At 44.7% G+C, this 70,719-nt stretch overlaps 4 protein-coding genes across 12 annotated transcripts; all 4 read right to left on the bottom strand.

The window, feature by feature from the left end:
* Positions 1-15,319: 15,319 nt before the first annotated feature.
* Positions 15,320-31,219, bottom strand: LOC136508446 (protein NUCLEOLAR FACTOR 1-like). 4 transcript variants are annotated; one of them, XM_066503120.1, is made up of 24 exons: positions 31,001-31,219; positions 30,807-30,896; positions 30,245-30,437; positions 29,850-29,991; positions 28,895-29,000; positions 27,212-27,312; positions 27,000-27,122; positions 22,617-22,697; positions 22,253-22,398; positions 20,828-20,900; positions 19,660-19,719; positions 19,306-19,344; positions 19,133-19,221; positions 18,915-18,979; positions 18,613-18,659; positions 18,457-18,516; positions 18,166-18,237; positions 17,667-17,696; positions 17,405-17,499; positions 17,192-17,297; positions 17,027-17,089; positions 16,859-16,930; positions 15,814-15,911; positions 15,320-15,702 (listed from the first exon to the last, which is right to left on the bottom strand). In XM_066503120.1, exons 1-23 carry the CDS (start codon positions 31,038-31,040, stop codon positions 15,837-15,839), a joined length of 1,968 nt encoding a protein of 655 aa, XP_066359217.1. In that variant the 5' UTR covers positions 31,041-31,219; the 3' UTR covers positions 15,320-15,702; positions 15,814-15,836. The 4 variants fall into 4 exon arrangements, with proteins under 4 accessions (XP_066359217.1, XP_066359216.1, XP_066359218.1 ...); XM_066503119.1 differs by having other exon boundaries at positions 15,320-15,911; XM_066503121.1 differs by having other exon boundaries at positions 15,320-15,911; positions 30,245-30,434.
* Positions 31,220-33,127: 1,908 nt separating this feature from the next.
* On the bottom strand, positions 33,128-41,755 carry LOC136508880 (uncharacterized). 2 transcript variants are annotated; one of them, XM_066503660.1, is made up of 8 exons: positions 41,561-41,755; positions 40,774-40,832; positions 40,439-40,690; positions 40,157-40,214; positions 39,924-40,048; positions 33,789-33,851; positions 33,576-33,700; positions 33,128-33,445 (listed from the first exon to the last, which is right to left on the bottom strand). In XM_066503660.1, the coding sequence occupies exons 1-8, from the start codon at positions 41,610-41,612 to the stop codon at positions 33,310-33,312; spliced, it is 870 nt and encodes a 289-aa protein (XP_066359757.1). In that variant the 5' UTR covers positions 41,613-41,755; the 3' UTR covers positions 33,128-33,309. The 2 variants fall into 2 exon arrangements, with proteins under 2 accessions (XP_066359757.1, XP_066359758.1); XM_066503661.1 differs by having other exon boundaries at positions 40,774-40,847; positions 41,561-41,741.
* LOC136508881 (uncharacterized) lies at positions 33,946-35,695 on the bottom strand. Its single transcript, XM_066503662.1, has 2 exons — positions 35,559-35,695; positions 33,946-35,402 (listed from the first exon to the last, which is right to left on the bottom strand). The coding sequence occupies exon 2, from the start codon at positions 34,653-34,655 to the stop codon at positions 34,095-34,097; it is 561 nt and encodes a 186-aa protein (XP_066359759.1). The 5' UTR covers positions 34,656-35,402; positions 35,559-35,695; the 3' UTR covers positions 33,946-34,094.
* A 443-nt stretch (positions 41,756-42,198) lies between the features above and the next one.
* LOC136509136 (uncharacterized) lies at positions 42,199-67,363 on the bottom strand. Of its 5 annotated transcripts, none has more exons than XM_066503950.1 (16): positions 67,135-67,363; positions 65,965-66,188; positions 65,615-65,879; positions 65,261-65,483; positions 64,967-65,090; positions 64,587-64,757; positions 64,418-64,498; positions 63,886-63,966; positions 63,523-63,819; positions 51,840-51,901; positions 51,669-51,720; positions 51,036-51,470; positions 50,770-50,907; positions 50,496-50,674; positions 43,968-44,036; positions 42,199-42,825 (listed from the first exon to the last, which is right to left on the bottom strand). In XM_066503950.1, exons 2-16 carry the CDS (start codon positions 66,127-66,129, stop codon positions 42,756-42,758), a joined length of 2,412 nt encoding a protein of 803 aa, XP_066360047.1. In that variant the 5' UTR covers positions 66,130-66,188; positions 67,135-67,363; the 3' UTR covers positions 42,199-42,755. The 5 variants fall into 5 exon arrangements, with proteins under 5 accessions (XP_066360047.1, XP_066360048.1, XP_066360044.1 ...); XM_066503951.1 differs by having other exon boundaries at positions 63,523-63,816; XM_066503947.1 differs by having other exon boundaries at positions 63,523-63,966.
* Between the last annotated feature and the right edge of the window lie 3,356 nt (positions 67,364-70,719).

Genomic DNA, 70,719 nt, shown 5'->3' with positions numbered 1-70,719 from the left:
TAACGTGTGTTTTACAGATGCAATTAAGTTAGGTCATGGTAATGGAGATCAATCAGGCAATCAAAGTTGTCATGCCCCTACGATGGAAATCATTTCGGTTTTCAAAGGATGGACGACAAGGGTTAAGGATGACTAGTTCTAAGTGTCAATTGGAGTTGGAGAGACACTTAGAGTAGTTTAGGACTTTGTTTTTCCTTTGGCCATACTATTAAGGGGGGTATGGACGGGTAGCTTGACCTAGTTGAGTCTAGTGAGTTAGGTGTGGTGCACACTTGTTAAAACTAGCTCTAGGTAGCTCCTACGAAGCCCTTTGATCCCATGGAGCAAACTTCATTCACAAATGATCGAGAGTTGGAAGTGAATGGAGGGTCAAATACTGACCGGACGCTGGCCGCAGGGTCCGGTCAGTTCATTTGACCAAGGAGAGCAAGTCTGGTGTGACCGAACGCTGGAAGGTCAATGTGACCGGACGCTGAGGGCTAGCGTCCGGTCGACTCCAGTAAGGGTCCAGACTTGAGAAAGTGTGACCGGACGCGTCTGGTCAATACTGACCGGACCCTGAGTACCCAGCATCCGGTCGAGTATAGTAAGCATCCAAGAGCGACCGGACGCGTCCGGTCATTACTGACCGGACCCTGACAGCGTCCGGTCATCACTTGAAAACTGTTGCACGGGTTAAACTGACCGGAGCGTCCGGTTAGCATGACCGGAGCGTCCGGTCACCCCGCAGAAGCTCATAACGGTTCGTTTTTCAGGCTGTCTTATAAATAGAAGCTCCTCTCGTGTGTGGAGTAACTTTTGCTCATTTCAACAGCCAAGAAACACGTTTGTGAGTGCCAAGAAGAGCAAGGTCCTAGTGAGGTGTTTGTGATTTGAGAATCCAAGAGTGAAACCTCATTAGTGAATCAAGAGTAGACAAGTATGCATCCATCTTCTCATTAGGCTTCACGTGGTCAAGTGAGAGTTCGTGCTTGTTACTCTTGGTGATCGCCATCACCTAGACGGCTTGGTGGTGATTGGGAGCTTGGTGTTCACCCGGCGGAGCTTGTGGGTGACCCAACTCAAGTTGTGAGCGGCTTTGGGTGATTCGCCGCGATGGAGTGTCGAAGAATCAACCCGTAGAGAGCACTTGATCCTTGCGCGGATCAAGGAGGAGCTACACCCTTGCGCGGGTGCTCCAACGAGGACTAGTGGGGAGTGGCGACTCTCCGATACCTCGGCAAAACATCGCCGCGTTCCTCTCTCCATTTACTTTGAGCATTTACTTTAAGTATTTACTTTGAGCAATTCAATACTTGTCTTTACATTCATAGAATTGCCATGCTAGAGTAAGTTTGGAACATAGGTTGCAAGTCTTTTGTGCGTTAATTTGATAGAAACACCTTTCTAGGCACAAGGGGTTAATTGGGCTATCCATAGGATTTGATTATTGCAAGAAAATTTAGAATTGGCCCAATTCACCCCCCTCTTGGGCATCTTGATCCTTTCAGGGAGGAACCAGGGTTGGGGCCTTTGTCAGGAGCTACTTAACCATGTCAAGTGTTTCCTGGGCCTCAGATGTCCATTCGAAGTGATTGGCTTTCTTTAGGAGTCGATAAAGGGGAAGACCTCGTTCGCCGAGGCATGAGATGAAGCGGCTAAGCGCAGCGAGGCACCCTCTAACCCATTGTACCCCCTTTATGTTCTGAATTGGGCCCATCCTCGTGATGGCCAAGATTTTCTCTGGGTTGGCTTCGATGCCACGCTCAAAGACAATGAAACCGAGCAGCATGCCCCTCGGGACCCCAAAAACGCACTTCTCGGGATTGAGTTTGATGTCGTTTGCTCGGAGTTTTGCAAAAGTCTGCTCAAGATCGGCAATGAGATGGTCAGCCCATTTGGACTTGACCACGATGTCGTCAACATAGGCCTCAACGGTCCGCCCAATGAGGTCCCTAAAACATTTGAGCATACAACGCTGGTACGTAGCCCCTGCGTTCTTCAGACCGAACGACATTGAGATGTAGTAGAACGATCCAAAGGGGGTGATGAAAGATGTCACAAGCTGGTCAGACTCTTTCACCATGATTTGATGGTACCCGGAGTACGCATCAAGGAAGCAGAGGGTTTCGCACCCCGAGGTAGAGTCAACTATTTGGTCTATGCGCGGCAAAGAAAATGGATCCTATGGGCATGCTTTGTTGAGACCCATATAGTCAACACACATCCTCCATTTCCCACTCTTCTTTCACACAAGAATAGGATTGGCTAACCACTCTGGGTGATACACTTCCTTGATGAATCCGGCTGCCAAAAGCTTTGCAATCTCCTCGCCGATGGTCCTACGTTTCCCCTCGTCGAAGCGACGTAGGCGTTGTTTTACTGGTTTGGAGCCTGGGTGGATCTTCAAGGTGTGCTTGGCGACTTCCCTCAGGATGCCTGGCATGTTCATGGGTTTCCACGTGAAGATGTCTCTGTTTGTGCGGAGGAAGCCGATGAGCGCGCCTTCCTATTCGAAGGAAAGTGTGGTACCAACGCGCACCATTTTTCCCTCGGTGCTCCCGGGGTCTATTAGGACCTCCTTAGAACCTTCTGCTGGCTCAAAGGACCTTGTCGACCTTTTGGGGTCGAGCGCTTCTTTGGTGACCTCCTTCTTGATGGTGGCGAGCTCTCCAAGGTGACAATTGCTGCGGCATGATCGCAGCACTCAACCTCCCACTCATGGGTGTGCTGGAAGGAGGTGCCGATGGTGATGATCCCGCCAGGGCCTGGTATCTTTAGCTTGAGGTAGGTATAGTTGGGGATAGCCTTGAACTTCGCGTAGCATGGACGTCCAAGGATGGCATGGTAGGTTTTGGGGAACCCGACCACCTCAAAGGTGAGGGTTTTCGTCCTATAATTGGATGGATCCACAAAGGTAACAGGCAGATTGATCTGCCCAAGTGGCATGGCCTACTTTTAGGACACGATGCCATGGAAAGGTGCTCTAGTTAGGTGGACACGTGTTCGGTCGACGCCCATTTCGTCGAGCGTCTTGGCATACATGATGTTGAGGCCGCTGCCTCCATCCATTAGTATTTTTGTGAGCCGCTTTGTGCCGACGATCAGGTCGACCACGAGTGGATATCTCCCTGGGTGTGGGACGCTCTCTAGGTGGTCAGTCTGATCGAAGGTTATGGAGGACTCTGACCATCGGACAAAGGTAGGTGTGGCCGGTTCGGTCGTATAGACCTCGCGGCGCGTGACCTTCTGACGGTGTTTGGAGTTGTAGGCCACTGATCCTCCAAAGATCATGAGGCAACTATTTGGTGTTGGAAAGTTGTCGTCCTTCCCCTCAGCATTGTCCGTGGTGGGGTCAAGGTCCTTCCCGTGCTCCCCTTTGTTGGAGCCTCTGGATAAGAACTGCCTCATTAGGCTGCAGTCCTTGTATAGATGCTTAACTGGGAAGGCATGGTTTGGGCATGGCCCTTCAAGTAATTTTTCAAAATGGTTTGGAGTGCCCTCCATGGGCTTTCGACCACCCTTTGAAGGGTCGAGATGGCGACTAGAGGGGGGATGAATAGTCTTTTCTAAAATTAATCGCGTCGGCTAACCGATATAAATGTGGAATTAAAACAATCGGTCTAGCCAAGACTACACCCCTCTATATATGTTCACTAGCACCTTGCAAAGATACTAATTATGCAACTAAGGTGCTGGGCTAGCTAGAGCTCTCCTAAACAATTCTAGGAGCAAGGTCACACAAACCTATGCCACTAGTACTTTAAGCAACAAGGGAGCTCCTACACATGCTAGTAAGCAAAAGCACAAAGCTAACAAAGCTCACTAGCAATGCTCAATAACAAGGCAACCAATGCCTAATTAGAGAGCGCAAATACTTAGCTACACAAACTAAGCAATGTGACTAACAAGGTTACTAAAACCAAATTAGCCACGCAAGGGAGCTACTTCTATGCTACACAAGCAAGAAGGTAATTAGCAAGCTACACAAGCTATCTAATTACAAGAGCAACTACACAAGCTTAATATGTATAAAAGTAATTGCAAGCTTGTGTAATGGGGATGCAAACCAACGGGAAGAACAAGGTTGACACGATGATTTTTCTCCCGAGGTTCACGTGTTTGCCAACACGCTAGTCCCCATTGTGTCGACCGCTCACTTGGTGGTTCGGCGGCTAATTAGCATCACCCGCTAAGCCCGCACGTCGGGCGCCGCAAGAACCTACCCCGGAAGTGAGGGTAGCTCAATGACACGCTTTACTAGAGTTGCTCTTCGTGGCTCCCATGGGGCGAGCACAATGCCCCTCACAAGCACTTCTCCAGAGCGCCGCACAAGCTTCTTGCGTGCTTTGACGGAGACCACCACCAAGCCGTCTAGGAGGTGGCAACCTCCAAGAGTAACAAGCACCACCGGCTTGCAACTCGATCACCTAGTGCCACTCGATGCAACCTCACGATGCAATCGCACTAGAATCACTCACTCACACAATCGAATGATCACTATCAAGTATATGTGTGATGGAGGGCTCCCAAGCACTCTCAAGCATGGACACAAAGTCCCCCAAGGTGCTCCCCCCAGCCATGGCCGAAGGCCACTTCTATTTATAGCCCCAAGGGCTAAACTAGCCGTTACCCCTTCACTGGGCAAAAGTCGGGCCGACCGGACGCTCCGGTCGTGTTGACCGGACGCTGGACCTCAGCGTCCGGTCGCCCACAGACGGCCACGTGTCCCGATTCCAACGGTCACTTGACCTGACCAGACACAGCAGCTTCAACTGACTGGACGCTGAACCCCCAGCGTCCGGTCATTTCCAGTAAGGTACCGACCTCGACCGGACGCGTTCGGTCACACTTGATCGGACGCAGCCAGCGTCCGGTCACACTCCAGCTTCTGCGTCATCGTACGTCAGCCTGACCGGACGCAGCCTGCCAGCGTCCGGTGCATTCAGATCCAGCGTCCGGTCAGTTGACCGACGCCAGCATCTTCGTGATCAACTCGTTTTCACTTCTAACTTCTTCACCCTTGCTCCAATGTGCTAACCACAAGAATTTGCATCCGGCGCAATAAAAAATAGGCATTCCATTTTCCCGAAAGCACCGAATGTGCGAACACCACCAAGTGTACACCACCATGTGTATGTGTGTTAGCTTTTCACAATCATTTCCCAAAGGATGTTAGCCACTCAACTTGCCACGCCACTCAATCCTAGCGACGATGCAAAGTTAGATCACTCGAGTGGCACTAGATGACCGATATGCAAACAAGTTTGCCCCTCTTGATAGTACGGCCATCTATCCTAAACCCGGTCATAAACTTCTCTACACACCTATGACCGGTGAAATGAAATGCCCTAGGTTATACCTTTGCCTTGCGCATTCCATTCCATCTCCTCCAATGTCGATGCAACACATGCACCAACACGATCAACAATGATATGATCCACTTCATATCATCACGTGATCATATTGGTTCATCGATCTTAACTTCACTTGCTCTTCACCATTGCCATCGTCCATCGGCACCAAGTCTTGCTCAAGCTTCACCGCCACGCGGTCCATCACTCCAAAGCCTTTGACTTGCCCTTCACGCTTGCAACCGGTCCATCAAGCCAAGTCTTGTCTTGATCTTCTCCACCTTGATCACATGACTCAATGTCATGTCTCATGTGCATTTAAGCTCCTTCATCATCACATGTGTGAGCTTTGCAACATCTCCAAGCCATTTTCACCTCCATGGCATATGTTGCTCACACACATGTACCTGTGGACTAATCACCTGTGTATCTCACATAAACACAATTAGTCCACCTAAGTTGTCACTCAATTACCAAAACCAAACAAGGACCTTTCACCCTTGCGGTCGGCAGCGGCCATGAGCGAGCCCTCGCGTTGTTGCTTCTTGTTCTTCCTTTTGGTAGAACGATTAGAGGCACCTTCACCGGTGCCCTCGTCTTGCCTTGCCTTGCCATCAGGATGATCGAATATTGCTCCGACCACTTCTTCTCCTAAGGCATGGTGAGTGGCGATATCTAGGAGTTCCTTGGTGGTTCGCGGGCCCTTGCGTCCTAGCTTATGAACCAAAGACTCGTAGGTGGTCCCAGATAGGAAGGCTCCTATAACATCGGTGTTGGTGACAATAGGTAGCTCATTGCACTGTCGGGAGAAGCGTTGGATGTACCCATGGAGGGTTTCGCTGGCCTTCTGTCGGCAGTTTTTGAGGTCCCATGGGTTCCTAGGGTGCTAGTATGTGCCTTGGAAGTTCCCCACAAAGATCTCCTTTAGGTCCGCCCAACTCTGGATTCTGTTGGACGGCAGGTGTTCCAACCACGCTCGTGCCGAATCCGCCAAGAACAGTGGAAGGTTGCAGATAATGAAGTCGTCATTATCTGCACCATCGGCTTGGCAAGCAAGCCGATAGTCTTCGAGCCATAGTCTAGGGTTTATTTCCCCAGAGTACTTTAGGATGTTGGTTGGTGGTCGGTACCTTGGCGGGAAGGTAGCGTTGAGGATGTGTCGACCGAAGGCCTGAGGGCCCGATAGGCCAGGGCTCGAGCTTCAATCCTCGCTGCTGTGGTAGCGTCCACCGTGACGAGGATGATAGCCGCGACTGGTTCCCTCTCTTAGATCGTCGTGGGTACGCCTGCGAGCATCGAGAGGGTTGCGTGTGTCACAGTTATGGCCGAGACGCTGATGCACCAGGATCGCGGTGCGCCACCTGCTGCCCTATGGTGCCTTGTGGACCGACGCATCCCTGCTGAGATGCCCGAAGAGCATGTGTTGGCTGGCGTCAAGCTCGTGTCGCTAAGACAATGAGCTCTCTGCCTACTGCATCACCGCACGCTTAAGCAGCGTGCGAACCTTGCGGTAGGCCTGATGATCCTCGGGCGTCGTGGCCTCTAGAAGGCCATGGAGCAAGGCCATGGTGGCGGCGATGTTTTGGCTTGCCCGGGTGAAGTGAGGGAGGGCTTCTTCATCTGCAATGATCCTCCAGTTCACATCGCGGGCCATGGCACGTGCGCGCCCACCGTCTCCATGGCGCTCTATCTCCTGGTCGAGCTCCGCGCATTCCTGCTCAAGCTGGAGTCGCGCTTCCTCGATCTCTTGGTGTTGGGCTTTCAGCTGCTCCACAGGCATACATGGCAGGGCCGCTGTCTCCCTTTTGGCCTCGTCGCCGAAGTCATTCGCCGGGGTAGCCTCCACCTTGAAGACGCTTTCGACGTGTCCCTCGGGGGAACCCGTCATGAAGCATTCACGAGAGGGGTGATGGCTTCCTCTGCTGGAGTCAGAGCCAGAGGGCGACCCCAGCTCTTCTATGAGGAGGTCGTGGAGAGATTCCATGATGTGTTCGATCACCCCTATGAACTCGTTGTTCGTAGGGGATGGGATCATGCGCTGGGCCACCAGGTGGCTAACGATCACTGCAGCGTTGCAGAGACCGAATGGAAGCACTATTGTGGCGCTTCATATGTGGCGTTCCAGAGAGAGAGGTTCTCCTCTGGTGAGCCACGCCATGTCATTGGCATCAGAAAAGGTGAGGTGGCGCTGGTCCTCCCTGGATGGCTAGGGTCCTAGGGAGACACCGAGCTGGCGCTCAAGCCTCTTGTAGTTGAGGCCGATGGAGGGGAGAGGTTGGATGGCGGCGTGGACCAACGCTAACTCTCCTTCCACCATGATGATGAAGTCTAGGTCCTTGAAGCGCACGGGTGCACCTGGGACCTAGCTGATACTGTGTCTAGCCATCCATGGCCTGATGTTAATGTCGGAATGCGCAAAGGTCCCCTACTTGGCGCGTCAACTGTCAGTGTTTCGAGTAAACACCAACGAGTAAATTTGTATTATTGCGTGTCCGGCCCGGATGGTGTACTAAAAGACACAAGGTTTATACTGGTTCAGGCAGAATGTCCCTACATCTAGTTTGCGACTATTGCTCGTGTTATTAGCACTAAAAGGTTCATAGTAAGGGTTACAAACAGGCAAGAGAGGGACAGGTCCCAAGTCTCTGATGGAAAGGTTGAAAGGTCGCTGAGAGCTTGGATGCTGCTCAGCTATGTGTGATGAGATGTGTGGTGTGTTGAATCGATCCATCCCTTTAGTGGGGGTGCCCTGCCTTCCCTTTTATAGACTAAGGGGAGCAGGGATTACAGATGGGAGAAAGAAGAAAACCCAGAGGCAAAGAAGGTCCTTCGAAGGTGCCGGGTCTTCCCTTTCCCCTAAGCCAGCCGTGTTGACACAGCAGATGGTGCCTAGGATAGCTCCATGCTGGGCGTCTGCGTTGATGATGCCATGCTTTGACTTGATCAGCAAGTGGTCACGTCCCATCCTGCCTCGGCGAGCGGCGTGATGGGCCAGGGTGTTGATCCGCAACCCCATGGGGAGCGGACAGTGCAGTGACTGCACGTCCATCACTGTAGAGGACATGAGTCTCCTGTTGGACCATAGTGGTTGTCGTATGGTTCCATCAGGATCCGCACCCAAGGGCCAATGGCGGCGCCAACAACACTATAAAAAAATGTCGGCGCCCACAACACTTTTCAGGCTCTAACATGCCTAGAAAGGCTTTAAAGCATCCGTCTTGTCATATCCTGATGGTACTTTTCTACAGGTGTGCAGGGTATGGTCCTCGGTATTGTGGTTGACTTGAGTGCCCTGCCTTATCTACGCGTGTAGTTATGAAGGAGCAGCGCGCAGACGTCGGGCGAGGTGAAGCCAGCCCCCGGACATCGGGTGAGACGGAGTCTGCCCCCAGACATCGGGCGAGGCGGAGCCAGCCCCCACATGTCGGGCGAGGTAGAGTCTGTCCCCAGACGTCGGACGAGGCGGAGTCCGCCCCCAGACATCGGGCGAGGCAGAGTCTACCCCTGGACGTCGGGCGAGGTGGAGTCCGCCCCTAGACGTCGAGCGAGGTGGAGTATGCCCCCGGACGTCGGGCGAGGCAGAGTCTACCCCCAGACGTTGGGTGAGGCGGGGTCCACCCCCAGACGTTAGGCAAGGCGGAGTCTGCCCCCAGATGTCAGGCGAGGCGGAGTCCGCCCCTGAATGTCGAGCGAGGCAGAGCCGGCCCCCAGACGTCGGGTGAGGCAGAGTCTGCCCCTAGATGTCGGGTGAGGCGAAGCCAACCTCGAACGTCGAGCGAGGTGGAGTCCGCCCCCAGACGTCGGGCGAGGCGGAGCCAGCCCTCGGACGTCGGGCAAGGCAGAGTCTACCCTCAGACATTGGGCGAGGCGGAGCCAACCTTTGGGGGTCGGACGAAACAGAGTTAACCCTTGATCGTTGGACAAGAGGTGTAGTCGTGTTCTTGCCTGTTCGGAAGCATCAACGTTTGATGGTCATTAGCTCCTCCTCTTTGGGTACCCTAGTATTCGGTCCCCGACAACTATTTTCTCCTCTCTCAGACCTTCTCACTTAACCCCCTGGCCTTTCCCTAATTCACTCGCGCGCACCGCCTGGCGGCTCAGTGCACGGTGGCGTGGCGGGTGATGACACGGCGCAACCATGCCGGCCACCAAAGGCTCGCACTGGCCCATCGGTCGGGCCAACCTTCAACTACGGTCCAACTGCCTACACCAAGCAGCAACGCAGGGTGGTGGGACACGCTGGAGCAAGCTTCAGCGACACGTGGCCGTCCGTGGTAGCGACGTAGCTGCCCCGGCTATCTAGAGCACCTAAGAACCTAACTGGCTAGCGAGGAAGCATCAGTAGACTACCATGGACCTAGCCGAGGTGACGGTTGGGGTGGAGGATGGCAGAGGAGGTGTGGCCACGTGCGGCCGAGCCGTGCGGTGACGCACCGCGGTTACGCGGTCGCGTCAGCGGCGACAGGGAGGCGGTAGCGGTTCCACTGGCGTGCGCCAGGTGGAGAGGGAGGCAAGGTGAAACTAGTGGTGCAGGTGAATTGGCTCAGGAGGGACGGTAGGAGGGCTTCCCACATCCATGGCCAAACACGGCCTTATCAGCACGGCTGTGGGGAAACTCCAAAATTGGAGCTTGGTAGTGCCTTCTTCATGGTTGGGTGGGGTTGGGCAGCGAGAGCACCTGATGGTGAAGACGTGGATGAGCTGAATTGAATGGAGGTGATCACTCGGTGGCCAATTGATGGCGCGGCTTGACGGTGGCAGTAGAGAGGGAGACAGGACGGCAAGTGGGCTCGTCTCGGTCTCAAATTGGTAGGACGTGGTCGACATGATAGTGGAGGCACGCACGCAGACGCTTCAGACAAGCGCGTGCATCCCCGACTGGCATGGCCCGCGCGGCCGCAGAGCCATAATTGACAAGGTCACGGTGAGCTCGGTTACGTGCGCGCGACAGTGGCGTCCTCGAAGTGGGCTGGCAGCGGTGTAGAGGTGCAGAGGGCAGGCGCGGACGCGACGGTGATAAGATGACACCGGCAGTAGCTGCATCGCGGCGCGGGGCGGGTCGGCAGCGCAGCGGGGCTAACGGCAGCACCACTTGGCTGCGCAAGCAGCAACAGCGGCACCACACGCCAGAGATGGCATATGAGGCTATCAACCCGAGCTAAAACATAATACATTTTCTTAACCCGATTTCGCAAAATAAATTGCCAAACATGGCATTGTCTAGCTATCTATACACTTAAAAATCTTCTAAGTCTATGAGCTGAAATTGATTCCAAATTGCATTTCTAGGCTATTAGAAATGTTGGCTAGCAATGTTATTTTTCTACAGCAAGTATTTCATTGCCATCTACAAAGTTCATATTCCAAACTTTATTTAAGCGCTACACATATGGTCTATAGTGTTTTTGTTCAATAAAAATTAGTTTTAAACCCAACTTGATATACATGAGTTATTGAATCGACTTTCATTTAATATTTGTATTTGTCATTTTAGGTTATAAGAAATTGATCTACACACTCCATCACATGCATTATCACATAAACATGATGCTCATGATATAGTTTAGTAATTTGTTTAGGCGTAACACCGAGTGTGTTACATAGTAGCGGCTCCGCGCGGCGGGGCCAGCGACGCCTGGGCCGCAGCCAGGCCAGAGGCAGCCGCGGCTAGCCATGCGCGGCAGCGTGCACACGCGCGGCCAGCGCGGTGACGCCGAGCGTCTAAGCTTGGTGACCGCATCCACCCGGCGAGCCAGCCCGAGAACGTGTCGTGCACAAATTTTAAAACGCCTATAACAACTAAACGGTTGCTTCTGAACCTAAACCATCTTCACAATGCTCAAGATGGCATATGAGGCTACCAACCCGAGCTAAAACACGACATCACCTCTTAACTCAATTTCACAAAATAAATTCCCAAACCTGGCATTGTCTAACTGTCAATAAACTTAAAGAATCTTCTAATTCTTGTTGAATTCAATTTCAAGTTCTATTTCTAAGCTACTAGAATTACTAGCAAGCAATGTTGTTTTTCTACGGAAAAAGTTGCATTGTCATCTATAAAAATTTGTACTTCAAACTTTATTTAAGTATCACACACATGTTCTATAGTATTTTTGCTTAATAAAAATTGGTTTTCAACCCTACTTGATATACATGAGCTTTTGAATCAACTTTCATTTAACATTTTTATTGATTATTTTAAATTACAAGAAATTTATCTATACATTCTATCACATACATTATCACATAAACATAATGCTCATGATATATTTTAGCAGTTGGTTTAGGACGTAACACCGAGGGTGTTACAACGAGGCCGCGGCGGAAGCGTCTGCTCCCCCTGGTCCCAAACTAGTAATTGGAGCTCCGGGCACGGTGCATGGACGCCAAGCCTGGTGGAACGACTTCAGCTGGCGCGGATTAACAACAAGCCTCATCCTCCTCCGCTGTGAGAGAGGATAGAGATGGAGGAAAGAAAGGGCCTTTTGCCCGTTAGGATCATTTTAGCTCTCGTTAGCACGTTTCTATCGACTAGTGAACTAATTGTTAGTTTGATATGGACTAACTGTTAGGGCTACCTTTTTAATCGTTTCATCTACATCCCATCCTACTAAAAATTCAAAGTGATTTATAGGTCTCGTTCGCTGGTCTGAAACTTGGCTGAAAAACACTGTTTCGGCTGGTTTATTGTAAGAGAAAAACACTGTTGGACTGGTTTGATAAACAGTAACACGTGAGGGGGACCAACCAGCTGGCTGGACGGGTTCAGACCAGCGAACACCACCATAATTTAGAACAGGAGTAGGTAGCAGGCGTATGCAGAGATAAAAGAGTCTCGACTTGTGGAACAGTACTCCCTCCGTGCTAAAAAAATGAAGTTGTTTTGGACAAGGCTTGGATCAAACGTTAGGAATATAAATCATGAATAACTTTTAAGTTGTTGAGTTTGAAAATGTGAAAACCATATATATAGATTTGTCTTGAAAAATACTTTCACAAAAATTTATATATATCATTTTTTTGATAAATATCTTTATAAAAATAAATAGTTAAAGTTATTCTTTGGAGACCGTGTTGCTGTTCAAAACGACTTCATTTTTTTTAAGTACCGAGGGAGTACTAACTACTGACAGGTTTAACATTATACTCCTACTTTTAGCAGGATCTTAGTGGACTAAATGAGCTACCGTAGTACTAGTAGTATACTCCTATCTTGGGAGCAGAGAGTGCTCCTGTCCTGCCTGCAACACTGCGTGTTTAGTGGGTGCTGGACTGCTGGCACGCATGGACGGTGGTGCCGTACCGTACGTGCATGCTTTGTTTTGTAGTTGTAGTTGTAGGGGTACTACCATCAGCTGGTTGGGGTTGGGATTCGGTGTTTGGTTGTCGCGAGCAGCGGATTCATCCCTTTGCTCTCTATCTGCTGACTGCTGTGGTTTTTCGCGCGGGGTGGGGTGGCACACGCGGTGTCCCGTATCAGGTTCAGAGAGGAGTAGTACTATATATATATTAGTTAATGGCTCGGGACCGCCGCGAGGCAGCACGCATACTTAATCATCATTCATCACGCCTCAAACGGGACACGCCACGCCCATAATTAATCAACTGCCGTACTTACTAGTAGTAGTATACTACAGGGAAGCCGCCGTACACTCTACCGATAGCACTGGTAGCAGAGCGAGGGCCGTCACAACTATCAACAATGGCATTAGTTATCCTGCCATCTAAATATTTTTCTGATGTGGCAAACGATTTATTGAAAAGAGAGAGAGGAGGAGGAGGATGAGATGGTTTCTTAATAAGAAACCATATCTATACGAGAATCAAGACATGAAAAAATATAATATGTAAATGAGAGAGAAAGAAGATGTGCGACTGAGAAAAAAATTTATTCTGTAAAAATTATTCATTGTGAACGTAGTTTCTATAAATAATACCTACATATATAGAAGCCATACATGGTTTGTAGCATTGGAAGTGCTGGGAGAGGAATGATACGAAAAGGCCGGCCGGCAGGACGAGATTGGAGTCGGAGCTTGTGCGTGCCATCATGACTGACTCGATCGAGCTTGGAATGTGCAGGCAGGCAAGCGGAGTAGTATATATATTTTTTTTCCAAAAAAAAGAACTCATATTGTGAGGCTAGCTTTAATTGTCGTCCTTGCATTATTATTTATTATTATTATGTTGTTGGTGGTGGCGATTATTGAGGCTATGATAAAAGCCATGTTTACCTGGTTGATAAGTCATAAAAAAAAGTACGGCGGCAAGGGAACTGGGCGAAAGACGATCGAAGCTTGTCCGAATAAAGCTAAGCCGCTTGGCTAAAAGATGTGGGAACACTAACTAGGTGAAGGTACCACACAATCTCAAAGTGGGGGTGGGGCGACTCATCATCTCGTCTCATTCCTCATCTGCCGTTGGAATGGAATGCATGCTTTTATTATAGTACTACTCCTATCCTACTGCGAGTACTAGTGTATGCTGCAGGTCAAAAAGGCAAGGCATGCAGCGGAGACGCGATGGAGTTCATTCCGGGCCATGTTTTGGGGGCCGGGGCACTGAATCATTGCATTGCAGCTGTCTCTACTCTACTCTATCTTTGGCTCAGTTCGCTTGTCTTAAAAATAACTTGTTCGGCTTTTTTTTTCAGCCGGAACAGTATTTTTCTCTCACAACAATTTAGCCGGAACAGTGTTTTTCAGCCAGTTTCAGCCAAGTTTCAGACCAGCGAACGGGGCCAGTGGGAGAGGGAAGGTTGGTTGGGTGGTCAAATCAGCCATGCTTATCGATATAGTGTTTTTCTTTTACAACAAAACAACATCAACTGACTTATAAGCCACATAAACGATCAAGCGAACATGATGTTTAGCGCTTCAAAGCCATCTTTACAGTATTTGATTGATTTCCTCCGGCGTGGTATATGGTATCAAATCTAGCCAAGCATCCATATTCGATTTCCTGTGGAGGCCGGACAGAATCCTCTCCGCCTGGCCCGTTCATGTCATTCCCGTACAAGCCTCCATCCGCACACCAAACCGCCTACAGCAATTGATCGATCGGTATATAAAGATTCGTTCGTCACCCCACCACGCAGCATCCATAGATTAGTTTGTTCCTACAACGTTACACATGCTTAATCGCTTGCTTACATATACGGTAGACGTCCAACTCGCGATGGGTGTTTCCACGGCTCTCACGACACAGGATTTGCTTATATCTGGTAACCAACATTATAAGAGTGGCAGGCAAGCTTTGGAAATGGACGACGGGAATAATACTAGCTAGAAGCAGCTATAGTACTAGTAGTATCATGGATGTGATTAGTTCGCCACCCAGAGTGGATCTGCTCTCGTGTCTCGTCTCTCGTCCAGGACAGAGCAGAGCAGAGCAGCCTGTCTGTCGTCTCTCACTCTCGCCAAGCGCGGAGACTATTTTTATACTTCTCCGTATACGTACATAAAATATTAAATATAAACTAATTACGAAACTAATTACATAGTTTACGACTAATTTACAAGACGAATCTTTTGAGCCTAATTAGCCCATGATTTGACAATGTTTTGCTACAGTAAACATGTCCTAATGACAGATTAATTAGGCTTAAAAAAAATTCGTCTCGTGGAGTACTGAGGGATTATGTAATTTATTTTTTTTATTAGTATCTGAACACTCTATGCAACCTTCTCCCGACACACCTCCTAAATTTTAGTAGCTGAAAACACACCTTAGCACAGGATCGGACAGACACGCAGCCATGTGATTGCATGCATTATTGTCGGCAGTGCACGCGCACGGACATGATCGTTCATGAACGCGGATGTTGCAGAAGACAGACACCAATGGCTCGGTTGCCATGCGCGTGTGTTCACGAGGCTAAGCACACGTACCCGACGTACTCCTACGCACTATCTTTGTCTGCTGTCAGGAAGGTTTAAATCATCGATTAAATCAGTTCAATACTACCATCAAATCAATCAACAAATATCCAATTGATTTTTACGAGAAACTTTTCTGCATTCAAGTGCTCTTTGATATTACCCTTCTGGACTTCTAAGAAAGGTTTCAAATTTGCAAAAGATCAAGTGAACTCTCAAACCCTTAAACCCTTAACCTCCTTTTCCTTCTCCTTTCTTCTCTTTTTCTTCTCTGCTCTGCTCTTTTTCCTATGTGCCACTTCTTTTTTCTCATCATGCAGCAAAGGAGTAGGAGCTTACGAGTAGCAGCCAAAGAACGAGCTAGGGCCGGACGTCCGTACGCAACTCCCGAGCCTCCACTGCGACGAGAGACAGGCGCGCGGTGGGGGGAAGGGGGCGAGCGGATGAGCGGCCACGCGCGCAGCCCGGCTCGGTGACCAGCGTCAGGCGGTATATGGTATCCCCAGAGTGGATTTGTTAATAATAGATGGTATATGGCCAAAACATAGCTTATGGATAAATATAAAAAGCATTCATCTGCTCAACAGTAGGGGCTAACCTACTAGGCTGCTACATTGCTACATCAGCAGAAGACAAACATGCCCTTGTCCGAGGAAATCAACCTTCGTGTGGAAGATGTCCCAACAATCCGCTCTAACTGCAAGTTAGCAACAAGGTCAATTCACACGAAGACGAAGGATAACTAACATGTTGGTGGAGATTAACTCATGGAGTCAAGCAATGCATATAAGGCTGGACGAAAACTCGAAGCTCGTTAGCTCGCTCGGCTTGTGGCTGGCTCAACTCGGCTCAGCTCGTTATGATAACGAGCCGAGCCGAGCCAAGATTTTAGATCGTTAGCTATAACGAGCCAACTCGAGCTAGCTCGCGAGCTGCTCACGAGCTAAACGAGCCAAGCTTCCAGGAAAAAAATATCATTTAAGGTTGTTAGATGCATGAATACTATAGTATTTTATTATACTTGTATATATATTAGCACATATTAATTTTTTTATTCAATTTAAGGTTGTTAGATGCATTTCTTTTGTATTATTATTATTCTCAAACTTTAGATAAATGCAAATATTATATTTTGTGTATTTTTTTATACCTGGCTCGCGAGCTTAACGAGCCAGCTCGAGCTTTTAACGAGCCGAGCCGAGCTAGCTCGTTATCTTAACGAGCCAGAACGAGCCGAGCCGAAACGAGCCGAGCCGGCTCGTTATCCAGCCTTAAATGCATATAAACTTGTAAAAGATACAGCATAAGAAATTGGACATACACAAGACTAGCAAATAATCAGGAGAGAATTGCATGTGAAACTGTTGAGCATTAACCAAAACCAGGTGAGACAAATTTTCAAACAGAAGCTCAAAACCCGAAAGCTTGTGATTCTAATCTTGAATCCAGACTGTGTGAAATTTGATAGTGCGACTACAAAGATTAAAATAAATTTGTTCATACTGCTAACTGAATAGCTGAACTGCATGATACTATGGATCACAAACTCCATGAAATGAATGTTTCTGCAGAGCATGAAATTAATAGCGGGACAAGATTACAGTTTCCATGATGGAACCAAACTTAGTGAAATAATGAACTCACCTTAAGAAGGTCAAGACGAGAAAAAAGGGCATTGCACTTCCGGTTCTCTGATTCACCTAGCATATTTACAAGCTGAAAGGAAGATACAAACCCAAGGGAGTTTAACTTTCAAAACCTCTTCACCGTAAACCATGAGACAAAGCAATGAAATTGCAATTTAGTCAATACCTCCGGATAAAATTCTTTTCTCCCTGGCAATGAATAAATTAGTAAATGCTTTGTTCCTCTGATCTGCACGTCAAGAAATAATGACGAATATCCTTAGACAATACACCTAACACAGAAACAACAGGAATCGCAGAATACAATAAGTAATGCTTCAGACAATTTTACCTTGTATCGGTGGTAGAAGTGAGATCTTTCACTATAAAGCAAGATCTTTTTCTTGCCCTCAAAAAACCAGAGTCTTGAACGAGATATATCCTGTTGTGATGTAGCCCTGATTTGGGAGCACATTGAGATAAATACCACTTGTCTTAAGACTAAGGGCAGATAACTTAAATTGAACTAATAAAATAATCTACAATGAGAAGAAGGTCTACTCACTCTCCAATTCGACAAAATGACGCTTCCTTAGATTTTAAGAAATTGCTTATTCGAATATATTCAAAGTACGAACTAACGAATAGCAGCAATCCACCCTGCATTGCACTAGACAATTAGCGAATCTTGCAAGAGATAGTCATTGTAGGAGCATGGACATTATCAATATTTACAGGAGACGCTGAGCATCAAAAACTAAGTTCCTACAAAATTTCCAAAGTATCAAACACAACTGAATGTCCGCACATAACAGAATAGAGCATACCTCATTCAAGTCCTGGATCTTTGGATATACCTGTAACACATCATATAATATAAAAAGGACAGATGTATTAAATAATATATTAATACACATTTATATATGGAATAGATCACGAAAAATGGTGAAATAATAACTCTAGAATTTTCAGCAGTATGTAGCCAAGAGACTGTCATGGTGGGGCACACCTAAAGGCCACATGCCAATAAGCCTCCCACAGCTTGAGCTAGCCCAGTCAAGTAAGCTAGATATTTACTTAGAGATTTAGTCAAGTTGATAAGATCAGTTAGCTGGTTATCAGATAAGTTTACTGACTAGACTGTCAAGATAGATCGATTTGCTAGGATGTTTGTAGAATTTGAACTAGCCTAAGTACACTTTGAAGGATAGTACAAAGTTGCTCAGATTATTCTGTAACTAGTAAATCCTTCATTATAAGAAATGTACTATTTAAGCTAACTCCAGTACATTGGAAGATATCTTATACAAGCATAAAAGAACAGACCTTGTTGCAGAAATAATCAAAGCGTGCATCATCAGCTTCAGCAATAGAAGATGCATCAAATCGTTCATACACCTGTTTAGTAATTGCACATTGAAAAGGATTAAAATAGTCAAGAACTGTTTTGGTAAATAAGATATAAAATTATGCATGAACTTTAGTATAACTCAGGAGGATTCTGAATCCATGGCATTAAGACCTTTTTTTACACAAATATATCTATGAGTAAAATTTAAGTTTTATTCACTATATATGCAACAATGTGGCAGAATCAAGATGGATAAGAGCATTCACCTGCCGCACTTCAAGTTGTATTTTGGGAAGAACACCTGCATACTCGGTCACCATTTTAATCTAGTAGAAGTTGTAAAACTATTAATTCAACAATACATGTACTCCCTTAAAGGGAGGAAAGAAACAGCTAACTCAGTGATTTCAATCATGGCATACCTTTCCTTCATAATTTAAGCATAATCCATTAAATAAAGCATTAATCTCTGCATAACATGGAAAACAATTGAAATTTGAAATGCACATACGTATATGAACAAACAAATGGACAAATATGTAATAGATGTAAAAGAAGCCTGCATAGCATCATTAAATTATCATTTATCAACCAAATAACTAATCAAGGTCTCGTGGTTCCTGTGCATAACTAGTTGCCTTGAGCATCAGTTTCTATGTTACTGAAAACAAGAGGAGAGGAGGGAAGGGAGCAGGTAAAAACCACATTCCAGCTGAATCCATACCTGGTGTAAGGTATGAGCTCAACAGTATTGTCTGCCGATAGTACTGTGCATGCTGATCCAAGTACCTTGGACATCAATGTACAAGCTTAATTAATATGGATATAGTTTGAGAATACACATAAATAATTAATAATGAATTGCCATGAAAATTGACTGTCCACAATACAGAGAGTCGATGTTATCAGAGCATTAAAAAATATTCAAGGAAACAGAATTACCATGGTCTAATTCGCATCACATTGGTTCCATGTTCTTTTGTTGGCAACTGATTAAGTTGTTCAAACACAGCCTCCAGATGCTCCCAGTTCTACATCCATGCATAAACTGTCATTTGTACCAAAAGGTACAAAACCAAATGTAAGTAGAAAAATATATAAGCCTTGAAGTTTACCTGCATAAATATCACATCTGCATGATCAACCACCACTATCTGCATACAAACCATTTTAGAAATAAGTAAACAAGGAGAAAGGAGAAACAGAAGGAAAAAAAATGCACTCTGTTCCATTCCTAAATACAAGTCTATGTTGAGATACAAATCTTTGAATTAGTTCTTGTTCAAATAGACTAATACATTAGCAACCTGCAACATACAATATTCTGGAGTACTTTGGGTGAGAGATATAGTTTATACGTTTTTTTTCATGTGAATCTAGATTCTCAACATACTATTTATGGTTTTAAAAAAAAAGACGTGTATCTAGTAATGAGGTGGCGAATAGATCATAAGGTCAAAGGAACTAACTTCAATTGAAGATAGGAAATCAAAATCCTTCTCCTTGCCATGTTCTCCTCCATCAATTTTCTGATAACAGAAAAGCATAAAGCATAAACAATAGAACTCCATAACAATATACATGTTCCAGAAGTTCAATTTAATGTAATTAATTAGAAAACAAAGTTATGAACTGAGGTGAAAGAAATTGGCGTTTAACAATAAAAAAAATACAGATAAAATTTATGGCTGCTATATAGCTAAGTTCTAATGGTGTGGCATACAGAAGACTTTTAGATGGGACAACCGCCTTAATCGCTGGTAGACTTTTTGTTTATTTGGATCCCAAAGAATTTGGTGTGACCTACCAGTCAGGCCTTTTGAACAAGGAACAAGATGGGCCATTGAGAGGAAGTTTTCTATTAAGACAACAGAGTATTTTCTGCTGGATTGTCTAGTTTGCAGGGATGGAGCTTGCTACGAAAGGAGGGGAACAAGATGAAGATTGACAAGATCATAGCAGGGATGCTGAAATGGCTTGGTTTCAGACAGTGTTTTATACCCCCATCAAAGTTCAGTATATCAGACAAATCTCCAATCATGCTTGAAACGCCTAAAGCTTGATGACACTATTTATTGCTTTCAATAATACTGTTCCGTTCATCCAATCAGACAGGTATCGTTTAGATTGACCAATCCAACAGCTAATCTCCATTAAGGCTTTATTAATGCATTTTCCTCAACCAGCATTTTCCCGAGGATTCTGTCCTACAGAAGCTGCTACTTCTCAAAGCCATCACACTAGAAGTGTAGTGCCATTTACATTTACCTGTACCCACAAGTTCTGCCATCAGCACTATGACACATCTTGCATACTTCCTCCCATTCCACTGTACATTCTACGAAGCAAGATTGCAAAACCACCCAAAAAAAACAGCTTCTTGCTATAGCATACAGCGGTTCCCACCTGGATCTCCCCACAATACTACTGGCTAACCACCACCAGTGTCATATTGTAAGTATTCTAGCAATTTCCATATACTTTTCAGGAAGGAGTACATCAAATTCTAGATCAATAGGACAATAGCATACAAGGTCTGCCCAGAATAATAAGAGTAATGTACAACTGCAGAACACGAGTAAGTACAGGTTATGAAGTCTATGAAGAAATCTTGTTTTTGAAAAAAAAAATACTTACACGTTTCAGTGCTAAAGGAGATGCAACTATTATATCAGAAGAATAGAAGTTACTATACAGCTTAATAGATTTCCTGCAGAAACATTAGTTCAAACATTAATTATTTAGACGTTCTCAGTAATCAATATGATAGAAAAAAATAAGTAGAGCATATATTCTCAGGAAGACTAGCTTATCTGTTTCTGAAAGTTATATTTTGGTCATAAGATTATATTCCCTTCGTTTCAAAAAATAAGGCATGGTATGACTCGTGGCAGTCTCCAAACTAAACTTTGAGCATTAATTTCTCTTATGACATATTATTGATAATGGCAATATCACGTTCATAAGAAAAAACATTAAAATATGAACCCGATGGTTTTTTCTTAATAAATATTATCTACATATTGTTAGATTAATTGTTGCTCAAAGTTCACGAAGTTTGATCTTAGGTTGTGTGTGTAGCTGTGTACAAAGAAACAGAATATGCCACCTGGCACCTGCCACTCAAATGAGTATCATAGACTAACAATTTTTACTTTAAGGCGCCATACTATTATAGACTAGAACAAACAACATCATTAAATTACAAAAAGAATGTGAAATAACTGCTATTCCATAGCCAATATTGACTAAAGAACACCATAACACCTGATGCATTACTTAGCAAAGACTTTTTGAATCAAATTATTTTGCAAAGTGAGTTTCACGAATGAGGACAATTGAATTTAAATGCCAAATTCTGAAAATAGAAGATCAAATTATCAAACCATTGCAAAAGATAAAGACAAACATGTGACATATGCTTGTTTTGTAGAAGGTAAAATTCAGTGAAGTCCAGGCAAATGGATGAGTACTGAACATTGTAATGATGAAAATAAGATTATGACATGAGTGGATTTCCAACAAAGGACTAAAATAAAAGCTGCTGATTGAAACTCGAAATGGGAACATAGTGAAATATAGAGTTATAGATCCACAACTCAATATACATTGTAATCCAAACTGTCAATTTGCAGTCATGTGATGGTAAAAGGAGGAAAGACCATTTTAACTATAATCTGTGGAAAGTGAAGAGAAACAAGCTGCAGTCTGAAACTGAAAATTATTATAAGCAACTTAAATACTTAATGCTCTTCCATCCCAGTAGACCAAGAAATGCAGTTACTCCTGCCCAGCTCCGAGGAAAAATGCTTCACTTCTGCTGCCTCATGCAAGATGCTGTACTACTACAGAGAGAGAGAGAGAGAAGATGTTGTGCCAGTGTCTAGCTGCATGGATATGGGAGCCAAGGAGTGTCCATCCAACACCACACTAAATGTTGCATGCGCGGAACGGGAGCCCAGAAGCTGCCACCCAGTATTCTGGGACTACGAGAAAAGATAGTTGCGCCTTCTATTATGGAATGGAGGGAGTAAATGTTAAGTAATTATATAGAATACTCACTTCGTTAATTTTACGCCAAAAAGAAAGTGATCATCAATATCTCCAGCAAAAAGAAGGTCAAAGTCTGCAGGTTTTGTGCTATGTTCAGGTATCCCCTCGTCATCTGATTCACCAAACTCCTTTTTAAATTGTCCCATGGCACTATCCTAGAGAAAAGAGAAAGATATCACTTAGCACCAGAAATAAAAGCATATGAGAGCGAGCTATTGATATGGTTATATCTGTACATAACCCTATCAGCTATTGTATCAGCAGAAAAAAGGATCAAATGTATGTAGGATTGTTTTTATATAAACTTACTTCACATCTTGAAGAAATCAGAACCCAAATCATTGCATATAAATATAAGAAAATGAAAATTTACCTTTTGTGGCAATGGAGAAAGCTGGATCAATCTCTTCACAATGCGTCGTGCAAAACTTTTGAGAGGTAACAAGAAAAGAACCTAAAAATATATTTAGACAAAAGAAAACAGGATTAATATGAATGTATCTTAAAGACTGGATTTATTGTACAGGCCCCACCAAAGTACCAAACCGATAGCATGCCAGATAAGTTTACTTATTGACAATTGCATGAGAAAATGACTCAATCCAGTCATAAATAAGTGACATTTTGGACATCGACATGGTCCGCAAAACACAACTTTGACTACTAATATCTGTTGTAATATATTTATAAAGTATAGCAAATGCATTCTGTTATGAAACTTTGAGACAAATCCACCTGTATCAATTTTCAGATATCCCAACTACACAATTTGAAATGGTTGACTGCATATCCAAAACAATATTTATTTGTACTGGAAGTACAATTACACCAACACGATTATTTATGGATAATAAATTTCTGTAATGTGCAGTGTCCAATTAGATATTATTTGCTTAGATGTGATCAAAGTCATCCAAGGCTTCACCTTGAGACCACACAGCAGCTGGACACCATGAGACGCATGACCTAATGACCTTATGGTATGTTTGGCAAATGGGATAGGGAAATGATATCCCACCCTCCAAAGGGTAATTGTGGGGGTATGGTCCCCGGTATCCACAAGACAAGACATGGGCCGCACCATCAGAGGTGATCCAGCCCACGAGATCAAGGCGTGCACGGCGCTGCTCGACGTGCACCGCAAGCTATTGCATAGTACCAAATAGGATACTTTCCTTGTAACCCTATCCCTCCAGAGTATAAAAGGAGAGGCAGGGGTCCCCTAGTCACCAGATCCATCTAATACATCTCAATACAATACACCAAAGACACAGGACGTAGGGTATTACGTCGATCAGACGGCCCGAACCTGTCTAAATCGCTATCTCTGCGCCTTGTGTCACCATCCGGTTCCTGATTACGCGCACCCCCACCGACAAATCTACCATCGCGGGATACCCCTCGGTGGACTGCCGAGCATCTTTTGTCGACAGTTGGCGCGTCAGGTAGGGGACTGTGCGTGCTGATCCATGGCGAACCAGATGGCGTACCTCAAGACCAACGTCGTTTGCGGCAACTCATCTTGCTGTGACCGGCCTCCTTCAACAACATCTACGACGAATTGGCTTGTATTGCATATCCGTGAAGATGCTCAGGATGAATAATTCTCAACGCCGTCCATGATGACGCAAGCAAACTAATTATGGAAATCACGAAGACAGAGGCTTCCACGGATCACCAGGCATGCAAGCTAGTTATGGACCAAACTTGCATCTACAAAGGCATACATCACGTCCCTGCAGCTTGCCCAGGTGGATGCATCTATGATGTACTTCCGACTGCTCGGAATACTAATTCGACTCCGTGTCAGAGCCGTCGAGCCCCGTGTCGCCGACCACTAATATAAGGACGACATCGCCCGGACTACTTACTCCGACCACCTGCCGCGTCGTAATGATGATCGTCGCGAAGAACGGCGCCGTGACAACCGCGACCGCCGCCATGACGACAGTTCGGAAAGCTCGAGCGCCTGGCAATTTCGTCAACGCCTACCAGATAACGCCATACGCTGCCGACCAGACATTCTGTCTAAAGCTAAGTCACGCTTTAATATTTTTCTAGATATTCTCCAGTCTCCATATATCGCCGCAATGTTTCTCCGAGCTGTTTTCTCCATGTTTGCTCTCCAAACGATTTTCTGAACCCCCGAACAGTCATGTTGACGCTCGAATGTCCCCAGAGACGGCCCTGTCTCCAACTCCTCCCTACACGTGCTACAGGCTCCGCGCTCTGCGTTATGGGTGGTCGGCAGCGGTTCCTTGGTCACGCCTGTTCCTCCTACACGTGCACAGGCTCCGCGCTCGACGTTATGGTTAACATGCTAGCTAGGGCTGGAGACTCAGCTACACACTAACTGGTCGGGCGGTTTATATTAAATATAAATACATCTCCACATCAACTGATAGCCGAGCTACATATGCTATTTCATCGTCATTGCTGATTTTTCTCCGGAGTTCATATATTTTTACATCATGTACTACCCGTTCTACATATTTGTATTGCAGGATCATCGTCTAGGTGATCGAACCACCTGGTGCTCGGGCTTCTCCACCGATCAACTAGTCGGACCGCTAGGTTCATGGACTTCGTCGCTGACCAGTTGATCGGACTGTTCGCCGGTCGCTTCTACTCAATGCTCACTTCGCCGACGACCAGTTGACCAGACTGTTCGTCGCTCGTGCTTCATCGCCAGCTACGTCAGTTACTCCTCAGCCCTCGAATTCTTCGTGCTCGAGGACTAAGTGGGCACACTTCACCCTACTTCACCTCACGGACGTCGCCAGCTACGCCGGTGCTCGGACCTCGCCAGCTACGCAGGGGACTCCTCGGTGCTCGGACAATCGCCAGCTACGCCGGGGACTCCTCGGTGCTCGGACCTCACCAGCTGCGCCAGGAACTCCTCGGTGCTCAGACATCGCCAGCTACGTCGGGGACTCCTCGGCGCTCGGACGTCGCCAGCTTCGCCGGGGACTCCTCGGTGCTCGGACGTCGCCAGGGACTCCTCAGTGCTCGGACGTCGCCAGCTACGCCGGGGACTCCTCGGCGCTCAGACATCGCCCTTGGTGGTCGGATCTTGCTACGTCTCATCGGTGTGCTATCAAGCTGCTCCATGCTGTTCGGATCAGGGTGCTGATCTTGGGCAGCACGTCTGGGGTCTTGATACGCGCATGTCGGACGACGTCGGCAAAGTTTTCAGACTTCTTTTTCTTTGACCCTGCTACAAGATTTATTCTTCATCTTCCAGCAGGCTCGGGGACTAAGTGGGCACACTTCACCTTGCGGTGAATGTGCGCTTTTCTCATCTCGAGGCTACGCCCGGGGACTGGCTGCCTGCTCAGCTAGTCTTCTACTTTCTGACCCTGGCACTACATGACTACGTCACCTACTGTCAGGCTCGGGGACTAGCTGTGGGGGTATGGCCCCCGGTATCCACAAGACAAGACATGGGCCACATCATCAGAGGTGATCCAGCCCACGAGATCAAGGCGTGCACGGCGCTGCTCGGCGTACACCGCAAGCTATTGCATAGTACCAAATAGCATACTTTCCTTGTAACCCTACCCCTCCAGAGTATATAAGGAGAGGCAGAGGTCCCCTAGTCACCAGATCCATCTACTACATCTCAATACAATACACCAAAGACACAGGACGTAGGGTATTACGTCGATCAGACGGCCCGAACCTGTCTAAATCGCTGTCTCTGCACCTTATGTCATCATCCGGTTCCTGATTACGCGCACCCCCACCGACAAATCTACCATCGCGGGATACCCCTCGGTGGACTGCCGAGCATCTTTTGTCGACAGTAATATTGTATCCTAGCCATTCATTCTTTACGCCTCGTTTAATCCTAGCATCCTAGCCGTTCATCCATTTCCCTTTCCCTATCCCACCCCCTTTATCCCTGTATCCAAATGCCTCGTTAAGTCAAGTCAACTGGCAACCTATCCCTAATAATTAGAATATTATTGATTGTCTATTTATTTACCACTATTGCTTGGAGTTTAGGACAATATTATTTGTTTAGACCAGGACATCCTCTATTAAAAGCTTTCACATCCTGCAGAGCTTCCTTGGTGATGGTGTGGGAAAAATCCCCAAAGGGCATAGTTATTGGGATTGGACTGGACACCATACTGGTCAAACCACAAACCCTTGACTGGTCTAAACGGTTGGACAACTGGCTCAAAACAGCTTAAATATAGAGTTTCATACCAAAGTCATCAAAGAAGCATGGCACAGTAGTGGACGGACTACCATGCGATTCAGGACTGAGGTTATGGGTTTGAACACATTTCCAAGCATTTTCCGTTGCAATATTCCAGCACACTTCCACACACCATGCCCACACGGCAATAAGTTGTTGGTGGGACAGAAATACTATTTGAGAAATCAGGGAATTAACATAAAGGTCACATGAATCTTAAGAAGCATGGCATGCCACGGTTTATAATTACACAAAAGGATAATGTAGCCAGAATCTACAGATCACATATAAAACATAGTTCCTCATAAATTGCGAGTAAACATGCAGGAATCAACTGTCACGACAGCTTAATGTGTTCTTATAACCTATCCACCTCGCATAATTATGTCTTTTTTCTTGCCAACACACATCACAAAGAAAATATTGCAAAACAAATGCAGGATAGCACACTAAAATACAACTAAAAATATCTGGTAGTGTAATCTCAGTTAATGTATCCACGGCAACAGAACAGGTGCTCAACATGTCAATATTCTTGATGTGATATACCTTTGGGCGCGTAAAACCCTGATCAAGGTATGTCTTATCATCCGAAATATCTCTGTCAGTGTCATTCCTAAGCTTCGCGTCATTTCTAATTACAACATCTCGCGTCCTATGAACATGATTCAACTGCAAAAGTAGTGCGCTTTGCAGATTAGCCAGCACCATCAAGAGGTTCAAGAATAATAACATGACCAAAAAGAGATAGTAAAGCTTACAGCATGCATAAGATAAGCGTCCATGGTACTGGAATCAGAACCATTACTTTTCAGATAAAATGGCTTCTTATTGCAATGCATTATGTCACGATAACTGTTACCTACAGTAATACATGAAGAATAAAATTATATCTAACATTAAGGAAAATAGAAAGCATACCATACATCATACTGTGAACAAATTTAACGAGATACAGCCCTAATTTGGCTGTTTAGTTACTGCATCACAGAAAGTAGGGTTTGGAATTGACTGGTGGAGCTAAAATTGTATCAGTAACCCATCTTTTCCGCAATATGATTAGACCAAGGATTGAATAGGCATACACCATGAATAGACTTCACTCTTTGGGATTTAGAACAACTAAAAGTGCGATCTTGTTCCATATACAAAAAGTAACACAAATGGCCAAATGTAAGATCAACACTTAAGTGACAGTGGTAAAAAAAAGTGATCAGGCAACAGCTGGTTCATGCAAGATTGTAGAAAAAATTCCTGGTTTTGTAAAATCTGATAACTTATCACCTGTCTTAGATATTCTTTTTTGAAACCCAGACAGCCATTGTAGGGGGGGGATAGAGCCCATCTTCTCAGTTCTGGAGTTTATTTCTCCTTGTCGCTGTTTGTCTGCCCAGGAGGGCTTGTTTCCCTTGTACACAAAATTCTATTTCCCTCTCTTAATTTAAAGGCAGATCTCCAGCCGTTACATTAAAAAAAAAGATATTCTTTTTTGAAACCTATATTTGCTCTAGCTAAGATAATCTCTTATAAAGCAATATATAAATGCAGAAATAGCGAAGGTAAAGTGCTTTCAAGTCACCAATGTGAGCTGCCATAAGGGCCTGTTTGGGAGAGCTCCAGCAACAATAATCTGTGGTACTGTGTCAAGGGCGTAGACTGATGGTGTGTGTGCCAGTGAACCTTACGGTTCTCATTTTAGACTAAGATGTAGGCTTTCGAGATCTCTGCTCTCCCAGACAGGCCCCAAGTATCAGGAAAGAAAAGAACCATTACCTTCCCAGCTACAATCAAGACAGAGAGATGCTGTTTCTCACAAATAAATAAAACTTAGGCACACAATTATTATTCTAATATTACTGAGCTCTACCACAAAAACCGATAACTAAAACCTTTATTCACTCTAGGCCAAGATAACTGTAATAGTGTTATTAAATACTCCCTCCATTTCAAATTATAGGTCGTTCTGGCTTTTCTAGATACATAGCTTTTGCTATGCACCTAGATATACATTATGTCTAGATACATAGTAAAAGTTATGTATCTAGAAAAGCCAGAATGGCTTACAATTTGGAATGGTGCAAGTAACAAATAATCCAGAAATAGTTAAAGCAAACAGGTTTAGAGCCACCGAAACTCAGCAACCATAAAGCCTATTCAGCAGACCTCCAGCTCCACCTATTTCACAAATTCATGAAGGTGGAGCTGGAGCCTGGAAGAAGAGTGAGGGTTGGTGTCTCAGTAAGCTATAATGGTTCTCATTTACAACTGGAAACAGAAGCTTAAAACTTCATTTTTAACCTACAACTCTGTATTTTGGGATACTATAGGAATGGAGCACTCCCAAACAGGCCCTAAGTGTAAAACAAGAAAGAACAATGACCTTCGCAGCTGTGATTAAGGCAGACAAGGAAGAGATGCTGTTTATTGCAATAAAGAGAACTTACAAAGAGAGAAGAAGCTCATTCGAGAACTTAAATGATCAGACAGCGTACGTTGCCAATGGTCTCTCAACTTTCCTTTGACATCACGAAGATGATCATCACAAGCTTCCTAAAATAACAAAGCATCAAGGTTCTTCTTAATCATCCCAAAACTGTCATGCACAATTGGTAAGATAACCAAATCACAAAGCTAGTGACTAATTTGACATTTAGTTTAGTCAATCAACAAGACATAGACAAACAAAAATGAACAAGAGCAATATTTTAGAGGATATTGTGCTTAACAAAATTTGCCAAACTTCATAATATGTGCACCATACGAATATTAAGAAATCACAGAAACAAGTATTTCTTGTGACACAGACAATAATGCTCCCCCCCCCCCCCCCCCCCCCCCCAATCATTTATTTCCAGTTCCCCAACTCCAACTTGTAAGATGAGCGATGGACAGTTGAGAAAGTGTATAAAGTACATAGAATGCAAATGTATTTATTTTCTAAGTAACTCACTCACATGCTTATAAAAAAATTATTAGGTACCAAAACACGCTTAAGGTAATTACTGATTTAAACTAAGAGTACTAGTAAATCTTTGAAAGGTCAGCTACAAATTCACATAAATTCAATGACCAGGCTGAAAAGATCAAGTTCCCCTTTCTTTCGTATGATGTGTGTGATTCAATTTAGCCTTCAAACATGGAAACCCAATGAAAGAGGTATACAGTTCGACAATGACCCGATCGCCACTATAATGGGCACTGCCATTATGCATATTATGCATAGTTATTTTTCTCGGCAGCATTAGGCATAGTTATTATTCCAGGGTAATATAGCATCCGAACTTGAAATATATTATAGAACATCTCAATATTGGATAGTACACCCTATCATCTAACAATATTCAGATGACAACCATACAAATTTCAAAATACATACATAAGGATTAACCAAAACTATACCTGCACTTTTTCACCTGTTCCAACCCATTTGGACCTTGGAATGTCCACAGCAGGCATTTCCCATTTAAATTTATAGTTCTTCTTCATCAACGCCTTGACTTCTTCATTTGTCATGATGTGGCTTACATGACGATGAAATGAACTGCAAAACAGATAGACGGAGACAGTGTTGAAAAAGGAGTGACAATGCACGCAAGAACAGGAAATGGCCAATATATAGAAATGATAAACATCTTTTGTCACTTCTGCTTACTGATAATAATGGATGGAATTTCAACGAAAAATCACCAATTCAACTATACCCCGACAGTAAAAGTCATGAGGGCTAACCTACTCAGATCAGTCTAAAAAGATAACTACTAACACAAATCACAAATCATATATGCAGCACTAACCATGAAGTCTCTGTTTCATCAAAACAATCATTGCCATTGTTTATCGTATCACCTGGCGCATCACCGCTAGGAGCGTCATATTCATCTTCCATGTCATCTTCATCACTCTGTGCTGTGCCTTGAAAGCTCCCATTGGCTTTTTTGTCAAGTTGAACAGTCCCTGCAGCTCCGGATTCCGTATCTAAAATTTCTGCTGCACACAATGCTTAAGTTAGGTAAGAACGAGCGTGAGCACTATTTTGTCACAGGAAGCAAAAAAAGAAAAAAAAAAGCGAGCGAAAGTGGAGGAAGGCCGATGGTACGATTGCATGCCACTACGCAAAGAAATTTGAGTTAAAACCTGTCGTCAGTTGAGTACTCCACAATAAAACTCTCTAGTGGCACAAACTAGCAACTTAAGCTTCTTGCTACTAGATGCAGACCATTGGAGAATGGAGATGCATAAATAAATAATCCAATGAGGGCCACACGGAGGAGTTGCACGTGAAGTCAATAGCCAATTAAGAACTTTCCGCTACTCATTCGACCTAAAGAAACCAACGCAAGGAGAAGAGGATCAGACCGTCATCGTGCTCCGACAGCTGGGGATTCTCCTCCGGTAACTCAGCTCCCTGCTTCGTGGACTTCGGTCTCTTTGGCTGGTTCTTCGATCCTGTGACGACAGCAACAGCAACACGAGACGGGAAAAAGCACGTTAGGACAGCTCGAACGGAGGGGAGGAGGTGGTGCCCAATCGGCTTGGGCAGGGCTTCGTACCTCGAGCGGCGGCGGAAGGCATGGGCTTGCGCTTCCCCATCTCCCTTGGGGATGGCAGTGGAGCACGCCCGACCTGAGAGAGGAGCAGGAACGGAAGGCCGGGCGGGCGGCGGGCGGCGGGCGGCGGAGAGTTTTGAGGAGCAGGTCAGGCGCAGCCGCGCAGGCACAGGGGTCCGGGGCGGGCGGCGGCGGGGAGGGCAGCCTTTGGGAGCGCGGGAGGGTGCGGGAGTACAGATTGGGCTGTGGGCTTAATGGGCCCAATGTGAAGTTGCATAAATGAGCCGTGAAAAACAAAATATTGGGTAACTTCATTCATTTTCCATTTGGAATTCTATTTGCTTTTACCGAACACTACTCACAAAAAGCAAGTAACACTCTCATAGGATCTATCTGTTTCTACAATTGTTCCTCCTTTCGCCGCACCAAAGACAAATTTACTGCAAATGGCTTTTTTCCAACACAAGAGAACTACGCGTCAATATATTAAGATACAACAAATGATCCAATTACAAGTTGAATCCACGGCATGAGTTAGTTTTTTAACTGGAAGTGCTAGTGCCCGGATGTCTGTCCACACGCCCGCGTTGCACTCCCTTTTTCCCACGCGCACCTGTACTCCACGCCCCGCTCGCGCCTGCACGCCTCCGCCCGCACCTGCATTTCGCGCTCCCACGTAGGGCCCAGGACGCCTGGATATCGCCCCGCGCCGTCAAACTGTGCATGGGGACTGCTCACGCCCCCTCTCGCTTTCTCACGCGCATCCCATATGCAACACCCAATCTCCTTTTAAAACAGCCAGATGCAACACTTTGTAACATACGTATGAAGACATATGAACACTTGAAACATGCTTCTGAAATACTTGAAAAAAAAAACACCTGAAAAACGCTTGAAAACCATTGCAAACATAAGCAAAATCCAGATAAAACACTTGCAACATATATGTGAAATATATGCAACATCCAGATAAACACACTTGTAACATATGTCCGAAAACACAGATGAAACATTGGGAACAGACGCTTGCAACGTACATGTACAACCATGGCAACATATGCAACATCCTGATCTACTTTTGCAATATCCATCTGAAACACTTGTAGCGTACCTCTAAAACACTTAGAAACGTGCGCTTGCAACATGCTTTTCACCCTTCTTCCGTGCGTCGCAAAGCAAGAGCAGGGAACGGCCGGTTTCAACCAGCCGGCGGCCGAGGATGGTGGCGCAGCCTGGCAGTGGCCAGCTGCGCCTGCGCTTGGCTTGGGCCTGGCCGGAGACGACCCCCTCTCCTGGCTGCCTGACTACACTCGGCGTCGGGGCGCCTGCTGCTAGGTTGGCCTGGCCAGCCAACAACACCGGCGAGCGGCCAGACCCCGGTGGCGGTGAGGAGGCTCGCCGACTCAGTGGAGGTGGCCGCAGCGAGCGGGCGGCGTGGTGCGGCGGTGGAGAACGCCGCGAGGCGAAGTGGGGAAATGTCGCAGTGTCTAGTTTTTTTTAGAAGCCGTCGAAGCGTCCAGTTAATTTGGTAGAACTTAGAAGGTAGCAGGCTTTTTGGGCCGGACCGCAGTCCCATCAAGGTATGTCCGGGCGGACGGACGCCCTAACCGTAGCATTTTTGTTTTTTAACACATATATGGGCCTTTGAAGATCTAAACATCCAGTATCTAACCCAAAACCTCTCCCAGAGCCTTACCTCCAGCCATCACCCAGAGCACTGCTTGCTCAGCAATCTCCTGTCCACCAGTTTCTGGAAGGTGTTGCGGATAATTTGAACTCAATGAAGAACATGGCATGGACAATATGTTTTCAGTTATTTGTTTTTGTCCCCCCCACAACGATGTAGGGCCTGATTTCACAGTAACTTCCTCATTTTATTATTACGAGTGAAGTCTGACTATATATCTATATATATATATCTTGTATATGGATGAGCACTGGAAAAGAAAATTTCATTCATATAGCTTTTTATGTTTGTTTTCGAAGCAACAGCTCTGAATTTGACAAGTCGTAACCATTAAGTAAAGAATAGTTTCAAGCTCATCGCAACTTATATTCTGTAGACCATGAGTCCATGACTCCACATTCTGTTTTTCACAGGTAAGTACTAAGTAGTCATCTTTAACTTCATTTTCCATATGGTAGTAGGAAAAAAAAAAGAAAAACGAAAAACTACAATAAGCTACAGAAAATACATGGGCGAAGCAATAATGGACACTAATACTGACTATATGACTAATAAGGCTAAGGACTAAAAAGTCTAAACTTGTGCAAGATCTTACAGGGATGACTATTAAGGGTATTATGTATATTTACTTTTGTGAGTTCTTGGTAATGCGCCAAAGTAAACCTCCGATAATATTGTTTATGGAGTGAGAAGCCATTGGAACTATAATGCTTGAGGAAGCTATGGTTCCTATACCATAGGCAAAGCCAACAAATGTTGCCCTGGAAACATAAAAAAATGTATAAGAATATATCTGAATCCTATCAACATGTTAGCACTTATGTGTATAGCAGGAGATAGTACACTTTTTCCAGTTGCACACATGCAAAAATACTGCAGAAAAGTATGTACCAGATTGCAAATGAATAATTCCTGCCATTGCCCAAGTGAAGAACACCAAAAATGGTTCCGATTATAAGGGCACTAATCCAGTTCAGTCCCAAGATAGGCATCATCGCCCCTCGAAAGAGCAACTCCTGTTATATGTAAAGTGTACATAAAAAGTTACTTTATTAACCAAACCAGTGTTCTTAAGCAATATTATCTTTTAATCGATGAGCTCACCTCAGTCATCCCAGGGAGACAAGCAACAACAATGTAGTCCAGAGGCTCTAGAGATGTAAGGATCTAATGGATGAAAATAAAATAATTGAGTTGGATTTCAATAAGAGATATCCAGTATCTAAAAATGCTGAGTAAGCTTGCAAGGTTCGAGTCCAAAAGTGATTTCAGGAGAAGACATTACAGACTAATTGTTGTTGGAGTATGTGTGTACTAAGGCCCATATGGCCCATGTATGACTCCCATATAGCTACCCTTCTAGGGTTAGCCCAAAAGGCTAAGGAATCACAATTCTATCATGGTATCATATTAGGTTTCCCCCTTTCCTCCCTCTCCCAGCCGCCAGGCAGGCAGCCGCCGCCGGCAGCCACTGCCGCCATGGCCGGTGGCCCACCACCTCCTCCCCCTCCCTCCTACTTCCACTGCTTCCCCCCTCTCCCTTCCACCTGGGCGCAAATCGCGAGCAGCGCGCGCTCTGGAGACCCAGCCGCCGCCGCCGCTTCTCTTCTCGCCGCCGTGGGCCTTCCAGGCGCGGACGCGGGCGGCGCGGATGCGGGCCTCCCCGGCGCGGATGCGGGCGGCGCGGCTACTCGCGCGGCTGCGGGCCTCCATGACGACGCCGCACGCGCGCGCGCGGAATTCCAGGGGCCAGGCGCGGGTGGCTCTCCATTTCCCGCCCCGCCTCCTCTGCCGTTTCACGCAGCGCCTCCACCGGACTCCGCCCTCGCAGCGGCTCTCGTCACCGCCCGGGCCGCTGCCGCGGAGGGCCAGGCACGCCTGCGCGCGGCGGCCCAAGCCTGGGAGCGGGAGCGCGATGCGGCCGATGTTCTGGCCCGTTAGATCGCCGAGGCGGAGCAGCTCCTCGTCCATCCGGTGTACCACGACACCACTGCCACCTCGTCTGCTCCACGTCCGTCCCCTACAGTGGTTCTCTGGCCCAACTCGGCTGATCCACTCGTCGCGCAGCTGCACTACCAAGCCGGTGGTGTCCAGAACATCCGGAGCCTGGTTCCTGTCGTCCTCGACCCTGAGTCGCCCTCCTACGCCCGCTGGCGGGACCTGGTCCTTCTCATCCTCCGCCGCTACGCCCTAGACGACCACGTCCTCACCGACGCCGCGCCTGCGGCTCGGACCCCTTCGTGGCTGCGTCTCGACAGCATCGTCCTCTCGTGGATCCTGGGGACCATCTCCCTCGACCTTCACGACCTCGTCCGCAGCACACCCCTGAGAGCACCGCCCGCTGGGCCTGGCTGGCGCTCGAGGGCCAGTTCCTGGGCAACGCCGAAGCCCGGGCCCTGCGTCTCGACGCAAGCTTCCGCACCTTCGTCCAGGGCGACCTCTCCGTTGGCGAGTACTGCCGGAAGATGAAGACCATGGCAGACTCCCTCGGTGACCTTGGCTGGGCCGTGGAGGACCGGATCTTGGTCCTCAACATCCTTCGCGGCCTCAACGAGCGATACAGCCACCTCCGCACCTAGATCACCCGGCAGCGGCCCTTTCCCACCTTCCTCCAGGTCCGTGACGACCTTGTCATGGAGGAGCTCACTTAGGGCATCCCGCCTGGGTCACTACCCGCGCCGGGGTCCTCGTCTTCCTCGACTGCTCTTGCCGCCACTCCTCCGCCACGTCCTTCCGCTCCGCCAGCGTCGTCCCTTCTTGGTCCTCCTCCTCCCGGGCCGAGCAGGGGTGGGGGGGGGGGGGGGCCGTGGCGGCCGTCGTCGACGCAGGGGGGGGGGCGTGGTGCGGGCCCTGGCCGTGGGAGCACTCCGACGCCTCCACGGGGTACACCCTGGCCCTCCTTCAACAACCCTTGGTCAGGGCGCATCTCCATGTGGCCCTTCCGGGCTCCCGGGGGCGAGCCTGGTCCACCGGCGGCCATGCTCACCGGCGCCGTCCCAGTCGCCCCGTTCTCGTCGCCGTGGGCTCCACCTACCGGGACCTCGCCAGGGCCTGTCGGTTGGGACCCGACGGCTTTGGCCCGCTCTTTCGGCACCATGACCCTGACTCCTCCAGTCGGCCCAGACTAGATCGCCGACTCGGATGCTACCTTCCACACCACCCCCAACCCTGGTATACTCTCTTCCGTTCATCCTCCTTCTTCCTCCCACCCTTCGTCCATCATGGTCGCCAATGGTTCGTGTCTTCCTGTCACTTCCGTGGGTGCCGCTCACACTCATGGCTCTTTTCGTCTTCCTGATGTCCTTGTTGCTCCCTCTATGGTTCACAACCTCCTTTCTATTCGTCGTTTTACAGCTGACAATTCCTGTTCTGTTGAATTTGACTCCTCTGGTTTTACTGTGAATGATTTGGCTTCCCGGCGTCCTCTTCTCCGATGTGACAGCACGGGGCCCCTTTACACCCTTCGGTTTCCTGCGTCTGCTTCTTCCGCTTTGCCCTCCGCTTCGTCAGCTGCTTTTGCCGCCACCACTTCATCCACTACATGGCACCGGCGTCTTGGGCATCCTAGCCGTGATGCTTTGACCCAGCTTAGTCGTAGTTCCGACATACCATGTACTCGGGCTCACGATGAGCACTTGTGTCAGGCATGCCAACTGGGCCGTCATGTTCGTCTTCCTTTCCCTACCTCCTCTTCCCATGCGACCCATATTTTTGATCTTGTACATTGCGACCTATGGACGTCTCCTGTTATGAGCATTTCTGGCTATAAATACTATCTTGTCGTGCTTGATGATTTCTCTCATTATTCTTGGACTTTTCCCTTGCGTGCTAAGTCTGATGCATTCCCCACGCTTCTCCACTTTTTCGCCTGGGTGTCTACTCAGTTCGGCCTCACCATCAAGGCCGTTCAGTGTGACAATGGGCGTGAGTTCGATAACTCCACCTCTCGTGCTTTCTTCCTCTCTCACGGTGTGCAGTTACGCATGTCGTGTCCCTATACCTCCTCCCAGAACGGTAAGGCTGAGCGCATGATTCGCACCACGACCGACACCATGCGCACCCTTCTGTTCCAGGCTTCGCTTCCTGCTCACTTCTGGGCTGAGAGTCTGCACACCTCCACCTACCTCCTTAACCGCCTACCTTCCGTTGCCAGCTCAGCTCCCACTCCACACCACGCTCTCTTCGGTACCCCCCTCGTTACGATCACCTTAGTGTCTTCGGGTGTGCGTGTTACCCTAACACCACTGCCACTGCTCCCCACAAGCTGGCTCCCCGTTCGACTCAGTGTGTCTTCCTCGGGTACTCCCCGGATCACAAGGGGTACCGTTGCTTTGACCTCACCTCTCGTCGGATCCTCATCTCTCGCCACGTGGTGTTTGACGAGTTCGTCTTCCCTTTCTCCACCACCTCCCCACCCCCTTCCACCCCCGACCTTGACCTCTTCTCCCTGTTTCCCACTGACACGGTGGACCAGCCACCATTGACGTTGTGTCCTGCAGGTACTGCTCCACTGTGCCCTTCGCCGGCTCCGTGCTCCGGCTCGACGCCCTCCGGTGCGGCCCCTGACCATGCGCCCAGCGTGGGTCCGGCGGCGCCGGACTCTGGTGCTGCTCCTGGCCCTACACCCTGCACGGGTCCGGAGACCTCGGCTTCAGCACCTGTTGCGCGTTTCGCACAGCCGGTGCGTGTCTACCACCGCCGAGTGCGGCCGGCTCCGCTGCATCCGGAGCCGGCCCCGCCACCACCGTCGCCGCCTCGGTCACCACCGGTGGCCTCTTCTCCGCCGTCGACACCTACGCCGCCACCTCCGCCCCCGGCTGCCCGTGTCGCGCAATCGGTGTACCACCCGCCTCTCCTGCACCGACACCCGCGTCATGTTCACCCTATGGTGACGCGGCACGCGGCTGGTACCCTGCGGCCCCTGGCTCTCGCAGCGATGTCAGGCGAGCCGCAGGTCTCTCCTGTACCCTCTTCCGTTCGCACCGCCTTGTTGGATCCTCACTGGCGTCGCGCGATGGAGGAGTACGCGGCGCTCCTCGCCAACCAGACATGGGATCTGGTGCCCCGTCCGCCTGGCTCCAACGTTGTTACCGGCAAGTGGATCTGGACACACAAGCGGCGGGCTGATGGTTCCCTTGATCGGTACAAGGCTCGTTGGGTTCTCCGGGGTTTCACTCAGCGCCCTGGCGTCGACTACGATGAGACGTTCAGTCCAGTGGTGAAGCCGGCTACCGTCCGCACGGTTCTCTCACTGGCTCTCTCTCGCTCCTGGCCCGTGCACCAGCTGGACGTCAAGAATGCCTTTCTGCACGGTACTCTGACTGAGACAGTCTACTGCAGCCAGCCTGCGGGCTTCGTTGACTCTTCTCGTCCTGATATGGTCTGCCGGCTCAACAAGTCCCTCTACGGCCTCAAGCAGGCCCCTCGGGCTTGGTACTCTCGGTTTGCTGCTTACCTGCTGACATTGGGATTCGTGGAGGCAAAGTCAGATACTTCTCTGTTTATCTATCACCACGGAGCTGAGACTGCCTATCTGCTGCTCTATGTTGATGACATTGTGCTCACAGCCTCCAGTCCGTCACTCCTCCGGCGTATCATCACCTCTCTTCAACAGGAGTTCGCTATGAAGGATCTTGGTGTGCTCCATCACTTCCTCGGGGTCACAGTTCAGCCTCGTCCCACTGGTCTCCTTCTTCACCAGCAACAGTACACTCTTGATATCCTAGAGCGAGCTGGGATGACTGACTGCAAGCCCTGCTCCACTCCAGTTGACACTCAGGCCAAGCTGTCAGAGGCAGCGGGCAACCCAGTGCCAGACCCCACTGCGTACCGGAGCCTTGCAGGAGCACTTCAGTACCTCACATTCACCAGGCCAGACATCACCTATGCAGTTCAGCAGATATGCCTCCACATGCATGATCCCCGAGAGCCCCACCTCACTGCTCTCAAGCGCCTCCTCCGCTACCTCCGAGGCACTGTCGACTACGGCCTGCTACTCCACCGGTCTCCCTCCACCGAGCTCGTCGTCTACACTGACGCCGACTGGGCTGGGTGTCTAGACACTCGGCGCTCCACTTCCGGCTACGCTGTCTTTCTGGGCGGCAACCTGGTGTCCTGGTCGTCCAAGCGCCAGCCGGTGGTCTCCCGTTCTAGTGCCGAGGCGGAGTACCGCGCTGTCGCTAACGGCGTGGCGGAGGCCTCCTGGCTCCGCCAGCTTCTTGCCGAGCTCCACAGTCCCCTCTCCCGGAGCACGCTTGTTTACTGCGACAACGTCAGTGCGGTGTACCTCTCCACCAACCCTGTTCAGCACCAGCGGACCAAGCATGTGGAGATCGACCTTCACTTTGTCCGCGATCGGGTCGCCATCGGCGATGTTCGGGTCCTCCACGTCCCGACCACCTCCCAGTTTGCCGACATCTTCACCAAGGGCCTCCCGTCCTCCACCTTCTCCGAGTTTCGCTCCAGCCTCAACATCACCGGTGGCTAGTTGCGTCTGTGGGGGGGCTCGTGTGTGTTCTTCTTTTCATGTCCAGTCTGCAACTCCGCTGCGCCGGTAGTTCAGACTGCACGGGGGTGTTGGAGTATGTGTGTACTAAGGCCCATATGGCCCATGTATGACTCCCATATAGCTACCCTTCTAGGGTTAGCCCAAAAGGCTAAGGAATCACAATTCTATCAATTGTTGACAATAGAATGGAAAGAGATCCTAGTATCCTACACCTGCATGTCTAGAACTCTGGATTGGTAGTCACGAATATGCGAAATTGAAGGGAGTAAAGAATAGGTTGGTGGAAGGCTCCATGTAAAGAGAGTTCTTTTTGTGACACCAATATAATTAACTCTGTTGGTGCAAGGCACTGCGAAACTTTATGTTTCATTAGGGTAAAAGACCAGAACATACAAAGAACTATATCTTTCAGTGTATAACAGAATGCTTTTCATAGGAAATGAGGTTAGCTCAACTGGTTGGGTGGGAGTGTGGTAATGCACCCAACCACCCAGATTCAAGTGATCAAGGCCTCTCTTGGCTTGAATTTGGGTGCCTATTTCTCTTCTTAATGAAAAACCGTCTAGTTCCTCCTAGGTTGGATCTCGTTTTTTAACAGAATGCTTCTCATTACGCTGAACCTCTATAAGATATTAGAACTATGTTATTTATCAGCATGTTGAAATGTGAAACCAATAACTCCAAGAAAAGAGACAACTCAAAAGATATTCGAAGTATTCATAGTTACGAACTTGTCTATTTGCAGCTTCACTGGAATCTCTGAAATCTGACCATGTTTGTAGCAAAATGTATCTACTAGAGGAGATTACTATTACAAGTCCCGCAACCAACTCAAGATGCCAAGTTTCAAAATTGACTGCAGAAAAAGCAGTAGTTAAGTTCATAATATGATATAAGGCATTTTGCCTAGTCAGAAATATCACATTAAATCTGATTTACTTGTAAAGATGTAGAAAAAACTTACATGAAACATCTGTAGGATCAGCAATTGGCCATCCATTTAAAGATGCTAGGTGTGATGCCTACGGTAGATAATCAGCCATTTTATTATGAAATTCAGGATTTGATACAGAGGGCAAAAAGTAAGCAATCTGGGTTCATAAAGAGTTCAGGATACTGCAAGAGTAACAGCAGAGCACAAACTCATATGCGTTTAGTATAACTTACACCAAAGCAACATTTAGAATTCGCTATCAAAGCCGTCTCAAGAACTGAAAGTTGTTCTAGAGAACACCACAGTGTTTACCTGGCGAAGCAGAAGCCCTCCAGCAAGCAGCAAGCCTGATGTGAGAGTGCAAGCCTGAAGAACAGCAGTCCTTGGGGCACCTGAAATCTGATCGTCAGTAGCAACATCCTCGCTATTGACGTCAAGGCTTGTGCTGGCACTTCCTCCACTGCCCGAAGAAGCTTCCTCACTTACCAACAGCGAATCTTTTGACTCGTTTGGAAAACTTCTCCTTTTCCTCTTGGTGTTCTTTGTCGCAAATGTTATGACCTCCTTCAATATCGAACAATGTATGTTTGTCATATGCATACATCGAGAGCAACTAAAAGTCACTCATGTGACAGAACACTGCTTACAGTAAGTCGGCTAGACTGCATATGTTTCCATGTAGCAACCGGGCTTTGCACGTTCCAACCTAATCAAGCATTATCTGTCAATGTAAGGGTACCAGAATGACATAAGCAATAGTTTCTAAAAAAGAATGATATAGTCAGACATTTCCAAATGAAAACGCAAGTAGTAAACATACGCAAGAAGGTCAATTTACAGAGGAAAAGGAAATAGTCCTATGTTCAGCCTTCCTAACACTGACATGAACATTATTTTTTTTTTTTCGATTAGACTAGTTACTACAGCACCAATTGCGGTGTCTGGATGAGGGGGCCGTATTATATGGTTACAGTTTCTACCATATACTGTCTTTTGATTCCGTTGAAAACTTGAAATCGATTTTACGGTATTATAGGTGTATTTGATTTCCGGTATTATAGGTGTATATCGGTATGGGAGTTTATGACCTCCCCCTCTATGGCTTGCAGCGATGATTTCTCCTCTTGCTACAGTAACTTTTGAAGATATATTAATCCACTATATTTTTCGGTTCCTCCAATCACTGCCAATCTGCCATGCTTGTGGTTGAACAAAAGCAAGCATCCCCAAGAAATAGTGGATGGTTGAATTCAATCACCCTGCATCACGAGAGCATGTACATATAACCCTATCTCCGAAACAGCCAAATGGCCGGAAAAGAGTCCATGGACCATGGTTGGTGGAGAATGGATTTCCCACGAAGTGAAACAGCCGGATGTGTAGAAATCAAATTGGGCCAAGAACGCTGGAAGATGGATGGCGAAATAGCAGTACCTTTGAAGGGCAGTGGGCGGCGACAGGAGAGAGCGCTCACTGCGAGCGCCATCCACAGCACCAAGGTTGCAACTCGCAAGGAAATGAGCAGATTGCTGGGGAAGAGTGGAACGGCGAAGATTTCAGTTTCGAGGACTCTCTCTCTCCTCTGTTCTGTTTTGTTTTGTGTGGTGGAAAACTGGAAAGGAGAGGAGCGGGCAGATGCCGAGCGGCGACTGGCAGGCGTGGGCTATGGCCTATGGGCCATGGCCTACGGCCCATTGGAGCTGAACAGTCGAGGGCTCGAGGCCTACGACAGGAGTAGGAGTATCGCCTCTCTTTTTTTTTTTGTACGTTTTCCATTTTTCCAATCGAGGAAGAAATTAGGAGTTGGAGTCAGCAGGTTTGTGCTGACGGATTTAAAGGCGTGTTTTGGTTAGTGGTCTCGCAGGCAACCGAGCAAACTCATCATAGCCGCTAGACGGCTGAACTGAAATCGATGACATGAGGCTGCTGCATGGCAGCCTTGCCTGCCCGCACAACCAAACAGGCTTAGATGTTGAGCGTGAATCACTGAATCATAGAGAGCATGCAGGTGGCCAAGATACACTGAGTATTTTTTGCAGACACGCAATCTCTTGTATACCAATGCAAACACAAGGAGAGTAAAATTTTCAGTTCAGAAGAAGCTTGTATACCAATGCAAACACAAGGAAAGTAAATTTTTCAGTTCAGAAGAAGAATGAACATAATTAGGCTTGGACCACGGTGTGTCTGTCTGTCTGCTGGTCCTAGCCACGCACAACTAGGCCCGCCGTAGCCCGTAGACAAATCTCGCATCCACTTCTTCACGGCAACCCCCAAACCAGCTGCTTTTTGTAAATAAACTTTATATTATGTGGAGGGACGCTTATGCTGAAATTTAGCTTATGCTGAAATGTTGTGAGAGAAAAACACTGTTCCATGGTTGAAAAGTAACTCAAGCGAACAGGGATAATGATTCCGAGAACTCAAATCTGATCATCTTATCTGCTTCTCTGCTGCAACATGGAGTACGTGTGTATAACTTCTGTTTCTACACCAAGAGCTTATCATCCTGAAAATGTTCTGTTCACTTTTGGCGTTCATTTCATCAGAGTTGTCCTTCATCGCCGGGCACGCAAACATACACTGGAGACAAAAAAACAAAGCGATGGCCAATTTTGTGCGCATGTCCTTAATGACATGCTACTGATTCCATGTCAATTTCCAGGACTTCTATTCTCGTGTCAGTTCCGATGACGAGCCTACATAATCAAGATATGTTCGTGGTCAGAAATTAAAGAGGCAAAAACAACCATTAGAAAATTCAATTCCCTACCCTAAATGTCAGTGTCCGGTCTCATTTGAATACTAAACTAGTACTCCCCCGTCCTTTTTTATCTGTTGTTCTTACTTATCGAGAAGTCAAACATACTCAACTTGGACTAAATATATATTTAAAATAATAATATTTATGGTACATAATTAGTAACATTAGATAGATTTTTTAATTTCCTTTTATAATAGATTTATTTGAAGACATAAATGTTGCTAATAATTTCTACAGATATAGTCGAATTTAAAAAAATTTGACTGGCACGGATACCACGGTAACACTTAATTAGGGACAGAGCAAGTGCCTCTCTATATTCATACTTAGAATTGCATTTCGTTATAGAGGGAGTACTCTATTGGGATCATCTGGCCAAAATTCAGAAGACTGTCTGTCTATATATCCTTCACCAGTTCTTGAGGGTGGTGTTTGACCATCAAATCATGACCAAATAAATCATGGTGACCATGCGATGTCTCAAAGATAATTTTTTTTCAAAAGAAACGGGGCAGTTTGTTCCCTATGTGGAGCAGTTTGTTCCCTACGTGGAAACATAGATAACAAATAGACATACGAGCACCAGTTTGTTTCAATCATAGTAAAATTTCTCTTAAAACAAATGCTCAGTTGTCCATAATTATTGTGGAAGAAGAAATGGTCGATGATTCTTTTTTCAGGTCCTCATTTTGCAACATGACCTATACTTCTGTACAGATGCTGAGATTTTTCATTTTTTTAAAAAACCTCCGCATGCAAAACCACCATCAGAAACTTAGCTAGGTTTTAAAAATAGTTTCAAAAGTACAGGCTTCAATTCTAGAACATCTTATAGGCTAAGCTTAGTGTTCAAGGCAGACCAAGTACCATAGTTCACAGTTTATGACTTCTTCAACTTAAAATAAAACAAGGACCAATAGCGGTGAGATGAAACAGATCAATTACAGATGCTTTGTTCCTATCGCTACAGTTCGCTAAAGACCATTTAATATAGGCTGATTTAGCCTACTTCTATGTCCTTCATTCACACGTCAATAGTAGCAAAGTACATAAATAGAAAGATAATGAATCATATACCTCCTTGAGCCTACAAATCCAAGATATATGATCTTCCCGCTAGACGTGCACCAAACAGTTTTCACAAGCCTGAAACTTACAAAGTAGTATTACGGTTAGTGGTATCCTTCAACAGCTTAACACACAACATAACTAATAATAAAACTGTTACATATATGTTAGAAGAAATATAAACCCTAAAAATAACACAAAAGTGAAACCATCGAGATATCAATTAATTTGGTAAACTGTAATCATCATTAATGATAATAGTCACATGGAATTGATCTGTCAAGCTGAATCCTGCAGAATTACATGAATCGATCTGCTCGCGATCCGTGCACTCTAGCACCTTAGGTGCGGAACCATAATTGTGTCAACACATACCAAGATCAACACTCACTTCATCAATGAGGTATCCATTGGTGAAGTGGGTTCTGCATATATATACCATTTGCCTTGCAGACTAATCAACCTTCTCAAACACACTGTGCTATGTCAATGCCAAACTAGATTTCAACCTCCAAGCAAAACTAAGGCGGTCCGCTGGATCAGCTCTGTAAATCAATTAAGGTGCCCGCCTCTGCAAATAACATTTACAGAGGTGGATGCCACCTTAGTTAGGCATCACGATCAAGCGTCACAAGTCATAAGTCACACGATTTTCGTGTGAAATACATGCACGAGCGCTTCCTAGGATTCGAACACATGACGTCTCGTCTCTCGTGTCTCATCACTACCACTATACTATACACTCACTTGTCTTGTATTGAATATTTTGGCCCTAAATGATTTTTAATAAAAAAAAATTCAACTACAAAGTTTTGGATCTCATCGAGTACTATATTTTTGGTATAGTACATATTTAAATGACTTCAAATAAAAAAATTGTCAACTAAAAAAACATATGTCCTAATTGTACTCTTAGTTGCTAGTTGCTACATAGAATAAACATGCATTTTTAGCTTGGCTTGTCCGTAGTGCAAGAGATTTCTTTTCTCTCTAAAAGAAAAGATGTAGGCGCAACCATATATTTTTTGAAAAACTTTAGAGTGCTTACAACTAAACTATCAATATAAATATATTATAATATATACTTAATTTCAAAATATAAGAATATTTATCTAAAATAGCAAGTTATATAATTTTTTTAATATCATGGAGCATTATGTTATTTTAACATGAATTTTTGTTTCTAAACATGGCATAGGTGGGCAATTTATATGTTATAGTTTAGGGCGTTTACGTACTGGTTATTCTTCGTATTGACACTTTGGCAGAGCTGGGCAATTTATATTTATATTTAGTTGGTTACTTTATATGTACGAGGCTTTCATAAAGACAAAAGTGGTAATGTTTTAGAAAAAGGAAGACCCAGTGGTTAATATTAGCAAGGATGATTAGAGTATAATGAATCCGTAGATGGAATGTATAACTTTTTTTTTGTCTAAAAAGGTGTTGCGAGGACTAGTGTAGAGCGAAAATACGTACGCGGTATATACGAAGGCACTGAAAATGTTCTTATATATCATTGGAGCAAACACGGAAAACCTTTTTTTTATAAAGGACAACTTATTATTACCATATATAGAGGCACACGCACCGAGACACGACAATACGTGATGAGTATGGATGAAAACGGATCGGATACGAACGGATATCACTCATATTATATTTGTTTTCATATTTCTGTTCGGATTCGGATTCGGACACGGATAGCGTTCGGATACATATACGAATACGGATTGACTCGGTTACGGATACGAATAATGAGTATCGAATACGGTATGAATCGGATTCGGAGAAGGTCGGATACAAATATCTATTCGGATATTGAGTAAAAGCAGCATATATATATATATATATCATACGTGCGCAAACCATTACACCACTCTATGAGTCCATAATCCATCTAGATTAAGCCGAAAGACTAAAGAGTAAAGCAACAAATAAGATAAAGATACAGATACATCATACATCAAACATCATACAAGCACCCATCTTCGCGGCATGAGTAGAAATAGCCAAGCTCATGGCTTCATGGGTCTCATGGAGTCATGGTCATGGATTCAAGATCTACGATCCTTATATAGGCCATTTTTTATTTGAGAAAGTTTGAACAAAATGTAGTTCAAATTTCACAAGTGTGTGACATAGTTTTAGAAAGTCTATATGAGATTCAAGAATTTGTGACTAGTGTTTGATAAAACTTTCTCAAATGGGAAAATAAGCTATGTAACAATTGTAGATCTTGCTGAGATGATCAAACTTGGTATTCAGAGTTTTTTCATCTGAGGTCATTTAGTGTCTCATTTGAGCAAGTTTGACCAAGTCAAATTTGGTCAAATGAAAAAAACAACACTTTGACTCTAGTATTATGAACTCTAAATGACTTCAAATTGAAAAGTTTTGAATACCAAGTTTGTTCAACTCATCAAGCTCTACAATTGTTGTTTTGGTCAACTTTCCATTTGAGAAAGTTTGGACGGTTCAAATTTGTGATTTTTAAATTTCGACGCCTACAAACTAGTTTTCGGAACCCTAGATTGTCTCAAATTGAAAAGTTTTGAATACCAAGTTTGTTCAGATCATCAAGATCTACAATCCTTATATAGGACATTTTTTCATTTGAGAAAGTTTGAACAAAATGTAGTTCAAATTTCACAAGTGTGTGACATAGTTTTAGAAAGTCTATATGAGATTCAAGAATTTGTGACTAGTGTTTGATAAAACTTTCTCAAATGGGAAAATGAGATATGTAACAATTGTAGATCTTGCTGAGATGATCAAATTTGGTATTCAGAGTTTTTTCATCTGAGGTCATTTAATGTCTCATTTGAGCAAGTTTGACCAAGTTAAATTTGGTCAAATGAAAAAATAACACTTTGACTCTAGTATTATTAACTCTAAATGACTTCAAATTGAAAAATTTTGAATACCAAGTTTGTTCAACTCATCAATATCTACAATTGTTGTTTTGGTCAACTTTCCATTTGAGATAGTTTGGATGGTTCAAATTTGTGATTTTTAAATTTTGACGCCTACAAACTAGTTTTCGGAACCCTAGATTGTCTCAAATTGAAAAGTTTTGAATACCAAGTTTGTTCAGATCATCAAGATCTACAATCCTTATATAGGCCATTTTTTTATTTGAGAAAGTTTGAACAAAATATAGTTCAAATTTCACAAGTGTGTGACATAATTTTAGAAAGTCTATATGAGATTCAAGAATTTGTGACTACTGTTTAATAAAACTTTCTCAAATGGGGAAATTAGCTATGTAAAAATTGTAGATCTGGCTGAGATGATCAAACTTGGTATTCAGAGTTTTTTCATCTGAGGTCATTTAGTGTCTCATTTGAGCAAGTTTGACCAAGTCAAATTTGGTGAAATGAAAAAACAACACTTTGACTCTAGTATTATGAACTCTAAATGACTTTAAATTGAAAAGTTTTGAATACCAAGTTTGTTCAACTCATCAATATCTACAATTGTTGTTTTGGTCAACTTTTCATTTGAGATAGTTTGGATGGTTCAAATTTGTGATTTTTAAATTTCGATGCCTACAAACTAGTTTTCGGAACCCTAGATTGTCTTAAATTGAAAAGTTTTGAATACCAAGTTTGTTCAGATCATCTAGATATACAATCCTTATATAGGCTATTTTTTCATTTGAGAAAGTTTGAACAAAATGTAGTTCAAATTTCACAAGTGTATGACATAGTTTTAGAAAGTCTATATGAGATTCAAGAATTTGTGACTAGTGTTTGATAAAACTTTCTCAAATGGGAAAATAAGCTATGTAACAATTGTAGATCTTGCTGAGATGATCAAACTTGGTATTCAGAGTTTTTTCATCTGAGGTCATTTAGTGTCTCATTTGAGCAAGTTTGACCAAGTCAAATTTGGTGAAATGAAAAAACAACACTTTGACTCTAGTATTATGAACTCTAAATGACTTTAAATTGAAAAGTTTTGAATACCAAGTTTGTTCAACTCATCAATATCTACAATTGTTGTTTTGGTCAACTTTCCATTTGAGATAGTTTGGATGGTTCAAATTTGTGATTTTTAAATTTCGACGCCTACAAACTAGTTTTCGGAACCCTAGATTGTCTTAAATTGAAAAGTTTTGAATACCAAGTTTGTTCAGATCATCTAGATATACAATCCTTATATAGGCTATTTTTTCATTTGAGAAAGTTTGAACAAAATGTAGTTCAAATTTCACAAGTGTATGACATAGTTTTAGAAAGTCTATATGAGATTCAAGAATTTGTGACTAGTGTTTGATAAAACTTTCTCAAATGGGAAAATAAGCTATGTAACAATTGTAGATCTTGCTGAGATGATCAAACTTGGTATTCAGAGTTTTTTCATCTGAGGTCATTTAGTGTCTCATTTGAGCAAGTTTGACCAAGTCAAATTTGGTCAAATGAAAAAACAACACTTTGACTCTAGTATTATGAACTCTAAATGACTTCAAATTGAAAAGTTTTGAATACCAAGTTTGTTCAACTCATCAAGCTCTACAATTGTTGTTTTGGTCAACTTTCCATTTGAGAAAGTTTGGATGGTTCAAATTTATGATTTTTAAATTTCGACGCCTACAAACTAGTTTTCGGAACCCTAGATTGTCTCAAATTGAAAAGTTTTAAATACCAAGTTTGTTCAGCTCATCAATATCTACAATCCTTATATAGGACAGTTTTTCATTTGAGAAAGTTTGAACAAAATGTAGTTCAAATTTCACAAGTGTGTGGCATAGTTTTAGAAAGTCTATATGAGATTCAAGAATTTGTGACTAATGTTTGATAAAACTTTTTTAAAATGGGAAAATGAGCTATGTAACAATTGTAGATCTTGCTAAGATGATCAAACTTTATATTCAGAGTTTTTTCATCTGAGGTCATTTAATGTCTCATTTGAGCAAGTTTGACCAAGTCAAATTTGGTCAAATGAAAAAACAACACTTTGACTCTAGTATTATGAACTCTAAATGACTTAAAATTGAAAAGTTTTGAATACCAAGTTTGTTCAACTCATCAATATCTACAATTGTTGTTTTGGTCAACTTTCCATTTGAGATAGTTTGTATGGTTCAAATTTGTGATTTTTAAATTTCGACGCCTACAAACTAGTTTTCGGAACCCTAGATTATCTCAAATTGAAAAGTTTTGAATACCAAGTTTGTTCAGATCATCAAGATCTACAATCCTTATATAGGTCATTTTTTTATTTGAGAAAGTTTGAGCAAAATGTAGTTCAAATTTCACAAGTGTGTGACATAATTTTAGAAAGTCTATATGAGATTGAAGAATTTGTGACTAGTGTTTGATAAAACTTTCTCAAATGGGAAAATAAGCTATGTAACAATTGTAGATCTGGCTGAGATGATCAAACTTGGTATTCAGAGTTTTTTCATCTGAGGTCATTTAGTGTCTCATTTGAGCAAGTTTGACCAAGTCAAATTTGGTGAAATAAAAAAACAACACTTTGACTCTAGTATTATGAACTCTAAATGACTTTAAATTGAAAAGTTTTGAATACCAAGTTTGTTCAACTCATCAATATCTACAATTGTTGTTTTGGTCAACTTTCCATTTGAGATAGTTTGGATGGTTCAAATTTGTGATTTTTAAATTTCGACGCCTACAAACTAGTTTTCGGAACCCTAGATTGTCTCAAATTGAAAAGTTTTGAATACCAAGTTTGTTCAGCTCATCAAGATCTACAATACTTATATAGGCTATTTTTTCATTTGAGAAAGTTTGAACAAAATATAGTTCAAATTTCATAAGTGTATGACATAGTTTTAAAAAGTTTATATGAGATTCAAGAATTTGTGACTAGTGTTTGATAAAACTTTCTCAAATGGGAAAATGAGCTATGTAACAATTGTAGATCTTGCTGAGATGATCAAACTTGGTATTCAGAGTTTTTTCATCTGAGGTCATTTAGTGTCTCATTTGAGCAAGTTTAACCAAGTCAAATTTGGTCAAATGAAAAAACAACACTTTGACTCTAGTATTATGAACTCTAAATGACTTCAAATTGAAAAGTTTTGAATACCAAGTTTGTTCAACTCATCAGGATCTACAATTGTTGTTTTGGTCAACTTTCCATTTGAGAAAGTTTGGACGGTTCAAATTTATGATTTTTAAATTTTGACGCCTATAAACTAGTTTTCCATTTGAGAAAGTTTGGACGGTTTAAATTTTGAAGCACTAAATGATTTCAAACGAAAAAGTTGTAAACAACAAAGTTTCATAACTTTTTGAGATCTACAATTTTTATTTTGATCATTTTTCCATCCAAGGTCGTTTGAATAATATCCGGATAATATCCGTTTGAATAATATCCGGATATATCCGATACTTAACCGGATTATCCGATATCCGTCGGATATCGATGATATTACATTCGTATTTGATATCCGCCTAAGATATCCGTTTTATTATCCATATCCGAAAAAAATTATGGATATCCGAGTAACTATCCAGGTAAGTGCAGTGGTAGCTGGGGACTGGGGTTCACGCGGAATATCACCTGTAGTTAGTGGAGTTCCAGAAGCAAACAGCCGGGTGTGCGTCATTATCCAAGAAATCCACGACACCACTTACAGCTACTAGTGGAAGTGTTGGGTGGCAAGTTACTGCGGTACATCTAGAAAATCTGGGGTCATGACCGAATGTGTGAACACGTGTCCTTGTCTGCAAATCCCATATCTGATGCATGCAACACCACAAGAAATAAATAAATAAAAATAGTACTTATTCAACACGACTGCTATTCCATTCAAAATGCACACATCGATGCTTACCTGCGGATCTCTATTGACACCGGAAACAACCACATGGTTCGGACCTGCAGCCTCAGTAAAAACATGATCATGGCGCCATAAGCCCGGACATCTTATTGTTGTGATAGGCTGATCAGCGGAAGGATTAATTGACCAGACCTGTTAATAATAATTCGGTTTTCATGTATAGAGGATCGATCAAAGTCAAATTGAACCAGGACATGAACTAATTAATAGCTCCGTTCGTATAATATGCACAAAAGAAGTAGCAAAAGAGGAAGACCAACCTTGATGACCCCATCATAATAATGGGAAGTGATGAAGGTGTTGGCGTCCATTGGGTTAAACGTGGCATGGGCTATGCCGTAAACGTGAACCTTTCGACAACACGCCCAGCCCTTTTCCCAGTCCCAGATCTCAATCACGTGTAGACATGCCCAGCCCTTTTCCCAGTGTTCGCACGCTGATACTGATAGCAGGTATGGGCAGGTAGGGTGAATCGCCAACGATTTGACCGAACCAAGACCGGTGGCTTTGAAGCTCTTTATTTCGTCCAATGTAGGACACGTGTAGACATGGATATATCCCCTCCTATCTCCAGCCACACACCATTCCGTTCGAGGGATGAATCTTACTGAGGTTACACGTGCATGGCCATGTATCATGCGACGATATAAGTTTTCTGGTTTGTCCTTGATATCTACTGAAAAAACTGTCGTCACCTGGTAATTAATTGATGAAAATAATTATTTTTTCTTTGTCATTGCTAAAACTCCCCATTATTAATACTTGTGTTATAATGTGTTTGGGTTAGTAAATACTAATTAAAATTGTTCCAAATCGATACGGAATATATAACAGTTCAACCATCTCGGCATGATAAAAGGACAAAGATGCTTGAATGCCACATGTGCCATTACCTCCATTTCGTAGTACCAAAAGGAAAGAAGCTTGCCATGACCCACCAAAATCCTAAGGGATTGGATGAAATTTGAGCACAAACAAGTAAGTGTAAAGCTAGATATATCGATCAAGCTCATTCTGGTGTGTCTAGTAATACGCCAGCAACATCAATCGTTAAATCTGCTCACCAGGGCTGTGTTGAATGCACATCCATGGTTTGTATCTCCTCAAAACCGACCCTCCATATGACCTGAGACAACCAAAAAGTCATTTGGTTTGAATCCCTTTATACTTCTATAATATGCAGATAGCTTGGTATGGGCAGGAAAGGTTAATAGCCTATTTGATGACAGAACTAAGACCATTTGGTTTCAATCTCTTTACTTCTATAATATTGTATCCCAAACTATGTCCGTTTACAAAACCATTGCCTTCTAGGTTTAGAAAGCTAGAATTCGTATTGATTGTATTCATGAACCTTGTGAGTTGTGAGCAAATTATATAGGAGTGCATTAAATTGGATGGACCCTGGGTCCAAACATCATCTAATCTGGAATTATTTTTCTGATGTAATGATTGCTCTGCCGTGGTAGATCCTGCACAGGCCACGTCGTTAAATAAAAATTTGACACGTGGAAAAACCAAGGAATCACACGTGTAGAGCAAGGATATGACACGTGGATCAATACAAATCCAAGACGTGGTACAAATCCGTCCTACCACATGGTCGAATAAAAAAAGACGCGTGGGTAGTTTAGGACGTGACACGTGGTCCACTAAAAAACTGACACGTGGACGTACAACATCGTGACACATGGTCAAGTAAAAAAAAGACACGTGGGATATTGTGGTCAAGCCACGTGGACCAATAAAAATATGACACATGATCCAATGAGGAAGTGACTGCTATAACCGCAACACGACACGTGTGCCAATAAAAACCTAACAAATGGAACAACACAGATGACACGTGGTCCAATAAGAACCTGAAATGTGCAAGAACAAGAGAGGGCCACGTTGTCCAATAAGAAGGTGACACGTGACCCGAACCATCTCCAATGTAACCGGCTATAGCATCTACACGTGAAAGCATCTCCAATGGAAGCATCCGCGAGCATGGCTGCCCCTGCCACGCATACCAAAATAGTTCTATGCTAGTTAGTTTTTCATCACAAATCAAGCCACTTCTATGACAAGTTGTCGGGTCCATCATGGATGAACAAATATAACACGTTGTTTTTGACGAACGATTTTTTGTCATAAATTCGTCATAAAACTGAAATTATGACGAATTTCGCTTCTTCGGTGACAAAAGTTGTTCGTCGTGTATGTGCAGATTTCTACCGGTGGATGCCCAGGTGGCTAGAAATTTAAAGAGACGACACTTCAAGTTTTCATATTGGGTGCCCCGGAACAAGGTACAACTATTAGGGAAAGCATGGATCTTTTGACCCCCCCAACATCACTGGTTTGATCAATTTTTTTGCACGATAGGTATTGGTGGGCCCTTTGTTACCCTTTGGAAGTAGAGAGCCAAGGAGAAATAATAGATCATTGAAGCTAGCGTTGGACCATCCTAAATGAGCCTTCAGCATTAGCATCTGGAGATCATGCCTGAACCTTGATTGCTTCTGCTGAGTTTCAACTCTAGCCTACCCTAACTTGTTTGGGACTTAAAGGCTTTGTTGTTGTTGTTGTTGTTGAAGAAGGGAAATGAGCCTATCTATGAGGGTTGTTCATTAGAATGGATGATGTTGCCTTTTGATCTCCGGATGCTAATGCCGAAGGCTCGTTTAGGATGGTCCAACGCTAGCTTCAATGATCTATTATGTCTCCTTGGCTCTCTACTTCCAAAGGGTAACAAAGTGCCCACCAATACCTATCGTGCAAAAAAAAAAAGATCAAACCAGTGATGTTGGGGGGGTCAAAAGATCCATGCTTTCCCTAATAGTTGTACCTTGTTCCGGGGCACCCAATATGAAAACTTGAAGTGTTGTACAAACTATGACGCGGGCTTCAAGAGGAATGCTAGTTGTCTCATGGATGCGAATGACAAGGGGGCCTCGAGTGGGCGAAGAACAAGGCGAGTGTTGTGGGTGCTTAACCATAGCAAATAATTAGTGGATTGATCAATGGGTCGATCTAAAAGTGCATCTAGCCCTTTAGTGGGTTTTGGTTAATCGAATGACGACCCAATTAAACACTACTATATAAATCTTAATGGAGGTGGGCGAAATGGGTTAATGGAAGTGGGCATTGCAACCGCCTCCAATCAATGGTCATGGTTAATCGTGACATAACGGAGGTCTAACAAAAAAAAGGGCACCGCCGCGCAAAAGAAATCCTGTAGTAGTGAAAGGTCTAACAAGTTTGCTAAGTGTTGAACAGAAAATTGAGTTATTGCATACACTTGTGGATTGTGTAATGAGAAGTGTATCCAAGGTTCAACTAGAAGGCAAACTTGATGGTATTCCATATAGTGTTTAAATGAAGGCTAAATTGTGTATTGTTGTGTTGGAAGATTATGGAAACAATATAGTTCAGCAAAAGACAACAATGCAAATAGAATCGATGAAATGGCCTCTATATTATGGGATATCATTGCATCATGTGAAAGCAAACATGTTTGGCAGCATGCAAATAAGACATGGGTTGATAACATGGAATGGTCTTATATAGGTGGCTTGCTTTTTTGTGAACAAGAAGAGTTTGATAGTGAATTAGCTTTGATTAAGTTAGAAGTATGAAGATAGATATTGAAGTGAATATTCCAGGTGTCAAGCCAAAAATGAAGAGGATATAAGGAATTATGAATTGGCTTGACCATATTGATGTTTATTCATATATGTCAATCTAAGTGAATCAAACTGAAGCTTGATTGATATCAACATTTATATCTAAAAGATATTCAAGCAAGGATCACAATAATTAAGAAATCATTTTTCAATGGATGCTTAATTTGATGTGACTTGAGTAAGGCTTGATAGGGTGAAGATAGCAAGGAAAGGGCTTCGAGGGACTAAGCGAAGGTGAAGGGAAAGCTGTGGTTTGAGGACGAGGTACCATGGCTAAGGTGAAGAAGAAAGTACATGCATTGAGTCAAAAGTATTAATCGAGCTATAAAGAGCCATATTATGTTGAGAATCAAATCATTAGTAGGAATGACTTGAAGCCATGAATTTAACTCATGTGTTGAAATGGTTCAAGTCACCTACTGAAGGAGAGTTTGCTCGAAGAGATAAGATAAAGATGATTGCAACCCCTATGAAGTGATATTGAGAAGAAATGGCATATGAAGACATTGAAGACTCAAGTGGTTGAAATGGTTCTATTCTCTTAATCATGAGTATAGGTATGCCGTTCTATCAAGGGGGATACAATACAAATCATAGACAAGTCTCAAGTGCTCAAACTAATCGGACCCCAAGTGCTAACATGAGAGAAACACTTGGCACAACACTTTCACATGTTGATATTTGGGCTTGTTCTTGGTTGGGTTGGATAGCCCTCGAAACAAGCTTTTGGAAAGCCCAAGATCATTGACATCGGAGTTCAGAGTCAAAAGTTATGGCATCTTCCATGAGGTGACCTGTGTTGTTTCTGAGAGTTGCAGAAGTGCCGCTTCTCTGCCCGGCAGTGCCACGCGACGAGATGCAGTGCCACACCTGTATAGGTCATAACGACTAGTTTTTGTGGGGTGGGTATATGTACCCATCCCACGCCTCCTGGTGAGGCTGCTGGTGCCCAAATCACTCCCAACTCATTCTAAGCCTTGTTTGAGCTCTCTCTAACCCCTCTCTTTGTGAGAGTGAGTAATTAGTATATGATTAAGAGGTAGAGAGCATTTGAGAGCAAGCCAAACCTTGAGCACTTGTTAGGCTTCATCAAGCATTCGTTGTGCATTTGTTACTCTTGGAGGTGAAGCCTCCTAGATGGCTAGGCGTCACCCGGTGAGCTCCCATACTTGTGAGCCGCGGGAAAGTTTGTATTGCCCAAAATCACAGTGGAAACCTCGAGCTCATCACCTAGGTGGTGAGTTAGAGAAGAGGAGTGAGTTGAAAGAGACTCTAAAGCCTTTATGACTTACTCAACAATGTGGAGGTAGGCAAGCCTTAGTGGCGAGCTGAACCACAAGATAAATACACCTTGTCTCTCTTGTGTTCTTGCTTTGTATTGCGCTCTACTTGTTTGTAGGTGATTTCAGGTTTTGGTCATGATCTACTTGTGCATAAGCTTTCGCTTCAAACAAGTGATGGAATAGGCTCAACACTACCCTAGGAAGCTCAGTAATTTGCATGATCTAAATTTCTTTGGGTAGATTTTCAATTGTGCAGTCGAGTTTGTTAGGTGGAGCGGCAGTGTTGCGCAGGTTTTTAACAGCAAGTTTGAGTTTTGTTTTAAACAAGCCTATTGTTGACATTTCTTAGCATCACTCTTAACTAAGTTGTCATCCCTAGCATGATGCCAGAAATGCGTTGTTGGTAATTATGAGAACACTTGTAAATTATATATATAAGGTATCCGCAAACGCACAGATAAATATACCATTGTAGCATTTCACCCAGGAGTATACCGAGTATCGTTATTTATATTTTATCCACAGGGAGGAGCTATGGGGTTGTGTTGGCATAGAGATATTGACAAATATGTATACTTATGACAAAACCATTCTCATGCTATGGCAGGGGTAAGTCAAGTGATAAATAAATGATAAGTGTAAGATAATAATGGTATTCCAGAGATAGAAATAGATACTCATAAAATGTAGTAAGGCTAAGCAGGAGATTTGTTAAGAGCAAAAGATTCCTAAGTCATTACTTGTCTAATAAGTCTTTTGTACACCCAAGTATATACACTCTCATCTATAGTATAACTAACTTTGGATTTATGCATAAGGAACATTACTAATAAAGATTAAGAACAGAGCTTGTCTTCCTTCGTAATCACGTTCTACAAAGGACTCAATAGGAGTGTCACATCCGCGATCTACCATATGACCCAGATTGCAGAATGCATCCGCAGGCAAACAATATCTAAGCACCATGCTTACATAATGTCGACCACTTAACTCTCTCGAGAACTGAGCTAAGAACTTTGCGAACATATGCATATATTCATCATTAATCATAACTATATTAAGCATATTACTGGAGCAAACTAGGAACATAATAAATAGCAACATAATATTGAAGTAGCATCAAGTCATAAATAAGGAGATACAATGGCTATACCAGTCTCTAGACGGCAGATCCAGAATCTTGAGCGATAGCCCAAACTCTACTTGAACCTTGCTAGCTAACCTATACTAGAAACTTGAAGAATTGGAGCTCTATTATCTTCTCTTTGGAAACCCTAATTTCTGGCCTAATCTTGACTTATGGCAGCGTGCTCTAGAGGAGGGGGCGCAGAGGATGGTTATATAGGCCGGAGCGTCCAACGTGAGCCGTCAGATCAAACCGACTTAAAGGACGGCGTAGATGCATCCTAGGAGGCGGTGGGAAATCGACATATGAAGGAGGCTAATAGGTGGGTCCCCTAGGGGCCGAGCGGCCTCTAGGTGGGCTCAACCAGCCCCACCTGGCAGTGGCTTGGCTCCCGCTTTGGTGTGGAGTCCTCTCGAGTCTTTTGGAACCTTCTGGAGTTGATTTCGCTGCGGATAAGCGTGATTTTATTTGGCGATTTAATCCTCCTTAACGATTTTCTGGATAAACCCTACTGAAAACATAGATTCGTGAAAACTCATGAAAATTGTCAGTTTAAACCCATAAGTCTATGTTGGTGATCCTTTTCATGCATTTATTCAAGTTAAGTTGACTGTTTATGATGAATGATAACTACCGTCAACACCTATTCACCCCCTCTAGGCGACTTCAAGGTCCTTTCACGATCTATGGGACTTGAATGGTTTAGGACTCAAGCCAAAAAGGATATATCCTTGGTTGAGAGTCTAAGCCCTATATGTCCAGCAGTGAGTTCATCATGTAAGAATACTCAAGTGAGTTCTTACAATGGAAGAGAGAGAGAGAGAAGTTGCTCTCATTGGCGGAACCACTTGAGGAGTGCTCAACTTCACTGATAAATGAAGAGCCTCAAGTGATTCTCCCAAAAGGTCTAAGTGATCATGCCACATTCACTTCCTCACCAACATATGACTTAATGGAAGGTAATGAAATGGTGATTAGGAACAATGCTTTTACATGTGGCACTTCTACTTTCTCTAGTCCTTGTGAGACTAACATTTTGAAGGAAGAAGAAGCTTGTCTTATGGCAAAGAAAGAGAAGAATGTGGCAAGTGAGAGTGAGAGTGAAGATGATGAGTTCAATAAACACTTTGCACATATAAGCAAGAAAGACAAGTTGATCATGCTTAAGATCATAGAGAAAACTAAAGAGCAAGAAGAAACTCTTTATGAGCAAGAACTTCTCATAAAAAAGAATAAATGCTTGGAGAAGTTGACCAAAAAGCATGAAACGCTTAAGTGCTCTCATGCTAGTTTGGTCAAAAGCCATGAAAACTTGTCAATTGAGCAAACTCATACCATTAACTATCTATATTGTGTTGCTCAACTAGAAGATGAGAACTATGTGCTTAAGGACAAAGTGGAAAGGTTCACATAGGAAGAATGAGATATTGCAAGAAAATCATGATGAGCTCTTGTGCTCTCTTGAGAAGCTTATGGATTCTCATCTCATGCTAGAAATTGCTCAAGATCGAGGTTGAGGTAACAACGGTAAAGTCATACCAACTTCACACTCACAAGTGCACAAGTACACAAGTTCCACCTATTTTATCATGTGCTAACAATTGTTGCTCTCAAGCAAGCCAACCTTCCTTTGAGCATGTACTTGTAGAAATTTGTGATGATTCCATTACAAAAGAAAATAAGGAGCTGAAGGAAGAAGTTGAGAGGCTAAAAGGGGACTTGATTCAATTGAAGGAAAAAATGCAAGGTTCAACCTTCTCAAGATAACCATGAATACATGGTGAAGAAGCTTGAGAAGGGATCAACCATAGCATGCATGAAACCCCATCAACAAGGTCACAAGTCCAACAATGGCAAAGCCAAGGGGCAAATTGGAGAAGTGCAATATATCTAGAATGCAGAAGTGCTGCTCAAGACTATGGCAGTTCCATGACGCGGTAGTGCCATGTCCAAGAGCAGAAGTGCCACACCTGGACAGAGCAGCAAAGCCCCCAAGGCCACCAAGGTGCAACTTCAACCAAAGAAGACTCTCATTACTTGCTTCAAGTATAAGAAAGTGGGTCACCACATGAGAGATTGCACCTTGAAGAAAGAAGAGAAGGGCATGAGCAAGATCCAAGAGAAGAAGAAGATGGCTCATGTCAAGTGCTCCAACATGGGACACAATGCCTCTATGTGTTTCAACAAGATTGATGACCAAGCCACACTTCCAAAGAAGAAGACAAGAAGAAGCATAAGGAAGTGTTATGGTTACCATGAGAAGGGACATGAAATTTGATCATGTCCTAACAAGAAAAGTGAAAGCCTTGTGACGAGATCCTAACATAGGGGTATGTTAAGCCTCGAAATCAAAGGTTTCTGACCAAGAGACCCCCCCGATCGATGCCTCCGGGATCGCTCGGGGACTCGAAGGCTACACCCCTTAGGTGCGCTCGCTTTCGGCTAAGGATTGGGCCAAGCCCAACCACGCCCTCCGCCTCTGCTCGGGGCTCGGGGGCTCGTCCGAGCCTCAGGCTCCCGATCGATAGGAGTCTGAGCCTGATCCTTGGCCCTCCCGTCCTTCAGTGCTAGCTAAGGCCTAGGCTAGAGACAGGCGCCCAGAGCATCCATGGCTCAAGGGCTCCCTAGTGCTGCCCAGCAGGCGCGATGCTATCAATCACTCCTTCGACAAGGTCACACATGGGGCGTCACACAAAGGGACAAATCCCTCCACTGGATTTAGGGGCTTGGGGGCTCCTAGGCCCACTCGTCCGCCCCTCAAGCTGGATGCCTTCACCGCCAAGAAGCTTTTAGAAGGCACACCTGGTGGAGGCCGATCCAAGACGATAGAGCCTAGCACTCAGCATGTTAGGATGGAGCAGCCGGACAACGCTCAGAGCTTCTTCGACTCCACGACAACGCCAAGGTCCATCCATGCCATTGTAAGACCCTCTTGGACTCTAACGCATGTAGACCATAGGCTAAACTCCCCCAAACCATCATGTACCCGACCTACCTCAAATTATAAGGGGAGGTCAGATCCTAGAGGAGGAAGGACGATTCAAGACAGATCATTCGAGTCCTCACTGAACAGCTCGAGCTCTGCACCGAGAGCAGAGCCATCCCGAGAGGAGTACCGAGAGCTCCTCCCCACTTCCATTGTCTTCCTCCTCTCCAACGAGGGGGAGACCTCACCGTCGATGAGCCAAGCATCAGCACCAAAGGACCCACTTCCAAATATCTCTTATACTCTGTTGTAACCCCCCGATTTTGTGTGCTCTTGAATACAAGGGTCATCTGTTGCTGGACGTAGGGCCCCGATAGCCCGAACTAGGATAAACTATGCGTCCTCTCTGTGTTCTTGAGTCCACCCAAGCCACCGAAGACACACTCAGTGACATCCCGACGAACAACAATGCTTACCGTGGTTTTGACCCCACAACACCTTGTGTCATCAAGAAAGAGGATCATTAGCAAGGTAGCAAGCAAAAGGCAAGAAGAGAAGGCTAATAAGAACAAGAGCCGCCTATACTACACTTGTAGAATAAAGGGACACCTAAGAATAGATTGTTCCTTGGGTAACACTCCTAAGCTCAACTTGTCAATTGATTCAAATTTGCTTAGGCCAAAAAATGACACTTGTGCTAGAGAGGTGATTGGTTCACCACATGCTAGCACAAAGGCCATTTGGGTGCCTAAGTCTATTGTGACTAATCTTGATGGGTCCATTTTCCCTTCGTTGAGTCAAATAGAGTTTTGGAGATTACTGAGAAAATTAAGCCATTTGCTCTTTTGATTGCTCCATTGCTCTATGGATGGTTCACGAAGGTGAAGCTTAGTTTGATCTAGAGTTCGCTGCAAAAGTTTTGGAATTTTGTGCAAACAAATTGTTTCTGATCATGCACTGTAATGTACAAAGGTACACCAAATCGACAGATGATTCTCTACCAGATGGAGTTGATCAAGGTGCCTAAGGTTATTTTAGCTAATGCCTTTGCCTCAATCCATTTTGTGAAATATTCTATGGCAAAGCGGAGAAACGCAAGTTGCTTGGTGCCGGTGGAAGTGGCCCTACTGTATCAACTCCCCATCACTATAATGGCCATGTTGGGATTATTGACTTGGTTTGGTTTGCGGGTGTTGTTTACTTGGTGGCAAACATCTAACAACTTTCGTAGCTTTGGACCATCTGCTTGGCATCTTCGGCTGCCGATGGCCAATAGAAACCTTGCCTCATCGCTCCATGGATGATTTAATATGGTCCTCTATGTGTGTCGCATGAACCAACGTGAATCTCACTAAGTAATTCTTCACCCTGCTGCTTGCTGATGCATTTGAGGAGCGGCGAGGTGACTCCGCTTCGGTATAGCTCACCACCTATGATTGAATAATGTTTGGTGCGAGCATTGATCCTTTCGATCTCATGTTTGCTCGTTGGCTCGTTAGTTTCATTCAGATATGCGAAAATGGGTGATCTCCAGTCTTCGCTTGCGATGGCATGTAATGCTGCTGGGTGGTCCTCTTCTTGTTTTACTGCCTTGATAGTGAGGACTTGAAAGAAAACATCTGGGGGCATTGAGGCATTCTGTGATGCTGCCTTTGCAAGCTCATCTGCCTCCATGTTTTTGCTTCTTGGGATGTGGCGAAGGGTGAAACCTAAGTAGTGCTTTTCCATTCATCACAGTATCTGGCAGCAACCTAGTGAGGAATAATGCGCACTGACCGGTGACAAGGCCTTCGATGGCCACTGCTATGACCGCTACTTCTGGAATGTTGGGAGCATGTTCCTTGAGCTGGATGAACTTTTTTTAATAGTCGGATAGACTCATCATCTCACTGCACACAAGTCATGGGCGATGCCTTCGACTGCCATGATGAATGATTTCGCCAAGGCCTAGTTGTCTCCCCCGGCGGAGATGACTAATTTTCTGGCATTGGACTGTCCGTCGAAAGGGGAATGAGAGGCTTATAATTCTGTGGCCAAGGGTGTTGCTATAAGTCTCTAGATAATGGTGGGGTTTGATCGTATATTGCTAAGTTTTCGCCTTGATTTTTGAGCTATGGTTGAATGACATCAATGCCAACATGCCTGGCGTTTTTGCCATTTGCCCTCTGCTCAAAGTCTCTGTTGAGATTAATTCGCTGTTGTTCGGCTTCTCTTATGGAGTTTTCACCTGCTCAGCCCTGTTTCTCGCCACTACTTGCTGCAACTGCTCTTTTTGTTGCTCTAATCTTTGGATTTCCTGTCCTAGATTTTGCCGTCTTCATTTTCGTTCTCCTCGACTCCTAGATCTTGTACGAATCCTTCTAGGGTGTCTTCTTGCCCCACTGGCGGCACTGCTTCGTCATGTGGGATCTGTAGCACTGCCAATTCGGGTAACTGGGGGGATGGGGGGTATTCGCCCTAGGGAGGACGGTTGAGTTCGCGGCTAATGTGGCCACTGCTTTTGCTGGGGCCGCTTCTTCTACTGCTTTCGAAGTCTCGGTTATGTCACTTCCTCCTTTCGCTCCTTTCCTTGGGGCCATGACAAGTTCGGGCAACAACCACGGTGGAGTATCAAACGAAAACGAATGACATGATAGCTCGCTGGAATAGCAATCTTCTTATTCGTCATCCTCTACATCAACCCTTTGGGCCATGTTTATACATGCCCGTAGACTTTCCAAAGACTAAACTACCCCTTCAACCGCCCTAGATTCGCAGCATATCCTGCCCGATCCAGTACAGCTTGGTCCTAACTCAAACTACCTCCCCCAGGAATAGTCGTCCCCGGTCCACGCCTGCCCTCGTTCGTTGGCCCCGCACGGAAGTGGGGGAGGGACCAGCGGAGGCAGGCTTCTCTTCGCTGGTCTCTGACGGGTGCCTAAGCCTCCAGCCTGGCAGCTGCCATTCTGCCTCCTCCTTGCTTGTTCTCCTTTCGCCATCCCAGAAAACTGCCTGCAATTCCATAGTGTTCACAGCTGGCGGAATGGGAACGCTGCTTTCGAAATGCAATCCGTTAGGAGGGTCCGAAGAGGTCTTAGTCTCCTTTCGCACGCTGGGTTGAAAAAGGTCAGGGAGGTGGAAAGGGTGAAAAGAAGGGGGTGCCTAGAAGGCGCACCTTCCCCCAACAGATGGGAACTCATGTTGTCATCAGATAAGTTATAAGATTTGATTACCAATGATCACAATATACCATATCTAGAGATATCCTAATATTATACACATGGATGAATCTAGTCGAGTCAACCAATGTTTCGGTACATGTGATGGGAATATAACTTGGCATAACCTTCTTGAGATGGAATATAATGTGTCTGCTTCCTCATAGACATCTAATGCAAATCATTGTTGGTTGTTGCCCAGCAATTAATGAAAAAAATTACTTAAAATTGCTCCCCCATATAATTAGGCCAGTCTCAATTGGGTTTTCATGAGTGTTTCATGAGCAATAAATGAACTGATGTAGCATAGTATTGATGAATAGAGAGATGAAAAAAGTTTCATGGGATGAACTGAGTTTCATAGGGATGAAACTTGTCTACACCGTTTACAACACATGAGTCTTGAATAATAGTGACATGAAACCCCCACCTGGACTGGTCTTAGGTGATCGTGGTTAACAAATATAAGTATGCCAAATAGATACGAAACATGAAACATTATGTCAACCATGTCATCTTGAAAAGGACAGGCTGACAAACTCACCTTAGGGGCAGGATCCTTTGGTGGGCAGATGACAGCCTTCAACACGGCAGCATGTACCTCACCATCCAACTCTTCCACTCGCTTCAATAAATCATCATCATTTTTTTGAGAATCATTGTCAATGGATGACTCCAGATTTTGAAGGTCCTTGCTCTCCATGGAGATCATCAGTATCTCAAACATGCCCGCATCTAATGGCGGTGTCTCTTGCCTTACCATCTTTACAGTTAAAACAACAGTGGACATTGGGCACAAATAGGAGATGCGCTGGTCGATAGCATACATATCTTGGAACTGCTGTATGATAAAACAGGCAAAATATTGATGTGTCCTGTTAACTAAGTTCAGTGAGCACTGTGTAACCTTTTTGGCCTCGAAGGGAAAGCAGAGCTCGAGAGGGTGGACATCCAGCAGCGCACTCTCGCTTGACCAACAAGGACGTAGCTACAACAGCAGAATATGTGCACGGACTAGTGAGAGTTCAGAGTGGCATTATATGCAACACACGCACACAAATCATATCAAGATAAAAAGGTGGAAAGAAATGGAAAAACTGCTTTCAGTAAGAATAGACATTGTATTGTATGACTGTTTACATGCAAAAAGAAAAGGGAAACACTGCCAAGCAAGAATAAAACGGATCTGGCTAACTGTTGATTTTCAAAACAAAAGGAAAGAGATTAGCTATTACGAAGTGGAATTACCATGAATTCTCTGTATACATGCATGGACAAAATTAAAATGCCAAATCAACATTAAATGATGAGCAGATTGAAAAAAACTGAATCATATATAACGTGGGAAGACTTGTATGCATGGTGGTACTATGGTTTATATATATTACACATGCATGTTTTGCTCCCCTGTACGGTTGGCTGTAGAAATGTAAACTCACCTCTGGCGCCATGGATGCAATAATTCGCATTGGCTTGCATGCTTGTTTGGCCTGTCGATAGTACTGGTAGAACCTACCCAGCTAAAAATGAAGACACAATAAATCAATTATAGGAAGTTTGTGGGAGCAGGCATGTATATTTAATGTAACTGAAAGCTGATGATACTACCTGCACTGAAATATCTGTTTCATTAAGCCTACGGATAATATCTTGTATATGAGGCCTTTTGCTTGGGTCATCATGCATGCAATCTATCCCTATCTCAACACATAGTTTTACTTGTTCTAGTGGTGGATTGCTCTTTGATGTCCCAAATGTGTTCGTCCAACTTTCAAGCACCTACCAATGTTACAATAAAAGCGCACTAAGAAGTATATATATATCAGGGGCGAGCCTTTAATTTTAAGATAGGGAACACAAACATGTAGCTATATAGAACACGTATAGGTTGATACATATTTCGAACCCGCAAATAGTGTGATGAATAGCACCAAGCAAAAACAAAAATGTAGCCATTATCTTGAAACAGGAATGTAAATTATTACTACCATATTAACATTGGGGCATTCCTTACTCCCCGTTAGAATCTGTATGATTATAACACCAAGACTATATATATCTGTCCCAAATGAGATTGTTCCGCTTCTTAAAAATTCTGGTGCCATATATCCCCTGCATGAAAAATTAATGCAGTGAGAATAACAGCCAAACGGGACAGTAGTATGCACCAGAGAGTTAGTTGGTGCCTGACAATACAAATGGATGTCTGAGAGAGAGAGAGAGAGAGAGAGAGAGAGAGAGAGAGAGAGAGAGAGAGAGAGAGAGAGATTTAGATAGCATACGGTGATCCAACTATATTTCCAGTAATAATCTTGGTTTGGTTTTCTCTGAAGCGTTTCGATATACCAAAATCTGTAATCTTAGGCGCCATGGTGTCGTCTAGCAGTATATTTTCAGGTTTGAGATCCATGTGAATAATACGCCGCTCGTGAAGATGAGCCACGCCCTCACAAATCCCCTTAATTATTTGATAGCGAACCCTCCACTCAAGTCCAGAAGATGCATCTGTGAAGAATATACACACACACAACACAACGCAACACAAAAGGTAACTATGATTAGTTCTGATTTATGTCATGAGACGAGCTGTTTCTTCTTTACTTATCAGAAATGCTCTTACTTATGGCTCATCTTACCAGTAACATAGTTGACAAGACTCCCTTTACTTAGGAATTCAAAGCAAAACAACATGTTCCGCTTGTCTACCCAGACATTTCTTCCTCCATGCGGATACACCATATGCTGCGTTTCGTAACTGTAGCCTAGAAACCGTACTATGTTTCTGTGCTTCACCTCTATGAGACAATTAACCTCATGCAGGAAATGCTCCTCTTGAACCTCAATAAGCTTGTTAGCATGAAGCTTCTTCACAGCGACAATAATCCCATTTGGAAGCACTGCCTACAGTTCACAACATTATTGTTAAGTTTAATTTGTGTCCATGAGCTAGGGCCAAGTTGCCTGCATGGTACGTATATATACTTACCTTATAAACAGATCCAAAGCCACCGACGCCGATAAGTTGATCATCAGAGAAATCTTGTGCGATGGCCTTGAGGAACCAGAAAGGTAGGTCTATTGGAGCCACACTTTCATCAGCTAACGCCTTCTCTAAGTCAAGACATATGCTGTTTTGGTAATTATTGTCCATCGTCGGACACGATGGATGAGACTCGGAGGCAGATGCTCACTCTTCCAACTTCACTGTATCTAGAAAAAAACAATTGATGGACCGTGTTACTGTGGCTATGAAAAAATGTGTAGGAGAGGGGAATGAAAATAGGATCAACAGACATGCATGGGAGGGGAGAAACACCGTATTGCTAACAAGTAACAACTAACAGATCTCTGAAAGAGATGATTTCTTCATTGGCAAGGGAAATAAATAAATAAAAAAAGGCAAGCCAACAACCCAATATATAATCAAACACTCGATCTCCAGCCACAGTACGCAGCAGCAGAAGGAAGAAATAAATCTAGCTAGACTTACGACATGATTAATGAGAGGTTACAGGTAGCAGACGGAAGGCGTCAACAGGGAAGGGAGGGAGCAAATCTAGCTTCGAACGAACGAAGATCATTATTTTCCACCAAGGGCACGGGGACAGGGCATGCAACGCATAGTCTATACTCTATAGCTATAGTACAGTGGTATATGCAGAAGAAACAAAGGAGCTGCCAACTTTTGATTGTCTCGAGCAGAGCAGGAACACGTGAGGGACATCGATCAAGGCGACGACAGTACGTCTTCAACCTCGTTGGCACCAACCGGAAATTGTCGTCAAATTGTGGAAGACGTGAAAATAAGATCAACAGATATAGGAGAAACAACTCATTAAGGTAACAAATCTCTGAAAGAGGCAGGTAATCTCTTCATTTTTTGGAAGGAAAAGAATGGTAACCCAAACACTCTCCAGCAATTACGAAATTAGCTATAGAAGCAAATCTAGCTAGACTTATGACAGGATTAAGCAGCACTTTGGCAGATTGTTAGCCCACAAAAGCTTTGCAAGATTCCAGCACGGAGAGAAAGAGCTACGTACTGTAGTGTATATATTTGAGCTCGCTGCGGCAAAGTGAACAAAAGAAACATGGACCGGTGCAGGACCGGCCCCCGGCAAAGCACGACACTGCTAAGCCGATGCGGATGCGGTACCTGGATGAAGCAGAGCAGGCCCAGGCGGTGCAGGTCCTGCTTGAGGGGAATTAAGCGTCGTGGAAGCTCTTATCAGGCGTTGACAACCGGCGGGCAACTGCTGCTGCGCCACCGCGGCGGCGTCTTGTATTGAGGGGCGCCTTAGGATGGGAAAAGCAAGCTAGGAACGACGAGGACGACGGCCGTGCTTGGATTTGGTCAATAATGGGCACGCTGCAACTGCAAACTCTCTCGAGTTGTTTTTCAAATAACAAAACGCGAGTTGCTTGTGCGCAAGGCAACTAGAAGAAGCAACACATCATTGTCTCTCCACCAGTGACCAGTTGTCCAATGAGTTTCCTCTGACTTTCCTTCATTTCACTTCTACTCATAATACCGGGTCTTCTGTGGTGATTAGGATCGCATAGCTGTCCTGTACCCTCTAATATAATGTTCAATTGGCCAGCGAAAATTCTACAAAAGTATTAATTTGCTGGCAAACATCGTGCCTTTTAAAATAATGTTTCCTCGTGAGTAGCAGAGAGGAGGACAATAAATGTCGTTTTTGCCCCCTCACACTTTTTATCCCTTCGTCGCGTTCTTCCCTCTGGTCTTCCTGCCTCGGTTCTCTAACGCGCCGCCAGACGGCCCCTCGTGGAGATGAGCACCATAATGAAGCAAATTATTAAGGGTCCATGATAGCTAGAGTAGCTCCTCAGTGGCGGAGGTCGGCCATGTTGTGCTCCACTAGGAAGAGGTGCTCGCAAAGGGTTCGGCTCTCCTCTAGCCCTACGCCACACGCCACATCCTCGTCCTCACCTAGGACGGCTGCGGCAGCGAGCTGGACCATCTCGAGGCAACTACTCCCTCCGTTTCAAAATAAGTGTCTTTACAGTATTCGTGCCAGTCAAATTTTCTTAATATTGACTAGGTCTGTAGAAAGTATTAGCAACATTTGTAAATTCAGATAACTTTATTATGAAAATGGTATTTGTGCTTCCATCTAGATCATAGACAAACCTAAGCCAAACATGTCTTCTTATCTTTATTTGAAAATCCAAACCTAATCCAGTTATTCTGTGAGTTTTCCGGGCCGCTCGTGACCGTGAGCACGACCGTTATAACAGTTTGTTACCCTCTGCAGAGGTAGTGCACATTCACCGCGAGTCGTGATTCCCATATGCTCGGGTTAATTACTCCCATGTCACTGCCAAGGTGAGCGGGCAGGGTACACTATGAAGCCATTTCATAGGTTTCTCTAACAAGTTAGGGCCGCTAGGTTTCCTTGGCAAGCAGATGTAGGAACCCCCTTTCCTATGGCACATATCCATCGCGGCTATACTCATAGGAACAGAGGCAGCCCTATACCCAACGTGGCAAGCCCCATTTGCGCCAAAAAGGTAACCTCTAACTAGCTAGAAAAGGTCATATTACTGAGCTAAAGTCAGAGCCATATAACTCTCCCGGTTACACTGTCAGTCCCAGCTTTTGCCGACAGATAAGTCCTTATGGAGGGCTGGGAGCAACATGAACAAAGGTCATTTGCACTTTCGCCCTATGGAACAGTTGTTATAAATCATGTTAAACTCTTAGTTCCATAGAATCATTCATCATCATGTATATCAAGTTCAGTTAGAGCACTAGCAATCTACCCATATGCATTTAACCCATAGGAGACAAGGAACAGGATAAACAATCACTAGGATGTCCTTACAGGTATCAAAATTAGACACATGCAAATGAGTAATTGATTAAAGTGAAATAGGACATCAAGGTAGGCCCATGCTATACTTGCCTTGGTTCACAAACTCGTGCTGGTCCTGCTGGTCGTCGAAGAGTTCTTGGTCTCCAACGTTTTCCTCACCGTCTGAACGCGACCAACACGGTAACATACAACATTCCAAAAGCATTCATGCAAAGCAAACATTCCTATCATTAGAACAGTATACCAACAGTATTGAAAACAAGATAAATTGTTTGTAGAAATAATCTACGTCTCGCTACGATCACGTCAACGCGAAGTTCACGAAAAACGGAGCTAAAATGCGAAAGTTATGATTTAAGCGGGTTTTCCTATAGCAATATATTTAATTAAATCTAACCATGAATTTAAAAAGTTCCAAACTTGACTAACAGTAGTTCCAACATGTAGCTTATGAAATTACGAAGCTAACGCGATTTGAATGGATCAATTCGGAGCTAAAACGACAATTTTATAAGCGAAACAGTTCAAATGGCATTTCTGTAAATACTGAAAACGTATTTTTGACTTAAGCCGTGAAGTTTACGTTTTCCAAATGAAAATGCGCATTCGGGGAACTACGCCTTGGACTGCGGGTTAGGACTTAGAAAAGTCTAGGGTCTCTTTTGCAAATCAGCCACGCGAAGGGGTATCGGAAGATCTCGGCCGTCGGATCATGGATGGAGGGCTCGGATTAGACCTGGGGGGAAGAGAGAAGGATTCTGGCCAGGCACAGTAGCAGCCGTGGCGGCGCTCCATTGCCGGCGGCGTGGAGGTCTCGGACGCGCGCGGTTAGTGGGCTAGGGTTCACCAAATGAAAAACCGAGCTCACCGGGGTATGCGGGGGAAGAAGGGGGGTCTCGGCCATGCCGATACGGCGGCCGGGAACAGCGGGTAGCGCGGTGGCCGCCATGGCCGGCGGCCAAGGCTTGCGGAGCACGCGGCCAGGGCATCTAGAAGCCAAGAAAAATGAAAATAACGGTACCGGGAGAGATAGGGGAACAAGGCGAAGCTCACCAAGGGAGAAATGGAGACGGGGGCGGCTCGGAGACAACTGTTCGCGCGGAGGTTCCGAGCTCGACGATGGCGGATCCCGGTGACCTCGGAGCGGCGGTTGTGGGGCTTCCTCGGTGCTTGGCGAGCGTGAAGAAGAGAGCGGGGAGCAGTAGGGTGCGCGGGGGGGTCACGGCTTCCATTTGTAGCGGCCGAGGCGCGAGGGGGGCGCGGGACGTGGGCGCGGCGGTTGCTACAGCGGCGGTTCCACGAGGGTGCGGGAGGTGGAGGATGGCGCCGACAGGTGGGGCCGGGCTGGCAGCTGCTGAGCACGGGGGAGGCGCGGCAGTTGCTGGCGCGTAGTTGGGCCGGCGGGTCTTGCTGGGCCGAGCGGCCAGGGCGCACGGCTGGGCTGGCGGTTGGCGCGGTGCTGGGCCGCGCAGCGCGCGGCTGGGCTACGGGCGCTGGGCCGAGCGGGGCGGGGAGGCGAGCTGGGCCGAGGGAGAACTGGGTTGCGGGTGAAGGAGTGAAGGCCTACGGGCCGAAGTTCAAGAAGGGAGAGGGAAAAATGATTCTTTCCTTTTCTTTTTCTACTATTTTCCAAATCCCTTTTTAAATTCAAATTTCAATTCTTTTTGAAATATTTAATAAATTCCTAACATTCACAAAATGATATGCAGCAGCATGTATGCATCAAAAAGGTTTCTAACCTTATTTTGAAATTTTAATTCCACAAAATTTATTATTTCCCTATCTTTGAGTGCACCCAATATAACATAAATAAATCAAATTTACTATTTTAAAAGATTTCAAGTTTTAGGGTGTTACAGTGGCGCTCGATCAAGTTGCGGCGGCGGCACCCGAGCAGCACG

The sequence above is a fragment of the Miscanthus floridulus genome, chromosome 15 (assembly GCF_019320115.1).
Source record: "Miscanthus floridulus cultivar M001 chromosome 15, ASM1932011v1, whole genome shotgun sequence".
Classification (NCBI taxonomy): domain Eukaryota; kingdom Viridiplantae; phylum Streptophyta; class Magnoliopsida; order Poales; family Poaceae; genus Miscanthus; species Miscanthus floridulus.
Note: the sequence above shows the minus strand (reverse complement) of the source record. Positions and strands in the feature narration are given on the sequence as shown.

What these genes read in the sequence shown, in the direction of transcription:
- LOC136509136 (XM_066503947.1), bottom strand. Translation starts at nt 66,129, where the DNA reads ATGGACAATAATTACCAAAACAGCATATGTCTTGACTTAGAGAAGGCG. An exon ending in GTGCATTCAACACAGCCCTG is followed by an intron (nt 51,721 to 51,839) that starts GTGAGCAGATTT and finishes CCAATCCCTTAG; the next exon opens with GATTTTGGTGGGTCATGGCA. An exon ending in TTTGGTACTACGAAATGGAG is followed by an intron (nt 51,471 to 51,668) that starts GTAATGGCACAT and finishes ATTAATTACCAG; the next exon opens with GTGACGACAGTTTTTTCAGT.
- LOC136508446 (XM_066503119.1), bottom strand. Translation starts at nt 31,040, where the DNA reads ATGGGGAAGCGCAAGCCCATGCCTTCCGCCGCCGCTCGAG. An exon ending in GCTTAAATTATGAAGGAAAG is followed by an intron (nt 18,517 to 18,612) that starts GTATGCCATGAT and finishes AACTTCTACTAG; the next exon opens with ATTAAAATGGTGACCGAGTA. An exon ending in TTGATTATTTCTGCAACAAG is followed by an intron (nt 17,697 to 18,165) that starts GTCTGTTCTTTT and finishes GATGTGTTACAG; the next exon opens with GTATATCCAAAGATCCAGGA.
- LOC136508880 (XM_066503660.1), bottom strand. Translation starts at nt 41,612, where the DNA reads ATGGCGCTCGCAGTGAGCGCTCTCTCCTGTCGCCGCCCACTGCCCTTC. An exon ending in TGATCCTACAGATGTTTCAT is followed by an intron (nt 40,049 to 40,156) that starts GTAAGTTTTTTC and finishes CTTTTTCTGCAG; the next exon opens with TCAATTTTGAAACTTGGCAT. An exon ending in AATTATTCATTTGCAATCTG is followed by an intron (nt 33,446 to 33,575) that starts GTACATACTTTT and finishes TTATGTTTCCAG; the next exon opens with GGCAACATTTGTTGGCTTTG.
- LOC136508881 (XM_066503662.1), bottom strand. Translation starts at nt 34,655, where the DNA reads ATGGACGAGGAGCTGCTCCGCCTCGGCGATCTAACGGGCCAGAACATC.